The 71,926-nt window shown below is 40.2% G+C and overlaps 3 protein-coding genes and 1 long non-coding RNA gene across 10 annotated transcripts in view; 2 read left to right on the top strand and 2 right to left on the bottom strand.

Annotated features, from left to right (window-relative positions):
* The first annotated feature begins 7,307 nt into the window (after positions 1-7,307).
* Positions 7,308-13,046, top strand: LOC147654081 (uncharacterized). 6 transcript variants are annotated; one of them, XR_015284422.1, is made up of 5 exons: positions 7,308-7,432; positions 7,571-7,787; positions 8,764-8,847; positions 10,192-10,287; positions 10,394-13,046. XR_015284422.1 is itself a non-coding variant. In XM_086880737.1 (4 exons), exons 1-4 carry the CDS (start codon positions 7,780-7,782, stop codon positions 10,662-10,664), a joined length of 381 nt encoding a protein of 126 aa, XP_086736863.1. In that variant the 5' UTR covers positions 7,443-7,779; the 3' UTR covers positions 10,665-12,418. The 6 variants fall into 6 exon arrangements, 1 of the variants encoding a protein (XP_086736863.1); XR_015284419.1 differs by having other exon boundaries at positions 8,619-8,847; positions 10,115-10,287; positions 10,394-12,418; XR_015284420.1 differs by lacking the exon at positions 7,308-7,432 and having other exon boundaries at positions 7,439-7,787; positions 8,619-8,847; positions 10,394-11,252.
* Positions 13,047-14,914: 1,868 nt separating this feature from the next.
* Positions 14,915-58,976, bottom strand: EFNB2 (ephrin B2). Its single transcript, XM_086880736.1, has 5 exons — positions 57,683-58,976; positions 35,968-36,251; positions 19,635-19,727; positions 18,766-18,879; positions 14,915-17,137 (listed from the first exon to the last, which is right to left on the bottom strand). The coding sequence occupies exons 1-5, from the start codon at positions 57,808-57,810 to the stop codon at positions 16,755-16,757; spliced, it is 1,002 nt and encodes a 333-aa protein (XP_086736862.1). The 5' UTR covers positions 57,811-58,976; the 3' UTR covers positions 14,915-16,754.
* On the top strand, positions 51,475-52,524 carry LOC111922750 (uncharacterized). Its single transcript, XR_002860700.2, has 2 exons — positions 51,475-51,550; positions 51,645-52,524. It is a non-coding gene; the product is annotated as an uncharacterized LOC111922750 (long non-coding RNA).
* A 6,946-nt stretch (positions 58,977-65,922) lies between the features above and the next one.
* ARGLU1 (arginine and glutamate rich 1) overlaps positions 65,923-71,926 on the bottom strand; it is a 9,459-nt gene continuing 3,455 nt past the window's right edge. The window contains exons 2-4 of one of the 2 annotated variants that reach the window (XR_015284416.1): positions 68,554-70,699; positions 68,043-68,126; positions 65,923-66,782 (exon numbers count right to left, since the gene is read on the bottom strand). Coding sequence is in view for 1 of the 2 variants with exons in the window: in XM_086880734.1 (XP_086736860.1) it covers positions 66,618-66,782; positions 68,043-68,126; positions 70,474-70,699 (475 nt within the window). In the remaining variant the exon portion in view is untranslated. The remainder of the gene's footprint in view (positions 66,783-68,042; positions 68,127-68,553; positions 70,700-71,926) is intronic. The other variant, XM_086880734.1, reaches the window with a different exon arrangement.

Genomic DNA, 71,926 nt, shown 5'->3' with positions numbered 1-71,926 from the left:
TCAAAGGCAGCCAAGTATGTAAGTTGCCTTTTATTTCTTAATTCCAAAAGGGAATATGGTAAGTGCCTGCTCTGGTCTTTATTAATGCATAGTTTACTGTGGAGATAATCCATATGATCCAAGGAACAAAAACACCCACTTCATGCAGGTGTGTGGGCATGGCTGAGTTTCACTGTGCTGTCATAAATTTAACACAGGCCTTGAGATTTATTCACACTGGATAAATACACAACCCTTCAAATGATTTTGCATCCAATATATCACTAATTTATAAATGTAAATAAATAAAAAGCTGGCACTTGTCTCTTGGTAGAATCTTTGAAAAGCCTTGGTACTTTCATTATTTATTTTGCTTAATGAGGGGAAAACAATGCCTAGTATGCAGTTGTTAACACTTCCTATAACCTCTAAAACATTTTTTTTTTTTGCTCAGTGACAAGAGATCTTCACAGGTTTTTATACAAAATCTGTAAGCAGCTATCCAAGAACTGCAGGTTTTTTCCTCCAGCATTCTTCCTCCTTCTGTTTGCTATTCTACTTGGCTCTGCTCTTATGTGTTAGCAAGAGGTGCCATTCTAAACCAAAAAAGTTTAATCAAAAGCATATAAATTTGCTGATGTGATGGTGTATCAAATACAACGGCTGCTAGAGTAGGCTTTAAAGAAAACCCACAACATTCTGTAACACATTGCAATGGATGATGTGCATACTTCATTACGGCATCTCAAGAAACAAATCCTCCATAACTTGACACAATGAGAAATTTTAAAATGGGGAAATAATAAACAAAACAAACAGGACTAATAAAGGTTTGTTTCCTGATCTGACCTTCATGGTACTGTCTCTGCACCTGCTCCTGGTTACCTGCTCCTCTGCTTGTTTGCTCAGGTGGAGCGAAGAGTGGCCACAGAGAGACAATTTAGGCCACTGGGTACTTGTGGATTTTTTTCCACCTGTATCTGTGCCTTTCCTAGAGAGCCCTCTCATAGCCAGAATATTAATCTTGGGTAAAGGCTGTTCAAATGTGACTTTATTGTTTGTGGACAATTACTCCAAGTATTCATGTCACATCATACCTAATCTATTAATCATGGCTAGAGCTATGTTTCTTTTGTGGAGTCATACCTGGGTTTACATCAATGGCTATAGTCATGTTTGACTGTACTTACTAAGATCCCAAAACAAAGATTTCTCTCACTGTGTTAGACCCGATTGTGTGTGTACACAGCACATGGGAAGAAGGAGAGACTGATGATTGTCAGTAGCCTGTATTCCTTATCTCCTGATTCACAAAGCAGCACAGTTCTCTTTGACACTGCTCTTTCTCACCTTCAAATGAAAGTGTTGGAAAGACAACTTCTACCCTTTCATTTTAATACATTTTAATCTTGTACTTTACTTTGCCACACTTAGGCTTACTCCATAAGTCCTCCCATTGATGTTATTAAAATGTCAGCATACAGTGATCAGGCTACTTTGAAGAGCTTTCCTGGAAAAAAAAGGGAGCAATTTTATCTCTATACTCTATTTTATCATCTATCTCTATTTTATCATCTCATGCAGATAAAACAAAAACCTCTTCAAACAAATGCCCAATAGAACAGGCATCGTAAGAATTTATGTGGGCAGATAATTATGTTAATTTGTTGTCATTTTTATTATTGCCTTTTATTATTACTAAACTGTTGCCTATTGAAACGGTTAAGTAATTTCCCCTTCAAAAAAGTGAAACAATCTTCATGTTAATACATTTCTAAAATAAAGGCACTCACAATACAAGAAACGTTGTGAGCAACGCATGATTGTGTTGGTTCACAACAGAAATGAGTATCTGGAGGTCACAAGGAGTGTCTGCAAAAGAGCAGGCCTTGGTAAGGTGCAGAACGATGTGTGGGAGCACATCAGACAACTGAGAAAGGTTTTTTTTTTGCAAAAGATATGTGTCTAGCAGTATACAGGTTCATGACGGTTTTTTGTAATGCTCCTCCATCTTCTATTGTTTACAATTCTCCATTGCCATATCACATTTCTCATCAGAGTACACTACTTTGAGTGTGGGCTTGTGCCTAGCCAATACATCTCAAAGGCATCTATGATACTACAGGGGTGTCATAAGCACATATTTTTAATCCTTTCTTCTTTCTAGCCATACTCCTGTTTCTGTTTATTAACTGCCAATCTTTAGAAATCCTGGTCTTGAAGATTTCCCACCTCCCTGTTTCTTTCTGTTGTTGTATGCTGCCTTCAATTTAAGCAACTAAATTAAGTCAGTGGCACCCAGCTTCTCTCTCAGGGTTTTCACCTGCTGCTTCTAGGCAGAAAAAAAGAGCTGTTCTCCCCAGTCTGCAGCTGTAGGCTAATTATCTCTGGTCTGTCAGCAGAAAATTTAAAGAAATACACACTTCTACTTGTTTTGGTTTTCTGTTGTTTTGTTTGTTTTGTTTGTTTGTTTTTCTTTCAAGTAAACCACAGGCCAAGTGTTCTCCATGTAATTTTTAATTTAACACTACTGGCTTCAGAGCCTGTACATAATAGATGAATTTAGCTGGGTAGGTTGTGATTCACCTAACTCTTCTCCTCAGACATCCAATGGAGAATTCATACACCATTTGGGTCTCAGATTCCACAACAGAAGTCAGACACCTAAAATTTAGGTTTGAGCATTGCAATGCCCCCAAGTCTTTCTGCATCTGGGGCACAGAGATCTAACTCAGCACTGCTGGAGGCTGCTTGCCCTCCCCCCACCCCTTCAGACTGAGGTTTCCTGCCAGACCTTAGCAAATAAATGAATGAAGAGCATTAAAGACATAAAGTCAGAGTGTCTCTTCCCCTCAGATTATAAATGTTTAAGATTTTGCCTCTAATTTTTTGGAAAATTCAGCCTCATTTTAGGGGAAATTCAGCCTCATTTCTGAGGATACAGAGGTTTTCCAAAAGCAGGATAAGTTTGATAAGAAATCTAGATGTATCAACAAAATAAGGAGCATGTTATTCCTCTTCATAGTAGAAGAAAGGAATTAAAAAAAAAAAAAAGCATTTACTTTAATATGCAGCAGTTTCCTTTAATGACCCATTTAAACATGAAATAAATAAGGTCACCCAAAGTTTACACCTGTGCTATTTGAACACCACTGAAAGACGCATATGGAGCAATGCTGAATTCTCTGTTGACCTAGCAGTAATTTTATTCATGTTGCCAGCAGGAATACACTGCTCATTAATGAGTTTACTCATCCTTAATATTTTTTGCATTACTTTATAAATAGACATTTCTAGATTAAATCAATCATTTGTCAAAGATCTGATGGGTCAGCCAAGTCCTTGTCAGAGAACCTGGTTAACTCTGCATTTAGTAGTAAAAAATGGTCTCTGATAATGGAAGAGAAATAGGAATCCATCCAAATCTCACTGAACTAATTCTAAAATAACAAGACAAACCAGAGAGGTTTTCTTCTGCACCTTATAGTGGAGAACTGAAAGTAGTTGTAGACACCTAAGAGACTGAAGCCCATGGAAAAGACATATGGCATAGGATCCATCATGTGAACTGCCTGGATGCAAAAAACCAAAGACATCTGAAAATGTCATCTGTGAATCTTGACTGTTGGTGGGAACATCCCTCACCCAGAGTTAAGCTTTTTGAAGTGCAAGGCCTCAGCTGTTTCCTTGGCACTTCCTGCTGCCATCCTTGTCTTTGATGCCAGCACCAGCTCTGCCTCTTTTAGCATAAAGTACTTGTCTTTAACATGAGGATAGATTTTTACCTAAATCTTAAATGATTTTTAACTCTTGCTCTGTTTTAGTGACTTGTAATGTCATTTGGCTTAATGAATTTGGAGCTGTGACTGTTACAAAGTGCCCCAAATGCCCCAGTGGGATGGTATGTTCTGCAGTTATTGTAGCCTTTGCAAAAATTGTCCCTGCTGCCTGACTGCTATAAGCCAGCTTGTTATGGCTCTTAGTGGTAGAACATGCACAGGTTGATTTCGTAGGTGTTTCAATGTTTACAACATCCTTCCTTTTCTTTTCTGCTTTTACTATTTCTGAAAAAAAAAAGGCCATTGGTTTCCCATTTTTTTTTCCACTGTTTGGATTTTAAGCCCTTTGTAGTTATATGAACATCAGGGGGATCCAAAACCACAGTGCTGAAAGAGTTAAGCAGGTTTTAAGCAAAGGAAATATGTGTCCAGACTTGTTGAAGCTTTTAAAATGCCATCTAAAAATCAGTGTAGAGGAGTCAGCACCGGCTCTGCCACTGAACATAGAAATCAGTACTTTGCAAAGAGCACTTTCTTGTTCAAGTACTCTAAAAGTGTATTTTTAAACATCTGGAGCTGTGAAAGCTGTTCAGCTGAGACTGTTTGTTACAGGAGGAGGCAGGGGATGGCAAGCAGCCATGGGATCAACAACGTAACACCTGGTTTCTGACCTAAAGTGGCTAAGAAACTGAACATCTCATCATTGGCAGCCACAGCTTCCCTGCAACATGATCTCTTCTCTGATATATTTGTGTAGTGCTCTTTTTAGGCCTCCTGTAGGCTTTCGCTCCAGAAAAAAAAAAAAAAAACGCCAACCCTCTGAATTCTTTCTTTCCTTGTAGAAACTGGCAGAGAGACAAAAAGCAGAGTATGAAAGACAGTAAATGGATCTCAGCAGGAGCAGCCCTGTTCCCCTTATAATGACCAGCCAGCATGCCTGTTGCTCGAGTGCAGAAATTCAAGTTTTGTCTTTAAAATCACCAGGCGTCTTCCAGACCTCATGGATTCCCTAATTTTTCCTCCAGTTCCATATTATAGCATTCAGGCTTCCTGCTACAGGGGTCTAACCGTATCAAATGTTGCTCAGTCTGCCAGAAGGATTCCTTACAAGCACTGTGTATTTGTTTCAGTCCTACGCTCTTCCATACATTTTTTGGTATAGACGTGTACGAAGTCAGTGGGAATTATGCCTGCGTAGGGCAGAGCTGAATGCAGCCCCAGATTTACTGTGTCATCCAGTATTTGTAACACAATAGCGTTTGTCAAAGTGCCAGTGTGAAGTGCATGTGGATTTCAAACAGCTGTAGTGCTGCCATATGCTGCCCTTTGGTTAAGCCATGACTTAAAGTTCAGCTTCCCATTTAGAGCTAAAATTGACAGATTCATCTTTTTTGGATCTTCAGAAGCAGTCAGGCTCTTTGCTGTGCATTTTCTCATCTAAATCTGTCTGATTGGTGCTGCTGACACCTCTCCCTGACACTGGCCCCAGAGGGCGCCTTGATTTCTGAAAAAAGAAACCTCCTGAAGGGATCCTCTGTCCACCAGTGGGGAAGTGTTTGGGATCTCAGCCCAAGAGAAAAGCTCAGAGGAGAGTGCATTGCCAGTAAGACCCCAATCTCCCACTTCAGAACGTGGCAAACTGGGACAGTGTGAGGGCCAGAGACCTCAAACAAGATTTAAGCTGTGCACATGGTATCTTCTGAGACATGAGCTATGCCATCTATATTAAAGGGGAGCTCCCTAAACGTCAGGTTTAGGGATAACCTTGATCCGCCTCTCTCACTGAACAACAAAGGGGTAACGCCTCTGCACGTGGCTGGTGAGAAGTATTCACTCCCTAGACTACTGGTTCACAAATTTTAGAGGCTTTTTTGAACAATAGCTGTTTCATCTACCAAAAGTGATAAAATTCCAACAGAAAATACCTGACAAGGCACTAACCTGAAATCATACCTCTGTTGTGAATCACGTGTATTTCAACCCAGGACTCCTACACCCCTGGTGCATGACCTAAACTGCATGTTTTCAGAGGTCATGGAGATGGTGACAGTCTGGTTGCTAGCAGGGACTTTTAGTAAGTGGGAAAGGACCCAGACTTAGCTCAGGGTGTGGTCTGGCTAAAAAAGATGGATTGAGAAATGAGGCAAATTGTTACTACATGGGTGATTCGTGTGGTTTGTGAGGAAAAAAAAAAAAATGGATTAAGGGCCCTATTTGAGAACAGAGCTTTATGCATCTGGTTGGAAGATACAACAACAAAGTATTCAGATAAAAATTTCCTGTTAATGTATTGTAAAGGAAATATACTGATTTTGCTATAAAGAAACATAGGTAGAAACCTCTTAAGCTTTGCAACTGCAGCCAAAAATATAATCCTCTCTTCCTGGATAGGATAGCTAAGAGGTGCTGAGCAGTTTCAAATCCTACTACTATTAATGCAAGCTTAAAGTGCTTTATCACCATCCAGAATGTTTTACATTTAGTTTCCTAAAATGCTGTGGACACAATAACCGGCCAGGATGGCATTCAAACTGTTTCTCATGCAGTACCTCCTCAGCTTTTCTAAGGTTATACAATAAGAAAGAGCCATGCAATTTTGACTAGTAAATGATATATTGCCTCTCTTTTTAAGGGACAAAGAACTCAGGGAGAGTTCAAAGTACTCTTCCTTAGAAAAAAAAAAAGTGTTCAGAGCATGGAAAATTCACTAAATGGAAATAGACAGGGAAACATGGGTACCACAAGAAAGAGAATGAGATGAATGAGTTTTAACTTTTCTTTAAGGTAGAAATATGCTAACAAGTGATAGAACTTAGGAGTTGATTTTCCTGTCTCAGAAGAAAGGAATAGAGAGATTCAAAAGTGGAAAGCTAAAAATTGATCAAAGAAAACACTCTCTCATATGATGTGTGACTGAACTGTAAAACTCACCTCCACAGAAAGCCACACAGGCCTGGAAGTCAGAGACATTTAAAAAAAAAAAACAAACCAGAATTTCAACACCCATCAAGAATGCTGAGACTTCTGGTTTTTCACTTCCCCTAAAGAAAAAAGAACTTAGTACACTTAACAATTATGTTTATCTCAGAATAGCTGGCAATGGATAGGGTATTTCCAAGAGCCAGTATTTCTAAGGGACTTGGAAACATTACTGAATGGGTCTTACATTTTATAGGGATGTAATTGCCACCTGATTCATGTCTGTCTGTTGGTTGGTAATCAGGGGCCAAATTCTTCAGGGCACTGAAATCAGTCAGCTGCATCAACGAGAAGCTTCATGCTTAAGAAATCATGTTTGGGTCAGCCACTGCTCCAGGAGCCGGCAGTAATGTTAAGTGGAGCTGTCAAATAGTAAGTAGGAAGTGTAAACCTTCACAGATCTCCGTCTGCGACCCAGAAACAGCCTCTCCAGAGAGGCGGGTGCCGACCTCCGGGTCTGCAGAAGATACTGCTGTGACAGTCACAGCTGCTCATCCCTGCATCCCTGGTTCTCACCACCCGTGAAGCTTCCAGGGGTTTAATTAAGGCGGATCCTCCTCATTGTTCCTTGCGCAGCACGTCTGGCAGAGCGGTGCAGCAGATGAGCTGAGGCATGCCAGGAGCCCGGGATCAGCCCCCACCTGCCTCCCTTGCAGGCTCAGCCCACTCCCAAGAAATCTTTCGAATTCCAAGAGGTTGCTGTCGGGGCCGAGCACACAAAGCTGAGCGACTGAGCCTCATCACTCGCAGCTTGGCTCCCTCGGTGCCGAGCTCGGTGTGTGGAACTCCTGCCTTGGGCAGCACGGAGCAGCAGCTCTTTCCTTCCCTTCCAGAAGGAGCCATGGAAGCGCTGGGCAGCGAGACTTGGCCGCCTCCTCTCCGCATCCCTGCGGAAGCCTGAACAGCCCGCAGTAATCCCTCCCTGATGGTGACTGAAAGAGAAAATAAACCCAGCCCGTCTAACCTTCAGCAGCGGCGATGGGGCCTTTCTGGAGAAAAGTGTGTTGGCTTTTCAATCCCTCAGTAGCGTGACACAGCTAAAATGCAGGGGTAAGACATCTCCCAAAAAACCTCAAAAATGAGTCCCCCAAGTCTCATCTGGATGTTTGTAGGCACCAGTCTATTAATGGTGTCTTGTGTAAAGAGGATGCTGTGGAAACATTGCAAGCAGCCATCTACACAGGGAGACAAAAGTGTTGTATAACTTGATAAATATAGTTCTGATGCTATCTTTGAAATATTTAGGCTGAGTAAAAAATCCAAAGCAAAAACGTCTGCTGTTTTGAAATGCAGCGCTAGAACGGAGTGGAAGGGAGCTGGCGAAAGGGATTTATGTCTCTTCTGCAGGAACAATGACTTAGTGTAAATCCCTTGTATTGTGTGTAATCACGTAGGTTACACCTTTTGGCGGCCAAAGCATCCAGAATTCAGTTTTATCACTGCTCGTCAAAAGAGATTGAAAGGACAAAGCTACCTAAAGAAGCTGGCTGCCGCCAGACTGGTGCACTGACAGTAAAACCAACAGCACTTTCTCCTCTCCAGCTTTGAGGTGGCTTAAGGAAACAAACCAAAACCAAATACTGGTTATTGCCAAAAGTCATTCTGTCTTTTTTCAAATATGCCCACTCAGTTTTGTGCTGCACATCAGTCACTGCTTCTTAATTCTGCTCAAATGATGCTTTCCAAAGTGCACTGCTTACATTTTTCTGAGAAATTGTAACATATTCGATAATTTTTCTTAAATTACAAGAAACAAGACAAAGCAATCTGAAATATTTTTAGCTTAATGTATTGATGAATGGAAATGTAAAACCAAGCGGATTGAAGCGAGCTATATTTAAATTGTATTTAGGAATTTTACTGCATGCTATTTTCTTTCAGATGCAACTGAATAAATACAAAAGGAAGAGATAAAGCCATATAAAAATTCAAACTAAAGCTGATTGAAAAATAAGGGGCTTATAAGAAAACACACTCTTGGTACAGGGACGGTTCCTGTGTTCCATCAGAACCTTATTTTCTTCAGGAAATGTGGTCACCAGCTGAAATCCAGAGACAGGCATATAAAGGGAGGAAAGCCTAGGGCAATATTTGAAAAGAATCTTTCAGGGTGAGTAACAAAAGCTTTGTCCAGAAATTAAACCTTATTTGGGAATATATGAAGCCCCAGTGAGGGCTGGTGTGATGGGCAGGGCTGGTGTGATGAGCCGGTGATCAGGGCACGGCATCTGGGTGTACAATAAACAGGTTGGAGGAAAGCAGCCAGCATTTACTCAACAGTGGGAATTCGAGAAAAGACCTAGAGACCCAGCCATATGAACCTCTACAGCTTGGACACTGTTTTGAGGCTTGGAAAATTCAGATATGCTTTGTTGGTTATGTATGAAAACATAACACATAATGAAGGGAAAGTGTGAAGCAAAGGCAGCACATGCACGATTTTTAACTCTTTCAACATCATTTGGATTTCCCCAAACCTCGAGATCTTTAAGCACAACAAACAAAGGGATCTTTTGGCCTCCTGGACTCACATCCTCCCACATTTCTCATGGCAATGAAAACTGAAGTGCTATTGATTCAGAATAATTACTAAATTATTCATGTGATCATACGCTTCCAACAGCTGAGTTTAAAGACAGTCAAAATTAGGTATGTTGAACAAATTAAGAGATTTAGAAAGACTAGAAACATAGCATGTGGGCATGAACAGATAATGTAATAACATTGCACAGCTGACCTGCCTGTTATGCATAAGGAATAGAATTGAATGCAGGAGTAGGAAGGAATGAGTTTAAATATTAAAGAGAGGCGAAAAAGACTCATTAAAACGTGAACAATTTTATTACACATTTGCTAGTAATCCAACCTACTTTTAATGAACAGATACAGCAAATTGCTGACAATGTTCAATAAAATACAAAATACAATTTTTATGGCATTGATAAAAGTCTTTTATAAAAGCAAGTCACTGTTGGTATGTTTTTGAGTACAATCTTCATAATATTCAGACCAACACTCTTATAAAGCATTTTCTCATAGCTGAGGGCTATAATAAAATCTGTGTGAGTATTGCTTATGCGTGTGCAATTCTGAATGGTGATAAGTAGGATCAGATATGAAACTGAACTATGCTAATTTATATCCACTGAAGGTCTGATCTAGAAGCAACTAACCTCCCACCCTCAATGAATTCCCCATATTATTAATAGCTGCACTTCTTCAGCAGTCTAAGCACATGAAGGTCTTTCACTGCACTTAGAGAGCACAGGCCCTGTTCCTGGGGCTATGACAGCTGTGCACAAAGTTCTCTGCTTTTTAGAGATTGAACAGTCCTACAGTTATTAAATTCTTGGAGATCCTTGATGTCTTTTTCATAGGATCCCAGGCTGCAGGAAGCACTGAGCTCTGGCCTGGGCTCTCCACCCCATCTCAGTCTCCTCTCTGTGTCTACCAGAACAACCTGGCCTGATCTTCTCACCTACCTGAAACAACAACCAATACTTATCAAACACTACACTTGCCTTTCATCTGTCAACACTTCTGCTTGCTGGTAGGTGTTTTCCACCAAAGCCTTTCCCAGAGCTGTGAAAACCCTGTTTCTCTATCTCAACAGCTGCCACCTTACTCTGATTTCTCCCTGGATTTTGTCTTTGCAGATCTCCCCGAGCCTCTTCCTCAGAAAGTCACTGCCCTCTCACACACTTTCCCTCTCGCCTTCTCCCTCTGTTCCATAGGCCTTCTTCCAGAAGCAGCCACCAGCAGCTCCACCTCCTCATCCTCACTGTGTATGGGCAGGCTCTTGCCCCTCCTTCTCAAGAGGGCTTCCTACGGATTGCATTATGCCTTAATTACGCATCAAAGTATTTGCATGAATCATGTGAAAGACGGGTGTTATTTTGTTTCATAGACGATAGCTCAGTCAGCTGAATCCAGCACCATTTGGATTATGAATAGCATAATCATTAATACTCTGTGGTATACGCTCCAACATTCATCTTTTTCCAAAACAAATATTACTTGATTTCTGGTCTGATGCTTCATGTAATGACATACCAATTGTATAAGGAGTTTGTTTGGTGCTTTTAAACCCTGGGCATTTTCCCCACCAAAATTTGTATTGTGGCTGTGAAGATGGAGAGTGGCAGTTAGAAAGACCGAATTTTCATTGTCCTTTATTTTGCTAACCACTACAGAATTTTAGGCTTTTCTGCAAAAAGAAAATTTATGGTGCCCATAGAATCAAAACGAGTGTGCTGCTGACTGAGTGAGCATTTGATCAATGCATCACAGCAAAGCTAAAGAGACAGGCTGAACAAGAGGTACAGCGTTTTAAACCAAGGCAGTAACACTGTTATGCTTACTTTGTGAGGTACTATTTTATATAACAGATCCTAATTCCACTCTAGATGGATAACTACTGTGAAGTATAATTTTATTTTCCACTTAGTGGAGCCTATTGACTAGGACCAGCTCTTGCCAGAGAACCAGTTTTGTAATAAAGGCAGTAAATTCTGATTTTGTGCTTGTTAGATAATTAATAGTGAGGTGTCAGCAGTAGGAAAAAATGAAAGTTTTTTTTTCTTTTTCCTCTGCAAGTTATAAAAGATGGGTTGTAAGACAGTGACTTTATGCTGAGTGACTAAGTCATCTTTTACTCAGCAACTCAGTGGAGGTTCTGCTCTGTTTGGGAAGGTATGCATGCAAGGCACTCCTGTTAACCAAGCACCCTTGGCCCCAGGCATAAATACATAAATACACAGGTAGTTATTACACTGGCAATGATTTTTCCCTCCCAGTGGAGACACAGATTATAGTAACACCAATTTTCCCTTATTGCTAAGACAGTGGCAAAAATAGGTGTCCATGGGTATCAGTATACATGCTAGTTATAAATACATACAATAATACATGCTTATTGTACTTGGAAAAAATAGACACAGTAACGAAAATGCCATGTAAACTTGACATTATTGAAGTATTTGTTTATCAACATCTTCCAGTTTTTAGCAAGGTTTAAAGCAAAAACAATAGGCTTGGCCCTAACTAAGCTAGAGCCACAGCTCTAACAGATGGCTGTGCCAGACAGGCTTTCAGCACAGACCAGACCTGAGCACCTCACAGCAGATGACGACGTGGGAGCTCTCACAATAACCCACCGAGATCAGCAATGGAATTGCCTGTGTGCAACCATGAAGCAGGGAGTGAAAAAATAATCCAGGCGAGTATCTGTGTACTCGGAGAACACAAGGCTATCTCCTTTGAAGTAACTTACAGATGTAAATAGAGGATCAGGCCCAAGATTTACTGATATGCCACAGGATGCTCACGTTTCACTCTTACGCTTTCTGCTGGACCAAATCTCCCAAACTCATCTGTACCAGAGCCAGGAGGTGAACCTAAGTGTCACTGTGACTTTCCCTTTAAGGTCAACTTCCAGCACAGATTCTGTAAACTGGATCTCTAAAATGACCTCCATCTGTATGATCAGAAGTCATACTAGTTCAGCCATCTCCCAGTCCAGGGGCTTCTGTACATCCCATTTCAGAGTACTTGTGCCATTGCGACACCGTCACTGTCTTCACCATAGCGTCATTTTTCTCTGATTATTCAGAAAACAATAAATACTTTGACAAATGGGAATCGCATGACTACAAATAGCTAATTGCCTTTCTTCAGCAAAATCTCTATGGCAAATTGGCATCTGTTCCTAAAGTGACAAATGCGTATTTGCCCTCTGTAGACCTTCCCACCTGTTACTCCATGGATGATCATACCATTTATGTGCTTCACTTTCAGGGTGATTGGGCTTTGTCAGAAAATAAAGGTACCATTTTTTTAAATAGATTTGTTACCCTTGTGAAAATTAGGGCAGCAGAACCACAGATCTTATATTAAGGCTTGTGCTACCTGCACATTGGCCCCCATCTCCCCTAGGCTGCAGAAGAACCATGAAGAGATGTCTTGACTTTGCAGCACTTCAATCCTTCACCATCCTCCCAGCATCTTCCATCTCCTGTCACCCCAGGCTCACTGCTTCCCCTCCTCAGGAGAAACTGCCCAGAAGGCCTGAGGCATTTTCATTTTATTTTTTTCCTCTGATTCTGCCCACAGAGTACATCCACCCCATAATGTCTGGGAATTATTTGTGTGGTTATACTCTCAACTCCAAGATGATCCAAGAAACCTGGCTACTGCATCTGACTGCAGCTCACTGAATGCCAAGGGCATAAGATGCCCAGGTGTTTTCTAAAAGCCGCTGATATATGGACGAGAGAATTTGAAAGAAGTAGGTTAACAGAAGTCAGTGTACTCTAAGGAGATTTCCTATAAACCACTAGCAATCAGGTTGGAGATGAAGGGAGAGAAGGAAGGGAGAGAGATGGGAGGGAGGTGGCAGGCAGGCAAGTGTGGTGACTTCCTTAATTTTTTTCTTTTTTCTCTATTTTCTCTTATTTCTTTTAAAAAAGAAAAAAAAAACTGTAAAACTAAAGAAAAAAAAAATACTTAGAAGGCAAGGTTTCCATAGGAAAAAAATATTTTATTTTTTTAAGAACAAATTCAGTTTGAAACAGACGTGGAATGTGATTTTCATAATTTTCATTTTCTGGGAACTAATTGCAATGTGGAACTAAAGCAGATTTCAAACTTATGACCGGCTAGTTTTAATACAGAATTAAACAAACAAATAAACAAAACAAACAAATAAAATTAAAAAAAAAGAGAAAGAAGAAATTATTTATAACTCAAGCATAATACTGTGTTACTTACAAACTGGACAAAGAAATTCTTAAATAAATATTCATGGTACACAATTTCAGCACAAATATGCGGCAATTTGGCAACCTTTTATATAATTTTTTCCTCAATACAGTGCAAAGGGGAATGACACTGCCTTTAAACAAGCTGTAGCTAAATACATTGCAAAATTCAAATTTTATACAAAACATCTTGCTCAGACTTTATAAAAAACCAACATTGCTCTATATACACAATCTGGTTAAGAAAAGCCTTTTTTATCTTGTTTTCATGTGGGTTTTTTAATTATTTAAAAATGTGAATAAGGCTACTGTAACACCCCAAATCCATATACAGTAAATCTGAACCTATTTACAGCATCTTCACTTAGACATGATGGTGCAAATTCCAATTCGGGTGACTAGGGATGATCATACAAGCAAGGCATTTACAGTAACTTTTCAAAGCTGGACCAACGTCAAAGAAAGGAACAGTTGGTAGATTGTCATAATTCTGCACCAGACACAAAACAGACGCACAGTACATTTTTTTTTTCAATTGGTTGCAGGTTGCTCTTGAGCAATTAATCTGATTTTTTTTTTTTCACAGTTTAGTATGTAACTAGAATGTAGCCAACTGATGAAGCATAGATATGATTTAATAAAAATAAGGATCAGTAAGCCCATCTTTTCCCTTCCCCCTCCCCCAAAATAAAATCTTAATGACTTACAAGAGAACCTTGTATGGATGGATTCATAGAAAAGAAGGGTTGTTGAAAACAATTACATATGTACTGTAGTTAGTCACCATGGTAACCTTCCACAGAACCATGGGTTGGAATTTTTTTTGTTTTTTGTTTCTCCCTTTTGGACCAACATCCCAACATTATTTTCAGGTTCAGAAAACAAAGAGAGTCATCATTTCTATGACAGATATTTTTCTTTCCTTTTTTTTTTCTTTTCTTTTTTTTTCTTTTCTTTTTTTTTTTTTTTTTGCAGGTGCTCACTGGAGGTCTGAGAACCCTAAAATGCTGTTGCTACATTTTCTTTCCAAATCAGAAAGCGAAGTGTTACCATAGTAACATGACTATGTTAGAAATGTCTATTTGCATAGCACATATAAAAGTAGAGTTTTTTTTATTTCCTCCCTAGGGTGGGAGCTTTAGGGGAATAGCCATGCTAAAGAGAAAACTTTAACCTGAAATCCCCCTCTATAAACCTCAACAAAATCTACAGAACACATCAGCCTGTAAGGCAAGGGAAAACACAACACAGAAAATAAATGCCGGCACATATCTCGTTGCTGTTAAATATGTGATGTAGTAACACTGAATTCCTGATATTTTGGACCTTATATTTTCTATTTTTCTCTTACAAGATGCTTTGGAATTTTTTTATTTTTTTTTTTTAACTATGCTTCCACTGGTGGTTTTGGATAGCTGATTTTTTTTTTTCCAGAAGTATTTTATTTTTTAAAAAAAAAAAGTGCACATATGCATACATATATATAGATACATATGCATATATAGACTTATATATGTGTGTATATACATAGACACACACACACATATGTAAAATGATGACAAGTTAAGACTATGTAATTGCCGCAAATGAATTTCACATCTTCTGGTGTAGATTCTGTGCAATCTCAAAATATATATTAGTAAAAAAAACCAAACCAAAGTAAGAAAGAATGAACAAAAGAAAAACTCTCACTTTATATCCCTTGTGTTCTATACACCTATTATAAATAAGACATAGTTTCCTTCTCCATCTCAGTGTCATAATTTATTTTACTCCTACAGACTGCCAGAGGTTTGCCATATGTGCTTTAACTTTGCAACAGAGCACCAATGAACTGCTGTGTCAGTCAGTACCTACACTCACTGTGCAGGGACAGCACTACAATAAGCCAAAGTGCCAAAAGGGTCAGTCACAAAGAAATTCTGCCTTACTTTTAGAGATGAGCAAGGTTTTGTGGTTTGTTGTTCTGTTGTTGTTTTTTTCTCCCCCACAACTTTATCAGTGATAGAATTATAGCTCATTAGACCCATTGGCTTATATTCATCTTGGTCACTTGGCTCTCTGTTGTTTTCTTAAATGCTTTCCCTGTGTTTAGTATAATGTGATAGTATAGCAGCTGAGTCTGCTTGAAAGTCATCCAAAGCAGACTATGTTTTTGCTACAGCTTCAAAGCTGTGTATTTTATTGCCAGTACCACAACAGCCCTGCCCTAATATATCCTCAGCGGCCTGCTATTGTCTTGTCTTCTCCAGGCTTGTTCACTTACTAACAATACCCCTTTGTTCTACTGTATTGAAGGTACTATTTTTTTTCTGCACACTGGTATTTGATAACCATGAATTCCTTCAAATGCAGCCTTAATCCACTGCGCATGTTATTGTGTCTCCTACTTGCCTCTTAAAACTTAGCATACCAAAGTGCTGTGCTACCTAAATGCATTTTTTTTTTTTCCTTCCCAGCTTCTACTTTTGAGGCAGCAATATTCAATTGCAACTTCAATCAGCCCTTCCCTCCACCACCCAGTCCTGCTCTTGACTTTGTTGACAGCCTAACTTTTTGGCTGGAAGGCTCCGTACTATCAAACACAATTTTTATAAATGCATTACCCATTCGAGTGAGGCTGCTGTAGCAGATGGATGGAGAGCGGATCTCCAAACATTAATGTTCCATTAGTGATTCAGGAGGTGGAGTGAAAGGAAATCTTATGTGAAGGATGGCAGAGCCCTGGGTAACAGAAACAAATGGAACAGTGACGGACTAAAAAGCAAGAGAACTTTAACAAGTCTTACTTAGACACCAAGGTCTGTGTGACAAATCCAGTACACACTGAGAGAGACACAAAAGTCAGAAGATTGCATTTCAAGCTTGATATATCCTAGAGCACCTTCCCAGGATGCCTAGAGCTATTAACATCCACGGATTGCTCCATCTTCCCTTGGCTTTTGTACATGCCTGAACGCCCACAGCACATGGCTTTGAGGATGATGAATGTAACAAGAGTACAGCAATCAGAATGGGCATCTTCTACATAAAAGTCTTCCAGCTTTTAGTGAACATTTATTCACCGAGATAGGAATTCTACAGACTAGGTAAGCTGTCCAGCTCGCGTCGGTTCCTGGAGAAAGAGCTGTCGCCTTCTCCCCCCTGTGCTTAAGTCAATGCTAGCGCACAAGGCGTCATCACAAACCCCAACAGAAAGCATTTGACCAGTGAGTTTCCTCTACGACTCAACTGTACCACAGAGCTGGTTGTGTGTTTCTCAGACCTTGTAATAAATGTTTGCTGGACTCTGAGGAGGCATCTCTTGAACTATGTACACCGGATGTCCATAGTCGCCGCTGACCTTTTCATAGTGGGGGCAAAAGACACTGTCTGCAGTCCTTAGAGGAATGATAATGTCACTGGGCTCAGAACCATTGTTGTTGCCACTGCGTTTTGGGGTGGCTAATGTACTAAGTGATAGAGTTGTCGTGTGCTGCGGGGAATGCTTCCTGTGTCTTCTCCGGTACTTCAACAAAAGAACCACCAAAGTGATGATGATGACGATGAAAATGATGCACCCTGATGCAATCCCTGCAAATAAGGCCACCTCTGAACCCAGTATACTGGAATGCCCAGCCTTACTGCCATCTGTGCTAGATCCTGGAAAGAACGGAAATACAATAGACAAAAGTTATTGCCATCCTGTGACCCATTTACGTTGCTTAAAAATGTGTAGAGTAAGCAAGACTGGAAGAATTAACTGACAGCTAAACTTTGACAAACCAATTACCCTGTTAGATAGCTAAATGCAAACAGCCGAAGTCAGCAATCAATATAAAACAAGACTTTGAGCCTGTTGGTCTCACTTTTGTGTTGCTCCCAAACCACCCTGTTTCATACATCATCATCCATCAGCGGCGAGAACTGTCACTGACAAGGCAGCCTTTGATGCATACGGCATCTTTTAACAGATGCCGGCCAGCCCCAGGCACAAGAGAGGGGTGGGATCAGACGGGAAGGGAAAATAACACAGGGAAATGACAATTCTCAAAACAACTGGTACTGTTCAGTGCCACACTGCTCCCTCTGCTATTTTATCTTTCGCATATTGATTTAAGTTAAACCATCCTTAGTGCCTCTTTACATGGACTCCTCTTGCTTGGAAATGAAACTAAGGAGCTTAAGGCAGCATGGGAGACAGGCAGAACAGCTATGGCATGGCTGTTAGTATTAACTTACATTTACTTAAAAGAAAACAATACTATGCATTTGGTAGTCAGGAGAAGCTCATGTGCTGAACAGCCTGTTGAGTATTTGTTGCCCATCACACCATCATATCATTTGTCACTAAAATTACATGAATGCTTGCTTGACACGTTTCACTTCTAAGTTTGAACCTATTTGCCTCTCTTAATGCTCACTCACAATGGAAAAATGGTACCATTTTTCCATACTACATACTACATACTAGATACTACATACACATAATTGTTAACTTTTCCTACCAAAGTCTCTGCAGGGGTCAGCTGAAGACACTCACTATATCAAAGATTCATTAGGCCAGTAACTAAAGGCAGAGCTGGCAAGGAAATCTTGTGGCCTTTTTTGGGAAACCCAAATCACCCGTCAGCAAAGGTTTGCTTTGTAGCATTACTAACGACTGAACACTCCTCTGGACAGCTTGAGTCTTAAAAGTCAGGTTTTCTCTTGTTCATCCTGTGAGTGAAATGCATCCTGAAGATATTTGTTTGGAATCATCTATTTATTTTGTTTAGCTAATTATTAGAAAAAAAAACAAAACCCCAAAACTTTACGTTTAGCAAAAGACCAGCCATACATGTCTATAGACTTTATATGGTCAGCTAAAAGATAATAACATTAATTATAGATGCCTTGAAATAAACTTTATAAATGGCTGTCGAGAACAACTTGATAATGTATTATGCGGGAAGAGAAAGAGAGTCGTTCATCTGCCAGAGTACTAAATGTAAGGCAGCGCTGACCACTGTAAAGCTGCTTAGCAAATGTCCTATCCAAAAATTTTCCTGTAAGTGAGAGACACTGCCACAAGACGTAATTAACTTCTACAGCAGAGTGGCAGAGGGGAGAGAGCAGCTGTTACAAAAACTTGTAGCTCCCACACACTATCCACCAGAGCAATCAAAACTGGCTTTTGCTTAATCTCACGATGAAAACATTTGCTTTCCTGGCACGTTAATGGCAAAATAAAACACATTTGGGGACAAAGGAGGAGAAGACGTTCCAGGGCAAAGTCATACCACACCTACCTGAGTGGTCCTTCACAAAGGGGCTGGTGGTGGAACTCTTCCCGTTGGTGCCAGCTTCCTGCTCGGGGCGCTTGGTGGGATCCGTGTGCCGGGGCTGCCCTGCCGAGTTGGGAGCTGGGGGAGAGAAAGACGACTCATGCAGCTTTGGCACTTGACAGTACGGAGCCGTACAAGCTGGCTCTGGGTACCTCGTGAGACACAAATGGCTTAACAGAAGAACCTTTATGCAAAGGACTGGGAGATATAAGAACGTAATTTTCCTTTTAAAGCAAAATGGTTATATTAGTTATTTCAAGTTTAAATTGTGAGGCCATCTGCAGAAACTATAGGGTCTCCTGTAATTGGCAAGAAAAGCTTTGCAGATGACATTTCAGTTTAACTGAGGAAGTTGATTGACTACTAAACCAACTTCTACTTGGAAGAATAATTCTTTCTTCCTGCACAATAGGTTATCTATATGTGAAAAGAGACAATGAACAAAAACCTCTCTGTAATCAGAATTCATAACAAGCAAACTATAGAAATATTAGCTTCCCTCTTTTCATGTATTTTAAATAATTCTGAGCAGCAGAGTTGTGGCTTTTGTTTTTAAAATAAAAATAAAAATGACTGAAACACACTACTCCCAGGTGACCTTTCCTTCTAGGGATCTCTCCAATGAAGAGATCTTGTTACACTAACCCTCCTTCTGCAGAAATCTGTCAGTAGCCGAGGAAGAGAAAATAGGCTTTGCTTTCAGACTATAAGGGAGGAATGACCACACTAGACTCGACTAGCTCTCTGCTCTACATTGCTAATAGAAGCCTGAAAACTAAAAAGGACATTGAGACCGATCAAAGTCATTTCATGAAACAGCAGATGGTCTTTACCTTGTCCAACTTTCATGAGGATCTTCATGGTTTTTGTCTGGCACACCCCTCCCTCCTGGTTATCCAGGCCCTCCAAAGACCCATTTGATGTTGCTGATTAAAAATAAAAGAAAAATAAATAAAAATAAAAATAAATAAAAATCAGGAAATCAACAGGCAAAGTGATGTGAACATGAGTGTCTGAAAGCAGGGATCTTTCAATCTACCAGGACCTGTTCTTGTTGCTCAGGCTGACCTATGGAAAGTTGTGAAATGTTGAAAGCCAAAGGAATGAATACACTGGTAAGCTGTACAATATACACAAATGAAGGAATGTGTTATCAAGGTTTCAAATTTACCCAGTAGCCTTTTATTTTCCTACGCACAATTGACTGACTGACTGACTTGGACAAAAACACACCATCTTGCTAAAAAGGTGACAGAGTCAGCTGAAAAGGAAGCTCTGGCAGGCTCAGAGGAGAAAAGCACTGCAAAATCACCCTTTATTTTCCCCCTCCCAACAATATCTTTATAATCACCACGTTACACCTGCTTCCCCTATTACAAATCTCCTGCTGGAAGAAGTGAACGCACACAAAAGACTCAGGTGAAAGCTAAGATTCTGAACTGATTGGAAAACCATTTAATATTTTAGAGTACAATCTCACTTTTCTCAGCATTGAGGAGCCTCTGCGGGGGTGGGTGGCAAAGGGGAACGCGCTCTATTCCCAGGGAAACCTCTTAGCTCACACAAACAACAGGGTGCTTTCCCCCGTGTTGACATTGTTCTTGCTTATCTAGGTGCCAGCTGGAGCCTCGCGATCCGGGCGCAGGCTGACACTGCCGTGCGATGTGAATGCACAGCACCCCTCCCCTGGAGAATCCACACCACTGAATCACCACGGTGCAAGGGTGCGCCGCTGCCGCCCCAGCCAGCTGTTGGTTGCAAAACAGCTGCTGGAAAACGCTTGGAGCTCCTGGGCTGCAGCCACTGCAGGCACTGCAGGCACCGTGAGCAGGGCACAACCACAAACAGTGGGCTCTGGATTCACTGTGCAGGGAACGAACGCACCGGGGGTTCTCCTACCCTGGCTGCCCTGGGGATGGAAATTTCACTGTCATATCTTGGAGCCGTTTATCTGAGGCCCAAAATGAACTTTTGAGAGGGTGCACGGGCAGCAGCACTGGGCCACCGACTGGAGAAAGCAAATGGAAAATGGGATGTCAGGAGCTCGCTGCTTGCCGTGGCGGTGGTGAGCTGCTTAAGCAGCACATGCCTCCCTCTGCCCCTCTCCTTTCAGCTTGTGGGCTTTACACTCTTCAGGTCTTTGTTTTTAATTCTTGCTCCTTCTCTTTCACCTTCCTTGGGGATTTGCTTTCAAATGCAGTCTATGTATATTTCCTTTTTCCTTCACAATGTCTTCCTACCCCCATGGCAGTATTTTTCTTGCTCTAATCTTCTCTCTAGCCGTAAAGATATAAACCCCATACTGCTGAACCCTGCTTCCTAGCCTTTGATCTGCTTCTTGTTTTTGTTCCACTTCTGACTCTTTTGTGACCAACTCGAATTACAGCCACCATACAAACTTCCCAAACTGTGCTTTCTTTTCCTAAAATTCCCTTCTCCTCATACGTGGTCCCTCCCAGTTCCTCCTCTTGTTCCCTCCCCCCTGTAAAAACATGACAATAGCTGTATGGCAAAAAAGACTTTTCAAAATACAAAAGAGCACATTGAGTAATTTAAGATAAAAGCTGATCTGAAATGTGCCACTGCATTGCCAGGTTCGGAAAATAATGGAGACATATAGTTTTGTTTTCTTTTGTTGTTTTTTTTTCCAGGGGGAAAAAAAAATCAATACCAAGAACCCATCCTGGACATAAATCAAATGTGTCTTTGCTGAAAGTGTTTTTTATGATCTATTTGCCAATGTACCAGCACAAGGACACAGAGAAAAAAATGCAGTAAATAGAAATACCAAAGCTGAGCACCGACTGAACGTACAAATAATAAACACTGACTTTGTCTTGTGGTTTTGTTATTTGATTCTTTTTTTTAAATTGAGCCAAAGGGAATCACATCTCCTTAAACACCTTCTACTTGATTTTAATTGAATAGAATGCTGCTTCTTCTGAACATCAATGCCTTTTTTATTCTTTAAAGGCCTATCCACTTAACCCACAGAGCAGGAGGCCCCAATAGGATACAGAGGACGCAGTCTGACCTCAGTACAGAATAAGAAAGTAAGATGGCAAAAAGAATGCAAAATTACTTCAAATACAGTCTCCAAATGGGAAGACCCAGATGTACAATGAGTCTGGTTGTGTGCCTACGCCAGCACAATCTGCCTCGCTTGCTTGCTAAAAGAATGCTTTCATAGCTTTGATGTCAGATGAATGAATTTGCAGAAGTATTCACTTTTTCCACAGTTCTTCAAGGGATTTGAGGAAAGCCTACGTTGTAGCTCAGAGTACAGACTGCTACGTCCTGAGGAATAGGGAATTTTCAAAGAGAAGTATTTCAGTGACAAAGCAAAGTTTCCTTCTCAGCCTTCCCTGTAATTAAACTGACAATTACCCAAGGCCACTAGAGGAAATTATTTTTCGAAATTCATTAAGACTATCGAAATACAACCTTGCGTATCCCTGGCGTACCAGGAAGAAAATGGGTAGCTTTAAACACATCATTCTAAGCTTTGAAAAGCTGCACTGAGAAAAAGAAGTAATATGGGACAGCAGAGAAAACACAGCTTCATACTGCTAATGCCCCTTGACAGTGCAGTGTGCAGGAGTCAAACAAGGGAGAGAGTACAAAATATTCCTCAAACACTTGCTGCAGACTTTCTGTATTGATCTCCAAATGAAAATTACACCCACTGTCATTTTAGCTCCTCCACTGCACTCACACCTCTGGGGGAAAGTGACCCAGCACCTGCAGCTGTGCTCACACTGAAAAGATATTTAAGAAAAAAAGAAGTGCCCCGACAGGAGTTTTGGAAGTGTTATCCTCCAGTGTGTTTATATAATCAGATTTTAAACCTTCCATCCAATTTATTCTTATATACATATATATATAAAAGAACAGGTTTTATTACATTTAAGTCTAAACATGGATGTATTTTAAAGTCAATTACTTAGATGAGCTACCATACATACACTGCTAAGAAGACTAAATACTTAAGTATTACCATTAATAAACATAACTAATGATTATTACGAAGTTTCTCATTAGTATTACTGTTCTCAGGATCCCACACTTCACACTTTGTATTAACACAGCAATACATAGGAACCTAGAAGTAAGTGAAATGTTCCTAAACAGGTAGGAAAATATTTTTAAATCTTTTGATGGTTAAACACCTCTGATTTTCTGAGACCTGTCCTGCTCCACTGGTGTCAGCTGTAGAACTATTAATGACCGTCAAAATGACATTAAATTATTCAACAGTTTGTCCACACCTAAACACGTATGACTGTGCTAAAATCTCCACTAATTTTAAGACTTACTAACAAAATTGTAAAAACTTATAGGCCGTTTTTACATTAGTTTATCAGACACTGTCTGCATTCCTTGAATACAACAGCAGCTGCCATTTTATGAGGAATGCAAGTTTAGCTTTTCAACATTCAGAAAACACCTATCTGTTATGAAATTATGGTTAAGAGTCTTGCTGATACATACTTACTTTAGAGAAGCTAGTACACATTTGCAGGTTCATAACACACTACTTTAACATATCCTCCTCCATACACAAGGGAGAAATTAAATTATTCAGACTGAAGAACTTCATTCTGATTTGCCTTCCCCCTCTTTGAAATACATGATTTGTATAGAAACAAACAAAACTCCCAACAAAACAAACAAACAAACAAAAAAGGCTGGAACTCATGTAAATCGATGTATAATGTTTTACATTTATTTGCTTTTAAAACTCCACAAAGTGCTGTTTATTGTACAAAGTGCATTAGTCATAAATGCAGAGGCAGGGAGTCAGTGAGCATAGCAGAGTCAGCTGACAAGAATAGTTCCTGGCTATGATTCTTATACAGTCCCCATGGAGAGGAAGTAATATTACATTTTAATATGTCTTCATTTGATTGTTATTACTCTGCCTCCCAGGAGGCTACGCCACTGCATGGATCATGGCTGTTTTCAGCCTACCAGGTTGGTAACATTGCTCTAATCAGACGGAGAATTAAGCTGCTGGATTTGTGCCTGTATATAGCTTTTCATTCACAAAGAGATTAGAAATGAAGGCACAGTCACAAAAATTCAACTTCCTTCACTCCTAAAAACATGTTACAAAATGGAAAAAATGCCATCACAATTACTTAAAACACTAACAGACAAAAACCTCAGCCTTTTAATTCTGCTACACTTATTACCCCCAGTTTCATGTTTTAGGATTATGAAAAACATTACCTATTTGCAAATCAAATGGCATATGCTTTGAACCAACACAACTTTAAAACACATCTTTCTACAGCTTGAACACGAAATGGACTACACAGCTGATGAGAGAAACAATGATCATCGTATTTAATTTTCCTGTGAAAACTAAATGGACCTTAAACCACAGATTACAGGAATGAATGAGTGATATCAATTGATGGGCAAGGGCAAAATTGATTTTGTCCCTCCTTAGTGTGCTGGACAATAAAAATCATTTTGCAGTATACTGAGGACACATCATTGATGAGGTCATGAAGAATTAATTCCTGCTGATGTGGATCTGTTAATAGCAAATTGAGAATTACAGGTTTTTTAGGGGAAGATCAGTACTATCCAATAGTAGTGATTTTCATAGTTTTTGTTCATTAAATACTGCTTGAATACTGCATCAGAAAATAGATTTCTTAAAATCAGAATAAAATAAAATCAAATAACACTACCCATTTCCACTTCTCCCCTGCTGTGCTTAGAAACAGAATGAAAAAACCAGCAGCAAAAATGCACATAAGCTTTATATGCAACAGTAGTAAGAAGTAATTCTTAAAGCAAAGCTGCACTCGATCTCACATGCACTCACTCTCAGGATTACTAAGTACATGTGATGTTTTTGAGAGTTTTTTATTTTATCAAGTAATAGAACACTATTTTGGCCAGGCATCATTGTGTTCTGACTGCTTTCATCTGCTTTTGGTCCTTTTAAGGATCCTCTTAGTAAAGCACTGAATAAATAATTCTCCTTTTTCATAAATATAGATAATTTATGGGAGTGGTTTAAGAACACCAGAAATCACACACTGCAAAACCACAAATCACTGATCACAACAGGGAGGTTGTTTCCAAACTAGCCGTGGATGAAAGAACAAGATAGCTAAGATAATAGAGTGTTTTAATTAAATGAAATTAAATTCTGCCCCCCAGTAACAATGCCAGATCTGCATGGAGATCTGAAACAACAACAACAACAACAAAAATTGTTCAGGCTTTTCACTAAAGAACAGGTAGTTTGGCACACATTATTCTGGGTTAGCTGAAGAATGCTTAGAGAGAAGAGAAATACGCTAATTTCAAATACTAGCAACTAACGGTTTCCCTTTTCTTGTAGTGCCAAAATATAAGATTGACACTGAAACCTTAGATTTTTAAAAAAAAATTAAATTGTCTTCTGAAATGTAACTGTCAGCAGTCTCAAACCTGGCCTGTAAGTACTAAAATGTAAATGCATTATGAATAGGTGAATGGAGTTGAGTGGTGAATGGAGTCCAATGTGTTGACTGTGTTTTTAATCAACAGACAATAAAATCAAAACTTTCTACTGATCTTTTAGAGACAAAGAAATGATCCTAAAAAACCCCAAACAACCTGCTGAATTTGCTCAATATAATTTAAGACACCAAGTCTATAAAGAAAAATGTATAAAGGCAGCTTACCAATAGTTTTGCTCTTTTCTAATGTCTGTTTTTTTATTTGCTCTACTTGCAAAGTCAAGGTGGCAGCAGAATTTTCAGTTTCTCCATGTAAACACCATTAAAAAAACCTCTCATTCTACCTTATTCCACACATTGTTTCAAATTCAGATTTTTTCCTTAAATTAAGACTCACAGAGTATTAATAAATGCCCCTGGTGCCAACCTTTTTTTCCCCCTCTATGCACATGTGAGGCAGAACTTCAATGAGAGGAAAAGGACAAGAATTCTCTATTCTTCTTTTTCATTTTGCATTTTTGTTTTTTAAATTAAGTCCTACGCTGCATTTCTCAGGATTTATATATAAACAGGATGCATAAATTGTATTCTCTACAACAAGTAAGCAGCAATGCCCTCTCCAGTCAAGCTAAAACCAGAACAAAATAAAGTAAAATAAAGAACTGGCCTCTTTTTGCCAGGAAGAAGCAAAGGCTCTGCAGTGAAATTTTGTAATTCACTTTCCTAACCACTGCTCTAAAATGTATCTTGTCCAACTGTGAATAGCGTGACTTGCAGTACTTAGATGGGACTCTTGATACAAGGGTGTATTTATATAATTCCCCATAAAAGTCTCCACTTGTTGTATGTTAAGAGAGGGACAGATTCTATTACTGTTTCAATGTTTTTTTTGAGGGTGCAATGTGGAAGACACAATCAAGACAGAGCCAATCAGTTTTGTACTGTAAATATACTTTGGAATATTCCAGCTGTATGATTCCAGGGACATCTCTGGAAATCTACAGACTCTCCTTCCCACATCTCATGTCATCCAACAGCACAAGACATGGAGAGAGTTGTAAGGTTTCCTACATTCAGAATGATTTTATTAATGCCAGGGAGGCATGGCACCAAGTAAGAAAAATATACGTGGTAAAAAAAAAAAAAAAAAAAGAAAAAAAAAAAAAGAGTTGTTTATGTCAACAAAGTTCTTCCACAAAGGGAAAAAGAGACAGTGAGAGAGCTGGAAAGTATCAAAAAAGCTGTGAATTCTGACTAGTTATCACTGCCTATCATTTTAAAAACACCACCACTTTCTCACTGGGTTAAGGAATACCACAGCTGAAGTGTACTGAACAGAAAACTATTTGCTGAATTATTATCCATTACTGAAGGTCACAGGTTCCACCCACCCACAACAAAATCCTACTCGCTTCACTGCTGTCAAGTGCAGTGCCCCTTTACAAAATTCCCTGGGAGTGATTTTGAGATTATATAAAAACAAACCAGAAAAGCATCTCAATACTGTATCACTGTGAACGAGAGTCTTTCATTACAGTTAAGCATTTCTAAAAGAATTTCAGTTCTATATTTCACGTACTCTGAGAAATGTTGTCAGATAATGATCCACTGCACACATGGTTGCTTCTAGTTTACATAAACAAATTATATATTTGTGAGTGCTGAAGTAACTGTGGCAGATGTAAGCCCACTAATTATGATGTATTTAGTGTATACCCAAAAGTATGCATCTAAAACAGATTACTAGTTAGTTGACTTCACCATTCACAAACAGGTATTTTACACAAATTTATCCTCTCTCCCAGCATGCAAAAGCCTCTGATGGATGGGAAGAAGTGTCTCCCTCTACCACAGCAAGCTTTGCTTAACAGTTCAGCTGAACAGAACTAATAGAATTAGCTAGCATTCAAGTTACACTGATTGCTGCTAATGACATGAAGGCTTGCTAGAAACAAAAGCAGAAGCTTTAACATCAAATGAGGAACGTCCTTCTGTATCATACAAATTCAGCTTCACTCTACAAGGATGTTCACCTGCCTTGAAAATCTCTGGTTTTTGTCTGTGGCACTAGGATAAGAAAGGGTTATAGTGAAAGTTCATATTAAATAAATAACAAACCTCTTGCTCATTCTACTGTCACTAATTGCATGCAATGATATTAATGACCCAGTAATTGCTATACGAGTAGCACTGAAGTGGAAAACATCATTTTGAGGCAGAGTTCATCTCTAGGTGGTAGGACTTCACCAGTGACTGAGTTAATGCCTAGTGACAGTTTAGAATATAACACTATAGATGAGAAAATGTGCCAGTCTCATGGTTATAACAGTTTAGATGGACATGATGTTATTTGCTTTGACCACACAGACTCTAGGAGTAACCCCAATAAAGTGCCACAGTGAGACTTTGCCCTGTAGATGAACCTCATTCCTTTCAGGGGAGATGCTCTGTACTATAACAATCTAGAGCAATTTTCCACATGTTTGCTTCAATAAAAGAATACCTTCATCTCCTGCTTTTACATGTAGCACAACAAAAGTGTGCTTTATTGCAAAACACAAAAAGCTATTTACATCATCTAACTATCCTTCAGCAGCACAAAGTTTGGCACCTTAGTACTGAGATCAATTATGATACTATTGGATGACTATACACTTGGCAAAGATGATCAGAAGTTAAGCACTGTTTTGACTGCAGTATGCTTATGTTTGTGTTTAGAGCTGTAAAATACCCACAAAGTAAACCTTAATGAGGGAACATTGCAGAAATAAAGCGATCTGAATTTCCACGGCTCTACAGGACCTCCTGTTCAAATACGAGCCATTAAGAAATTAAGAGGTTTAGCTTCTTCAGAAATTATCACATAGGCACATCTTGGTTTGTTTTAACAAACTCCAGAGGGTTATGTTAATTCTGCCAGTGTTTGGAATTTTGAAAAGTCACAACTAGACAGGTGAACTGATACTTTTAATACTTATGTTCATAGAGTTTTAAAAAACTCACTGCGATTTTAAAAATATGACATTATTTAGTTGTTTGGATTCTTTTTTTTTTTCCCTGTTGCAATGGAAATTGTTTTGTTAATGCCTCGATTCTGCTACCAAACCTGCTGTGGCAGCCTCTGGATGGCATATGTGGAATCAACTTTTAGCACAGGCTGGGGCCAAACACATGGAAAGCAGCTCTGCAAAAAAGCCCTGACGGTCCTGGTGGACACTAAGCTGACTCTGAGGCAGCAAAGGAGGTGAACAGCTCTTGCACTCGATCTGTCAGAGCAGTGGCAGCCGGTTTGGGGAGGCGATCCTTCCACACCACCCTGAACTGGTGAGGCCACACAGGCAGTGCTGGGTGCAGTCACAGGCTCCTCAACACAAGACAGACGTGGACTTACAGGAACGAGTGCAGAAAATGCTCACGGAGATGATGAAGGAACTGGAGCACCTGCATAGGAGGCAGGGCTGTATCCTCAGGGATACTCAAAATTCAGCTGGACATGGGTCTGGGCAACTTGCTTCAGGCTCAGCAAAGGTTTGAGCAGGGGACTAGATGAGCCCCAGAGGTGCCATCCAAAACAATCCCTTCTGGAATTCTGCAATAAGCTGGGCTGTTGTGGTCTAATACATTTATGTGCTTGAAAAACAAATAATTTTAAGTTGTCCTGGCAGGATTTGGATTCAGAACTCAGCTTCTCTCACAGCAGCCCAGTGAGCACATAAGGACTGCTCTGCTGCTGTGGTTTAGTAATTTTTGCTGTCTTCATCTATCAAACAGAAAACAGATAAATCATGCTAATGAAGATCTGAATATTCTTTTAAAAACCAGCCTTATCAGCTTAGTATGGACTCCTCTCCAAGAACAGCTAAGACTACCTTAAGCCTAATCCTGCTTTTACTTCCAGAAATGTTTGCATGGTTTCCTTGGGACTGAAAAAAAGAAACTGGAAGACTGCCCATTAGGGCTTAGTTTTGTAGTCTGATTTATCAGAAATAAATCCTGAAATATTCTTCATCCAAGGTTTCCAGGATTGACTGAAGTCAGAAAAGAAAATCCAAACTGACATTTAACCCTGGTGTTCAACCATTCCAGCTTTTTGTTTTAGCTAATGCAGCTCTCAGACAAAAGTACATTTCCCTCCATTCCAGCTACATAAAGACTTTAATGAGGCAAACAATTTCAGGCCTTTAAAATGTGTTTCATTAAAGTCTTTATAAATCCTAATGCAGCTCCTCATCTTTTATTTCAGGACTTAAAATACTGCAATATGTAACACATATGATACAAGCAACTGTATAAAGACTACTCATCCCACTTGATGAGCTAAATGATCACCACCGAACTTAGGTACAAAATAGAAGTAAAATGTATTTCAGTGTGCACTCTCAAGTTTTAGTTTAGACAGATACTTTCTTCATGCTTTCCTCATAGAAAGGCATGTCCTTCCAATACACACCCCCTTGACTTAAACAGTTACTCATATCCTGAATATAAAGGATAACATACTCAGAGCGTTCTTCTATATGTAGTCCTGCTGAAGATGTTTATGCAAATCTAAGAACATACACATTTTGTGAAGATCAGGGTTTAAGCTTTTTTCTGCAAAGCACTATAAATACTGCATCCATAAAGACTTCTAAGGGAGAATACTGTATCTTTCTTTGTGAACGTATTATATTTCCCATATTTATAAACTCTTTCTGAGGAACTGTGAAAGTGAGATATAAAACTAGTGACTAAAACTATTAAGGAGCTTCCTATGAAATTTTAAAACCTTTTCAATTAATGAGTTTTTCCTGAATAATTTTTTCTTCCAGTCTGAACAATTATTCTTCATTTTCATGTGATTCTGTATCTATTTGGAATACTTGCGGGGGTGTGGGGGAGTATAATTGTATTTTTTTCACAACATGCCATCAATTAACAAACTGAGCATTCCTATCTTTCATTTCCTTCCCTTAGGAATAGAGACATAATAACAGATTTCCTGCTGAACCATCTCTGTCTACTTTAAAAGAGATAAACGATTGGTATTGCCTAGGTAATGGCACAGAATATGAACAAAAGTCCATCAATATAAAATAGCCTTATTCTCTTACAAGACCTGTGTGGTCTGGGACAAAACCCCAAAGGACCATGACTCCATTAATCCTTCAGGTCTTAGACTCTCTTAGAAATCTGAAGCTGCACAGACAGTGATTTTTCTCTCTAATAATATTATTTGTATAAGCTGTATTTATATTTCATTCAACAAGAGCTAAGTGGTATTGCTGATACATCCCTTAAAAGACTCTTCAGCAAAGTCAAAGATTGACCTCTGGATATCATTTTACACCGAGGAGAAATTATTTATCTAATTTTCTGAGGAAGGAGGAGGAGGAGAAAGGAAAGAAAAAAAAGTGATCTTTGTACAAATGGAATCAGAGTGACTATTATCACACTGGCTTTCATTAACACCATCACCACCACCACAAAACAAAAACCCAAACAAGTAGATTTCTGGACCACAGAGTCTTTAACGGAAAGCAGGAAAAATGTCTGTTGCAAAACTAAAGGAATTTAATTTCTGATACAGTATTTGTTCCCATTTTGGCTAGTTTGGCATTAACAAAGGAAAACCTGTTTACTGCTTCCTTTTGGGCAGCTTTCACTAGGTGATTCAGAGGTTACAGGGGGCTGAAGGCTGAAATCTGCCTCAGAACGTTTTCAGAATGCCCAGCCAGACAGATTAGCCAGCGCTTAAACTGGTCAGAATACTAAAATAACATTTTAATGTAAATCTATTTGGCCATGCAAAGAGATTTATTCTTCCCAGCTGGGCCATATTTCAGGGCACAATCTATATTGTCCTTTAATATGTTCTTCCTCAGACAGTTATTGCCCTTTAATTGTAACAGAATGACAAAGTGAAAACATAAAAAGCCTTGTGATTTTTTTTCAAACACAGCTAATGTTAAAGTTTCAGAATGACTGTTTTGATTTTAAAAGCCACAGTACTATTAAAGCAGTTATCCAAAATATAGTGCTACTAGCCAGTATAAACCTTTAAATCAGTCAGGGATCAAATATATATAAATATATGTTTTTTTAATTTAAGCCAGAAGCCAATTATGTAAGTGGGTCATTTGAAAAAAGTTGACAAAAAAACATTTAAGGAAAGCTGCATATTCAATTTTGCCAACGTCAAAGCCAATGAGCATCATTAGCTCGGCAAGCTTGGCTAATGAGGTCCAGGCAGAGTAAGCCTTATATAGAATCTTTCAGAGAACCATTCTGTAGGGAAGGGGCTTCCCCAAGTCCCAAGTCACTCTATTACAAATTTGGAACAGGTGAAGATTTCATTGCAGGTGACTTATTTTTTAATGTTGATGATGTCAGCCCATAAACTCCACTTATGCAAAAGAAGGGATGGTGTGAAATATGCGCTTGCTTGGCCAAACTACCTAAGGAGCTTGATGGTGTGGCTTGGAGGCAGGCAGCACTGCTCCCTTCCCTCTGCCACTGCTCACTTCCCTCCGGCAGAGCTTCCCTCAGGCTCCCCCTGGAGCTCCCTCAGCACAAACCCAGCATTATCAGGCTCTCTAGGCCCTCTGACTGAAGGCCAAGTTTACCGGGAAGGGTTCAGGATGATTCCTGTAAACATCTTTGGTATATGAAATGCACTTGAACTATGCTAATGCATCTCCCTCTCAAACAAGAAGAATCTGCATCTGAGAGAGGTACTGAAGCAGTGACACCATGACCCAAGCACCTCCAGATCAAGCACTGAGTATCTGCTCAGTATTGAGAATATACTCATTGCTTGCTCTGAGCAACTCACAACAGCAGAAAATTATATTTTATTCCCTAACCATGCAAAGACATAGAAAGACTTTTCACGCAAACATCAGAGTTGCAAATCTTCACACCCTTCTGCCCAAAGTTGCCTTTCACATAGATATTTATGTTTTTGGGCATGAGGTATCTTCCTTTATGCATTTGATTAAGGATTTCCATACAGACTTATGGTATGTTAGCAAAATGGTCACATATTTTAGGATAATCAAACATTAATACTTCTGAGATATCAAGTACATTTGACCTTCTCCAGTTAGGCTGAAAAGAAATCAGGTAACTATAGGAAAATGAATCTATTCATTTCCCAGGAACGAAAAATTGATGATAGCAAAGAAAAGAAAAGCAAGGACATTCTGTTACATCATTTATTCACTTTCACAATACCATTCAGTATCGTCTTTCCAATTACTGCTGCTGCTGTTCATAGAATTAACTCTTTGGATACTGATAGTCATACTGAGGAATAACTTGCCAAGAAATGGATTAGCTTTTTTTTTTTTTTTTTTTTTATTTACTAAAGTGCCACTAAACATGAAAACAGATATGAGAAACTTACCCACACTTCTACTTTTTAAAGAATTAGGAATTGTGAAATGAGAAGATTTTATATGCTTAGGCTTAGAGAATCACTGAATAGAAAAGATCTCCTTCTGCTATACCTATCATGAATACATCTGGATGATATAAAAATTACAGCTTAAAGAATTCCTGTGCAATCACATCTCTCTAAAGGGCTCAGGAAGCTGCTTCATCCTGTGTTGCAATTCCTCATCCCAAAATGACTAACCCCCTAATATGAATAGAGATTTTACTGTTTAATACAGTTCCACAAACCACATACTATTACCTTAGAAAAACAAACTCTGTTTTCAAATAATGGCAAGATGATAAATGTATATGACAATGCACAAAACATTTAAAGGGCTGACAACAGCCTGCCAGCATAAACAGCGTGAGATTAGGTTGTAGGCACAGCCACAGCAAGCACTGCAAAGATGCTGAGCTCAGTGAGCTCTTGCATTAGGTTTGTTTGATGCCACTTAGTTGAGGGAATGCAAGATCCTAAAATACCTCAAAATCAAAAGCTGGCACATGAAACGCATCATTGCCTTCATTTCACAGCTTTTCCACCCCTCAAAAAACCCAACAAAGCAAGCAAGGCAAAACAGACGGACAGATGGATGGACGGAAGGAAAAGAAAAAATTACAGGTCTGTGAATAGCAATGTATGCAAACAATTTAAAGCCTGGTTTGCATACATGACTAAGAGGCATTTTATTGCTTATAAAAATGACAGCAAATGTCCCAGCTACCAGAACTTGCACTGACAAGGCTGTGTCATGAGCTTTTGAATACAAACTATTAAAATCCCGTCTAGCCCTAGTACTCTTTAAAATGGTGTCCTAGCTGAGCACTGGCCTAGTTTTCTACGCCTCTTAGCGCTTCTGAGACCAACATCACTGAGTTTATTGTTTTCTCCTTGAACGACAGGAAAGTGCGGGTTTTAGCTTCAGAATGGATGGGTTTTCAAGGGTGGGGTGCTTTTCTGTCCAGCCTATTAAAACGTACATGGGTACCCTTGCAGAAGCTCAGTCAGTACGCTAGGAACAGAGTGATAGGTTAGCCATTTGTTTATGCCACAATGAGGAGGAAAAGTAATACCCTGAGGCACTCCAGTATTACTGCTAGGCCAGTGTGATTTTTGAGGAATTAGACTGAAGGCTGAGTAAGTTCTTTCAACCAAGTTATGCTGTAATCTTCCAGGAAATGCAATGTCTATTATGTCTTATTGCTATAATGAAATAATTATACAAAACTAATGAAAATGAGACGTACTTAATAATTCTCTGGGTAAATCCATGACATAGATATGACAGAACTGACAGTGCATCAGAAAGCTCCATTTGTGCCCATAATTTTCAGGTAATAATTGTAAGAGTGCCATTTGTTCCACTACAGTTGGTCTTCTGTGGATGTTTTTAAAAGCAGCACTAAATAATGAGCACATTTCCTCATTTAAACCAAATATTTGAGCATGGTCATTTTTATGCTACACATTTTCACTGGAGTTACACATAACTATCTCTCAACATGTAATTTTGCTGCTTTCACCCTGGTAAATATCTCACTGGATTTCAGTGGAAAGTTTGTCAAAGTTAATATTGTTTAAGTGGGATCATATTTTTATACACTCCTCAGATAAACAGAGCAAGTGCCTGTACTAAGCGATATTTAAAACCAAAAAAATGGTTGTTTGTATCTCCTGTAACTCTTACTTAGTAATTTCTAAAACTAGTAATTAATATTAATGCAGTGAATTCTTACTTAAGCTTCTGTGACATACAACCTCGTTTTATACATTAACATGTACAATTACAGATATAACTGGGAAGCGAGCATTAATTTATATTGAATTAATTTCCATTTCCATTTCAAAAGTACTTGATCAGAGCACTTTTAAAACTGCCAATATTTTTAAATCAGAAATTAAGAAATAATTACACTGGCAGACATTACATAAAACAGTTATCAAATCCTCCAGTTTTCAAGAGGTGTCAGAAACATGTTTGGGGACTAATCTTTTAGCAGGACCTGTTGTGACAGAACATGGGTTAATGGTCTTAAAGAGGACAGATTTAGACCAGGTATAGTGAATGAATGTTTTACAGTGAGTGTTGTGGAACACTGGAACCTGATGCCTAGAGGGGTGGTAGATGTTTGGTGGTAGATGCTCTGTACCTGGGAACAGAGCTCTGAGCAACCTGATCTAGTTAAAGATGTCCCAGCACACTGAACGGGTCTTGGAATAGAAGAACTTTAAAGCTCCCTTCCAACCCAAATTTTTCTATGATTCTGTGAAATATGACACACAGGTATCTAACTTCCTTTTAACTGCAGAAAAGCCAGGTATTTGCAGAATTTGTTCCACCACCTAATAACTGCGGATACTTGCTCAAGACTTCAGAAGTGCCCATGGGGCAAAATGAGATCCACAGGGCATAATATTACAATGACAAAACCTAAACTAATGTAAATTGTTGTTATACTGCTGAGGTCTCTGCTTATGCTAAGTCCTGATTCACATCATTAACTTTACACATCATAAGTAATTTGAATCACTGAACACAGTGGCTACCTCCAGACTTGCTTTTGGCCATAAATCCCTGATCAGACTCATACAAAGTTTGTACTGATGCACAGAGGCCTGTGCCACTTGTTTTGCAAGCCAGGACCATGAAAAAGGATAAAATTCAAGACCAGACTAGTCTAGATTTTACCCAAGAACTGTCCTAGTTACTGTATGGACATAGAAAGGCATGTCCAACTACAGGCCCTTACCAGTAACCCTTGTGAGGAAACTACACTGACAAAATTGGCACCAAAGTGGCCAAAAGATGCTTCCTGTGAGAGTCCCCAACCACCTGGAGCAATGGCTAGGCATGTCACACAGGATGCCTCATCTGAGAACAGCTGGGTCACTGTACTCCTGCTTCTGGAAAAAGGACAAGACCAAGAGCACGGCACATCAGCAGGGCTGATGAACAGGTGAGCAGGAAACATGTCACAGTTTAGCTGCACACAGCTTCTAATGCACATATAGGACACAAAACTGTGCACAAAAAAAAAAAAAAGCCTTTTACAGGCATAGAAGTACAATCAAACGTGGTTTACACAAACCAAGGGAAAAAGAGACAGAGACCCTTTGGAAGTCAGGAACAATATTCAAAATATGCCGGCAAGAAATCATTTTCAGATAAAAATATACAAACCCATTCATATTCCTCTTAGTTTGCTTACAATACACAAGACAGCATGCAAAATAAACAACAATTATATCTAAAAGAATGAACAACTGAAAGCTTGAACTTACATATGACGTAATAATCTTTGTTCTTCTGAAATTCCAGGCCCCAGAGATTAGGACTGAACTCTTGAAACTTGATGGTAAACTTAACATCTTGATCTGGCTTGGCACAGTTAAGTAGAGGTGTATTGTCCTTTTTAATAGCACAGCTATCTGCTTGGTCTTTGTCAACCATGTAGACCTTATAATATTCATACTGGCCAATAGTTTTAGAGTCCACCTTTGGGCATATAATATCCAGTTTGTCTCCTATTTGTGGATATAGTACCAATCCTTGTCCGGGAAGGAATCTAAAAGGAAGGAAAAAAAAAAAAAAAGAGGGGAGATGGGGGAAGAGAAGAAAAGGTAAAATTTGAGACACTTAATAAAATCTCGTGTAGAAAAGTATCAACTGCAGTGAACAGACAGGAATTAACACAGTTTCCAAAACCAAAATGTCACACTGAGCAAATAAAATCTTAATAGTTTGGGCTTGATTCAGTATCAACAAGTTGTTTATTTTGATCTTGGAAATTATAGACGGATTGAGTCTTTTAGTCCTTATCCCAGTTTTGGGCACTCTAGCAGATTTTATATCTCTCTCTGTCAGGCACTGCTTTTTCCTGCACTGCATTTAGCCATGCAGAGCAGCTAATACAATACCTGGTGAACTGTGATTCTGTTTTTCTTGTTTTGCTAATATTTCTACTATCCTTGCACATATTTTGCTAATTTTGGACATGGGAGAATGACAAAAACAATCTTTCAACCCCCTTGAATAGCCATGTGGGACAGGAAAAACTTACACTTTTAACAATATATAAACATGCTGACTGACATTACTAGTGTAACACAAAGGAACATCAGTCAGTCACTCATCCAGGACCATGCCTACAGACCTGCAATGGACAGAGATCTACCTGATCCATGGACCACACATGCTTCTGAGAAAAACATTTAAATTCAAAACAGTGCGATCATTCCACTAGAATGATTTCTCTTCACAAATTCCACCATTACTGTCATTATTTTCGCTCTTTTTTTCTTTGTGCTAGCAGTTAAAGATATTCATGCTTTTTTTCTTTTAGGGAAAAACATGCTTTTGGGAAGACTTCTTAAACTGGCAGTGAGCTTTAGTATTTGCAGTGGGACATAGTATTTTGTCTTTCCTACTCATATTAATTAAAAGGCAAACATGATCACTTTTTCATGGAAGAAAAATATAAATAATTATAGTATTGATTCATCCACAGAATGAAGAGTCATGCTCTCACAGGGACAAAAGCCACAGCAGCTTTGTTTGTTTCTCTCTCCATTAAGACATATTTATTTCAATTAAGGCCAAGAAGTGCATGTTTTAGAACAACAGCCAGAAACACAACCAATGCACTCAATGCACAGACCTAAAAGACCGACTTTCTTTCCTCTTTTTCCTGCCTGCCAGCATTTTCCAAAGATCTTCTTTAATGGAGAATCAGCCTGAAAAACCAAGTGAAACAATTCCTGCCTAATGAACACCCTTCTCCAAGTGCTAATACTTACACAGCACACGTAGTAAATCTAGCTTATTTACAGGCAGCCTTCCTGGAAACTTTAAATTAGAGTATCAAGGCCCACACAGAACAAAGCTGTAGGCGTCGATGACCTCCAGCCTCTGGCTTGGCAAAAGGAGCCACCAGCTCCTTTGTACTGGTGGGGGAGAACCCACTAAATTAAAGGATGTTGCAACGCCCCAAATTTCAAATCCATCATTTACAACTGCTTGCTCCACACAATTCAAGTTTATGATCTGTGCTAATTGAGCAGGATTATTTTCACTCACAAAGCCAGTGTAAGAATTATATTTGTTATGAAGCAGCACGTAGAAGGACAAAGACATGTAATTACAGATTTAGGGAACTAGAACAATGAAATGTTATGGCAAGAAAAGCGACTGTTGATGTATAAATCACTGTGCTCTTTTGTGCTGTGCAGCGTAATTTCCAGACTGCAGAAACTGGGCTTGGCCACGGCTGTTCAAACTGAGATTGGAGATGGGGCAAAGCTGCGCCTCCTCCTCCAGTTTTCAGACATGCCAAAGGAATGCAGTGACTACCACTTTCTGAAAGCTGAAATGGAAAGGGGGCAATGCATCTGCAGAGTTACCAGCCTGGTGAAGGACAACCAGATGTGTGTGTAGATATGGCACCCAGGGATGTGGTTTAGAGCTGAACACAGCAGTGCTGAGTGAACAGCTGGACTTGATCTTACAGGTCTGTTCTAACCTAAATGATTCCATGATCCTATGACTGAGGGAGCGGCCAGTTCTGCAAGGCTATGAAGAAAAGGCAGGGAGGAGGATCCCATCCAGCAAATATTCCCGAGGGAGCAGAACGTATTCTGATTTTGGCTCTCCTTGGAGATCAACTCTGACCAGGCAAAAGCAAAGGGACGGAGTTTCCAAACCAACCTGCGTCACCTGTGACTGACTTTACTACCTTGTCTGACCACAGCCCCATTTTAACTTTGCTCCTGCGCAGCACTGCTGTATTAGGAAGATGACAATCACTCATATTCCCCCATCTGCATGCCAGGACAAAGGCTGGTCACTGTACGATCCCACTGCTGCAAATACTTCTTCTTGCCAGCAATTCTTCTTCACATAACAGGACTGTGTAATAGGAAACATGAGAATTCAAATGACTGAACCTTTGCTTGTAAATTAATCAATTTAGATTCCCATATATAACAAATAGGAAATTTGTAAGGTTAGATAAATGTTCCTGTCCATCATTATCAATAATATAACCTAAAAGCTGCCCTGAGAAACAAAAACCACTGATTCTAATTTTAGACTTTGCGTGTATACATGAAACAGCCACAGTATATGTTCTCCATGCAAACTGAGCGCAAACAGGATGGGTTGAGAGATGGTATGCCAGGCAATCCTCAGAAACAACTGCAGGAGAGAAGGCACACTTGTGAGCCTTAGTTTCAGCCAGGAATTGTCCCATAAAATGACAGAACCGTCCCTGACAGACACTTAAAACTATATTTTACAAGAGCTTTAAACCAATGCACTTGTTAGACTTTATGGCAGGGAATATTCTTGCTATGACTCTGAAGCCTGTACAGTTTTAGAACTAAACTCAGTAAATCTCCTTCCACTTGTGTGTGTGTGAACTTGTAGGATCTAACGCTGATGGGATTAGGGAAGAAAAAAGGCTTAAAATGCAAGGATTAATCTGAAAACTTGATTGTATTGAAATTTTTTCCACACTTTGCAGTTTTGATCATGACCTTTGCTAGGAGAGATATTTTTCCAATTTACTTTCCTTATTTTCTTACAACAACAAAGCCCAAATATGGATGGAGATAATAAAAAAGTTTCACCTCATGCATTTCAGTTCAACCACAAAACTTACAGTGGCTGATTAGTAGTAGGCATGATTATTATCCCTGCATATGTGTAATACTTTTGCTACTGTACTTTTTATAAAGACTTTAAATAAATCATTTGCTGGGTACTAAGCATTTTCTGAAGCTATTTATGAAATGTCAGAAGGATTAAGACTACTGTTTCACGATCCTACTTTTGAAGAGCTTCTACTTGAAAAACAAAACAAAACAAAAAACAAAACAAAACAAACAAAAACCAAAAAAAACCACCAAAAAAACAAAACAAAACAAAACAAAAAAACAAAGAAAGGAGCCTTGGTGGAGGTTAAAAAAAAATCAGGATTAATCCTGAGTCTTCATTTCTGCAGGTGTTGATGTTGCCTTAAGTATTCCAAAGGAGCATCAAGACTGATGAAATGTTTGCAGGATGGTGGCTATAATAATTAAGTTAATAAAATGGCTTTAAAAATCTGATCAAAATGAGCCTTCAACTAATTAGAAACCGTTTTTTTCCCCATCAAAAGAGATATAATAAAGAGGAAACAAGGTGTTTTCAGAATCCAGCGACTGATCCTGTAGAGGCTGTTACCAATCCACTGGTGGCTTGGGACAGTGACATGCTCTCCAAGTAGTCAGGATAGTGACTGCTTTCTATAAAAAGCCTTCTAGCTTTCTGCATTTCAGCTCTAAGTATGATTTACTGCAAAACTTAAATACCAACACAGGCCCCTGTACCCCAAGAGAAACTTAAGAGAAAAGCTTAGCAAGCTTCCCAACTCATTTCTGTCAGCAGTCAGATACAGAGAGACTCTTAAAGCATTTGAAAAATCCTGCTCACAATAAATAATCCTGGTGCCTGCTGTGAGAAAGCACAGAAAAGTATATTAAGTACCATATAAGCTGTACGATGAAATTCATGCACTTTCTGTCTGGCACTTTTCGATACAGATGGCATTTTTACTGTCAGCCCAAAACTGGTGTATTGTGGGCGACATTTGACATCTGTGCAAAAGCCAAAGGATGTGAATCCCTCCCACATGTCCAACCAGTCACGCAGCTCATCAAATAACAACAATTTGCAGAGTTCCCAAACCTTTTTAAAATAATTACTGTACTTGACCAAAAAGTCACATGACACACGAACAGAAACGAGGAACGGTCACACCACCAACACTTCAGTGATTTTATCTACCACACTTACTTTAAGTCTCAGCAGCAGTTCCTGGCACTAATGCAACCTCACTTGTCAAAGTCCTCAAGAAGTTAAATTTGATTGTGAAATTTTATATATATATAAAAAAAAGGTATATTCATTTCCAATGAATTTCTTAAAAATCTACTTATTGTTTAGAGAAACTTAGCACATTCAACCATATTAAATGACAAAGGACTTTTGCTTAATGATAACCACTCAAACCTGCCTAAGCTCATAATAGCAAATTTTCAAAAAAAAAAGCAGAACTTAACCTGCCCACACTCTCATTCACTGAGAATATTCTGCCACTTCTTAGTACACAGAAATTTCTGAAATGGTAAAATTAGCACCAGAAAAAATTCTTAGAGAAATAAATCCTTAAGAGATTTTGTTAATTAGTACTGAGTGATGTAACCAAGTGTTTTGTCAGGGTTTTTCCAACTTGCAAAACTATACGCATGCATATATGTACACATACTATGAATATATATGCACACTTAGCTTTAACTATATTCTAGTAATTATAAAATAAATATTGTTTTAGAAAGCATGTTAGTACTTGATGCAAGGCTCGTATATTTAGCTGGGGAGGCAGTGCCAAATTTCTGTGCTTTAATAACTTACCCAAACTAATTGGTGTAGGCAGTTAGCTTTAAAGTAATGTCACAAAAATAATCCTAAAAATGTGAACAATCAAGACGCTTCTTAAAATGCAGCCTGAAACCTACTGCTGGGGAATCCTACCCACTTAACTTTATGAAGTTTTAACTAGGAGCCTGACTACAAAGTTATTAATTGAAAAGTTTTATTAAGGAAATATCATGAATGCTAATAACACAGTATTCTAGTCCGTTACTTGTAAAACTGCAAACTGAAGCAGAATACAGAACTACATTCCATGTACAAGTCCTGTCTAAAAAGAGTGGTTATTAAATAATATATGTATTAATCATCTGAATTTTGAGAAAATAACATTCAAGTATCACTTTGTCCACAGGATAAATATTTAAGCAAAGCAAATGTCCTACCAGCTTGATGCAAAGCAAATATATGTTTCAGGAAAGGGCTAGTGATTTCAGCAAAGTAGCAGAAAACCAGTTTCCTGATTCCCAAAAACACCGCACTGCATAAAATCCAAAAACACATACCAGAGCTCTCTGCAAAAGCTCTCCACAAAACTTTCACATTCATTTTTGTCATATTCAATACCATGTACAAAAATATGCCATGTGTATATAAGGTATACACCCAGCTGTAACTGCTTTTTGTGCAGAAGCAGTGATGCTACAGGACTCATCTCACTCCAGTTTAAATAGATTAAGTGAACACCATTTCAATGAGAACAGGATCACTAACTGCTGTAGACAGACAGAAAAACAAGCTTCATCAAAAAAAGATTAATGTGGAGTCTGTCTCTAAATGGGTACATAATTTCATGAGGAAAAAAGGCACTACACTTACGTAAAATCTTTGCAACAAAAAATATCATAGTGTGACACAGCAAGATGACAGACTGGCTTTACACACAGACTAGCAAAAGAAACTTTGAGAGGAAAAAAAAAGTATAGCATTTCATACTATTAAAATTCTTTTAAATGAGTTTTGGGAGATACTTTTCTTTACCAGTGCAGTCTTATTAAATCATTTTAATAATACAGGAAAGTTTTACACAACATGCTAAACAGGGATGTTTTCGAATTTAAATAAAATTTAAGAAGTTTAATCTGCTAACCTTTATTTATATGTAACATTTTTCCACACAGTTAATGAAACAATTTATGCAAGGAATGGTTACTAGCATTAATGGGGCTTGCAGGCTAGAAACTAAATGGAATTCAAACAAATAAATAAACAAATATATTCACGCTCATCCCTTAAGATCTTTAATGGCAAGTATGACAGTATACAAAGTCAAATTATAAATTATTATAACACAACTCAGTAAAGCAGCAAGTCCTGTATTTCTCACTTCTACTGTAAGGGAAAAAACTATGTTCAGGCTCCCCTGAAATAAACCTGCAGTAAGCTTGTAAGTGCTTTGAAGCAGTCCCCTGAAACCATAGCTGATCTCCATCCTGGAATTTGGGGTACCTCATTGTCCTCACTCTTCCTCAACTCTGAAGGAGCCCATCTTCTGTCAGACTGCCTGGAGCAAACACTTGTACTGTACTGCAAAAGGGGATGGTAAAAGTTTGATGTTGTTCTAATCACAACACTGGACACAACAATGTCAGTGGTGCCACCATTTCATGTGCTGCAAATAGCCATGCAAATGGAACTGTTCTTGGTGCCTTTTCCTGGATCTGTTCTTACTGACATTGGTTTCAAGATTTCCATGGACTTCAGTAGGGCAAAACAATGTACTATGTTTGCAACTGAAAACTTAATAAACTACACAAGAATAATTGTGTAGCATTATTACATTTTCTCAACATTTTTAGTGGACTGGGAATTAGGAATAGGGATGAAATTTTAGCCATTTAATTTATCAATTCACTGCACTACCTTTAGCTAGAGGAATGCATTTAAAACATATCAAGAGATTTCTAGTATGTGTAAACCAAGGCTTAGAGCACATATGCTTCTCCCCAAAGGAAATATTCTTTTGCATGGACCTGCTGGATTTGACAGTCAAATTGTACCATCACATCACAGTTCTAAAAGCACAGAGCTTCTACTGTACAGAGACACCCACAGACATTATTTGTCTCCAAACACATCAGAAAATGCCCTAGCTGGTCTCCTTGAAAGATCTGTCATGAGCTTCCTTCAACAAATAACTCTTATGACTAGTGTTGTTGCAGAAATACAGACACTTTTTCATTCCACTCAGCTTAGAATCATCACAAGTCTAAAGGTGCCTTGCACTTGAGAGAGCACAAACCCTACAGCCAAGAAATGATATTTGGCAAAACCGTACTCCTTCCACCCTTCACGTTTGCAGAAGGTCACCTGCAACCCAGCACACACCAAGCATGTCTTACTGGAGACACTCAAAGAGAAAATCTGTTCCTTTTAAGAGAAAATCTTAAAAGCTGTGATGTACAAGATTACAGATGTGATCTCATTCTTCACAACAAGTAAGCCAGAATGCCGCAGTCTCCCCTTCAAGGCTACCCCAGTCCTGGGTTCCAGCAGAGGTAGGTCACTTTGCAGTCCCTCTCCAGGGAATCACATCGTCTCAGGTTGGGATCATAGCATCTGGGAGTGACCACAAACCATGGGCACCGAGAGCCCTTTCCCCAGCCCACCGTGTGCAGCCAAGGCAGCATCCTGCCTTCAGCCGCCTGGTGTGCAGCTGCCATAAGGGTTTTGCTGTTTGGGCAGTGTATGTTTCAAGGGGATGTCATCTCTGACTGCGAGAGTTGGTTCGGTTTTGCTGGGAAGTTGCCCTTTCCCTTGCTGCTTTGGCTCTCACTAGCAGAAAAAAGCAAAAAACTCACGTAACTAAAACCTTCAAACCAACTTGTGTTTTACCCCTCCACCCCCATTAAATCCAGAGTGCAAAAATGAATGATTGTTTTTCCCCACGTAAAAGTCAGTCATGTTTTTCCCTGCCTTAAAAAACTTCTGAGAGCAAACACTTTTCTGTCTTTTCCTAAGCAATGGGGTTTTTGCACAAGAACGTGAAACCTGGCTCAGAACATTTACCACAAGGGTAAGGCCTGAAATGTTGAAAAGATACATGATCCAATCTTTTACTAAATCTAAGGATTTTTTTCAAAAATATATAGATTTTATATTCCGTTTTCACATATGACCTCCACATAAGGTACTATTAATAGCAATTAACTTTTTGTATTATATTCAGAAAGCCATTACTGCTCTGCTTAAAGTACTTAAAGCACTAGAGAATTCTGATCCATTTAGTAAATCAATTCCTGTTACCACAAAAGAACCACTAATGTGCTTCACGAGTCTTTTAAGTAAGGAGAGAAAAAAAAAAAAGGATGAGTATGACCAATGTTCTATTTTAAAGTGTATTATATTAACATTTCATCAGCATTTACAGAAATATGAACCTCACAACAGTGCTGGACTTAGTCAGCTTCAGCAAATGGAATCATTGCTCACTTGCTCTCATGCACAAGCATGGAAACACACAGGGCACATTCTCGTTTTTATTTAATTTAATTTCAGCAGAAATGTGCTTTCTGTGTAGAGTTTAAAAACTGCAAGTGGCTGCAGTGGAAAGTAGCAGCCAGTCTGTATAAACGGCTTACTCTGAGAAATTCCTGAAGGAAAAAACACTCAGTAGGTGCATTGTAATTAGTTGCTCTTTCTAGTTACCTCTTGACAAATGATGCATGCGGGTCTGGATGAGAGCCCAACTCTTGACCCATGCCACCACTACACACTTTAGTACTTCAAGCAGAAACCCCTAGCCTCAGCATTCTTTTCATTTTGCTTTTTCCAGAAACGTGGTGCTAAGTAATGCACAACATGAGAATCAGAGGTGATAAGCTAAGTTGGAATTCTTTCAGAAGTGCTTCATATAGCTACTTCCTAAATATATCTGAGGAAAGTTTCCTGCCTTTGATTCCTTTCAAATATGTAGCATGCTTCAGGGTTCCATTCAAGGACAGAAGTACATAGAAATACACAGGACAAACATTACTTCCACAACACTTAATGATACACTTTGGCAACATTTTTAAGCCTTTCAAACAGAAGATGTTCTTGTGATCATTACTTTAACATGGGAGATTATAAGCCTATTGAGAAATGCAACTTTTGCCACAAAAAGTACCCATAAAAATAAACATATTTTTTTTGGATAGCACTTTACTGCCCCCTTTTGCACTTTAACATTAGAACACGTTTCAGTGTGAACATACATCTGAGGAACAGTGTGAAGATATGGGGTAAAATGACAGGGCATCATGTTTAGTCACTAATACACTATCAGGCACTGCTTTAGGGACATCTTCCACTTGCCTACATACTGCAAACAAATGAAGCATCATAGCTTTCATTGTCCTTAATCTTCCACGGAAAAGATCAGCAATGGATGGTTTAAATTGCTGTCTTCCATTGCAATCTGAATGTTTATGGGCAACTGGAAAAGAAGGGGATATTGCTCATTAACACTAGTTGTCCCTAGCATAATTTTCTAAAGCAAAGCTCATCTGCAACTTGAATTCAGTTTATTCATCAGGATGACAAAGGGCTTTCCAGTCTGAGGCCATGCATATGTTAGCAATGCCTGGACTAAAAGGATGGGTGTATTCTTCAGAACAAAACTTCACAAACTGGCAGGCAAGAATATTTTCATGAAAGGTGAAGACAAGAAGCCTAGACATTCAAATACCCTGCAAGCCTACAGGCATAAACCTGTTCTGCAACTCCACACTGCAATTACAGTCAGTGCAGAATCGATGTATGTCTGTGTGTGTCCACATAGATCTGCAAAAGGTAATAAATCTATAGTCTAGTGGCCAATTATTTACAAAATACTAATTCATTATGACAGAGCCAGAGGGGGACCCATCCTGTACCAACCCTCAGCTTCCATTTGACAAAGTCCATGTGGTGCTGTGTACACTTATATTTAAACTTAATCCATTTTCCTCTGTCATCCTACAATTACAATACAAGTCACAATAATATTAAATTTCAGTGCCTACAGCATTGCACAATTGAACCATTACTGTAATGAAAACTGACTCCCTTTGATATTAACACTGGTGTTTTCTCTCATTTGCTAGCCATGAAATACAGGAAGAGACCAATGTTGTTTTAATTAAAGAATTGTTGTTCAAAATATGCTACTGGGAATATTAAAGTAGTTCTTTGCTCTCATGGCAAAGATAATCAGGTATTTATATGGTTTGAATTTTGGGAAAAAAATAAAAAAGAAAGTAAAATAAAAAAATCTGTGCCATGAATTCAGCGTAACACAAAACCATTGCTCTACTTGACTTGTGCTCACAGAGGCAGGGTGTGCCAAACCCGAGAGATGGCACTTTATTAAAAAGATGCAGAGCAGTAGTTAGCATGGAACAGAAAGTCAAACCAAACCATGTGTGTTTCTTACACAAGTCACTAAAGCCTTTGCTTTTAGAAAGCTAACAGAGAGCAGCTGGCATTTGCCAAAGAACTACTTTTTGAAAAGTGCAAACCAGATTGTTCTATCGCTGCGCTATTCTGTGCTATTCTCTACCATTCCTGTTAGAAAAACAAATGTCTTATGTCAGCCACAATATAAGAATGCCAACCAAAGTTTGCAGTCTTCCTTCTCTTAACTACAGTTTGCTCACACCTGTACAGTCTTGTTTCAAGACATGCTCCAAGCAAAGTCTATAAAAGAGGGCGGGGACTGTCTTGTTAGTTGATGAGACATTAATAATCGGTGATTGTATCTCCAATGCAAAGACAAAATTTCATCTACTTTGCAGTTGTTAGAAAATGTATTATTGCATACCATTTGCCTGAATAAGTAAACACTGGAAGTAGAACAAATTGTTAACTCACAACTTTCAGGAAAAGTTATGCCAAATCAGTAACAGAATTGTATAAACAAACAAACCTATTCTGGAAAATCATTTTTATGCCAAGGAGAAAATGACCTAGAGCAAAAATCCAAATGGGAGAGCTACAATCAGTCTACACTTGCTTCTTACATTAAACCAAAGATTCAGCCACTTGCAAGCACAAAGATCCTATGTTCATGTCACAAAGTACCAACTCTTCCAAGGTTTGACTGATGTGGAGAAGCAGAACAAAACCAGGTGGCCACAGCCACTACTTCAAGGCAGTAATAATATTTGACCTAAGAAGAGACAGATTTTGACCCACTACGACGTCTGAGCCTCTGAAATGAAGCGAAACTGACACTGCGGTAGTTAAAAAAATTCTGTAAACATCCAAAATGTGCACTTGACACAACTGACATCCCTGCCCCAGATGGAGGAGTCCACTGGAGAGGTTCAGCAGAAAGCCAGGGATAACCGGAGATCCAGCCACCCAGTTTTAACCCACTGCCCTGCACTCCTGAGACACTGACATTTGGTTCAGCCTCTACTGCAGGGAGGCTCAGCCCGTGGCACACCTCACAAACCAGGCCCTCTCTTGCAGGAGGAAACCTGGGCTCTCGGGTGATCAGTGATCAGTTGTAGTGGAAATGTGCTGCTGGCATTACACCAAACAGTGAGCTAAAAAAAATAAACACAGGAAACTCAGTTGAAGCAGAGCTACCTGTGCAACCAGACTCCAGAGGCACAGCTGATAGACTTGCTTGAGCTCCCAGGTGGCACAAGTGACACACTAACTATTGGGCAGGCTATACATCCCTACCCAAAAGCAGACAGGGATGTAGCTTCTGACATCATTTTCTGATTTAAAAAAAGGCAACGAAGCTCTGGAGAGATCTGTATTTGTCCAACCCCAAAAAACCTCTTCACACTGGCCTTGGTTCAAGACAGCTCATGCTTAATTCGTCCTGCTTCAGCAAAAATGTTCAGCATTCAGCACATGCTCGATGTGAGCTTTTCTGAATAAGGACATTTTCCCAAGTCAGGCTGTAGGAGCACAGTGCAGTCCCGCTTGCCTTGGTGTCACACACTGATCCACAGAACGGAAGACTACAATACACTATAAATCTAAGATATGGCTTTTGGTTTTCTTCAAAAAGTGCCTGAAAACTCTGTGATACAAAGAATGATTAACACCAAAAACCACCTTTTAAGTACTTTTTTCAGGCAGTGAAGTAATCTGTCCGCCAATGTGACCTTCCCTATTCAGCTCATCTATACAGCTCAGAAATACCGTGGAAAGAGAAACCCTCCAAAAACCCAGGTAAAGTGTTGGCAAGTGATTAAAAAAGTGGTAAAAAAGTGGTAAAAAAGAAGGTAAAGTGCTGTACAATGATTAAGCTATACTGCTTCTGAACGAAACTGAAATTAATTAAACATGAAGAAAGCAACTGAAGTGTGGACAGAGAATGCTGTGGGACTGCAGATCCTTAAAAGGAGTCAAGATGTTCCCAACTCCAAATTTACACTTTCATCCAGTCAGGTATAGAAACCAACTGCTGCTGAGGCAGTAGGTAAGCAGATGGTAAGCACCAAGCAAAAATGAAACTGTGAAATGATGCACCACTGACGAGGAGTCAGAAGAAGCGCAGTTATGTGTGCTCCCACCAGTGCTGGCTGCATAGGTTCCTTAAACAAACTGCTTCAAACTTGCAGAACATCAAAAGCCAGATGGGTCTTCCTGAATGAATCTGCAGGCAAGGAGCCAGGATTCCCGTTTGCTGCAGAAATAGGCCTGGACTTGATTTGAGTCTTCTTAGCTCTGACAGGCTGGAGTCTGGCAGAACTCCCAATCCAAAATAAAACAGCATTCAAGTGAGACTGGGCTTTAATTAACAATAATAATAATAATAATGATAATAAAGTTTCAAATCACTCTTATTAGCTTTAAAATGCATTTGTCTTTACAGTGACATGTTCACCTTCCTCACTGCTGTTCACTCTGGTTTAGGTATATAAATAAATGTCCTATTCAAACAAAAGCAAAGAAAACAGTGAGAAGCAATTTGCAGCATCACAAATTTTTCAGCCTAACATAATTTCACCATCTAACCTATCCTGCTGTGTAAAACAAGCCAAATAATTTCTTGCTTTCCACTGACACATGTAAAACTTGACTTTAAGCTCTGATCCTACCAAATAAAGTTTTGTAAATCCTATTTTAGCCACCACCCATGAAACATTTTAAAAGAACACTACAGGTAGGAAACCCATCTTATAGTTATGTATATGTCATACATAAGGAATGATTCACCTAGCAACACAATCCTCTACCAACCTTTATCTTTTTTGGCTTGGAACTTATGTTTAAAACCAGAAGAAAGCATAGACTATTACATCAAAGTTTAAATCAGCTGCATTATAATTATCATGCTGATACCTCAATAAACACTGGGTGTTGGCTGGCCAGGATTGCCAAAAAAGATAGAGGTCCTGCCCTTATTTGCTGTCTTTGACAATGTATATAATCACATCAAAGGAAAGTTCTCTGCACCACAGCTAACAGAATAATCTATATGTTCTCTTTCCTAGAGTAAAATGATAGATTTTCTTTTCGTAACAAGAAAATTTAAATTTTGCCTATAATGAAAAATAATTATAATGTGAAGTCCTTTCAAGCTTGCAGGACTGGCAGTACCCACTGAAATCACTGGAATTTTCATGAAGTTGAACAAGAGCTAGATAGGCTAAGATTAAACCTGAATTTACAAAGAAAATTATGGTAACAAGAAAAAACCCCAACTAATAATAATAAATAGATAATTCACAATGACACTGAAGACACATCAAGTTTAGGAAATTTTTGTGTGCGTGTTTTATTTTTTTGGGTCTTAAGACCTATCTGGATGTGGAGGAGCAATGCAAAACTGTTTTTTGTTGTGCCATTTTGTTTTCATGGCTTCCAAAAACATACTGAGCTCAATGTACATATTTTCTCAAAGCGTGGCCACTCTTCAGTCTTGGATTTTCCCCCCCCCCCCCCCCCGTTTAGGGATCGGGATTGAAAATTGCAAAATCTCTGTTTTAAGTACACCTTCGAGTTTCTATCAGTGAAAACTCCTTAAAGTCAGGGGAACCAGGAGGGGAAAGACTCTGGATGCAGGGAGAGCTGGGGTCCACTGTCCAGGATGCTCTCCATAGATGATTCCCCCTTTCTCCCTGTGCCCTGCCAAACCTGTCCGGCCTTATCTGGGACATTTCTGAAATGTGACATGACAGGCAGGTTCGAAAGCTAAACGTTGGATAATGGTGGGCAAACAAAGGACATCGGTTTTTGCATTATTTCTTTAATTACTTTAACCCTTGTTCGAACAGAAAGCATAAGGCCAGAGTAATTCAGCTTCCCCCTTTGTCATTTGCCTGCCATAAATATGCACCAGTCTGCATTTGAAAAGCTGAAGGAGGCTGCAAGCTTGCTGGACATTTATCATGCTCTGTTCCCTGTTAACAAGCAAATACTTTAGTTGAATGGCCCATTAGCAATCATTGTCAAATGCAGAATGCAAGGTGCTTGAATGTGACCGGCCTGTAAATTAGATGAGGTTGCCCCTGTGCTTTGGAGAATTTCAGCAAATGAATTGGATCTTTTGGTATAGATTTGTGAAGGTTAAGTTTCAAGACAGGAAACCCGTCTGAGCACTTCAGGTCCTGTATATTCTGCCAATCCGTCCAGCTCCCATATGCACTTGTTTATTTTTCATTTGTTAAATCACATCAGCATCAGCAGCTTGACAGTTTGGGGTCTGGAGTTCCCTTTTCAGTCAGACTTGTGAAGATTTCCTGCATACTATGGGATAGGGTAAGAATGATAAATTCAAGCATGTAATTAACATCTTTATATAAAAAAACCCTGGAATAATCAAACAAAAAAACCCAAAAACCAATGCACTTTAAAAGTGTCCGAGGCACTGCCAAACTAACAGCATGAATTCCATTTTGCCGAGCTCATCCCAGGCTCATTCCCAGTCAAGAAAGACACAACTGTTATTGTAGGCTTCGGTGTTTTTTCCTCTTGTGTCTAGACTGCGATTAACAAATGCAGAGTACTTTCTTCTCCCCCCTTCGCAGACAAATGAACAAGCAATAAAGTAGATATTTCTCATTTGAATCGTACCTCTGATTTGCAATGTAATGCTGACTTTAAGTTGTGGGCGTTCAGGGTTGTCAGTTGGGTAGAAAAACGAGTATTAACTATTTAAAGGCTATTTAAGAGAAAAAGCAAGAAAAAACACATCCAAGTAGCTGCGCTAGGAGAGGTATTTTACTACCTTTACAGCTGCAGATCACTTGAAATAAATGATGAAACAATAGCTCTATTGTCTGCCGGCTAAACTCAAGGGGCTGACATCAAACTCATCCCAGTGATTGTAAATTGGCCGGGGAGGAGGGGAATGGGGGGAGGCAGATGCTTATCTCATTCATTTCTAGATTTCAGCCAGCCTTTCGGAAATAAACACCACCTAGAGACTGAGCCAGAGACATTTGGTTATCTGCAGCTTGACTGGTAAATAGGAGTAGATGCTGGTTTGTTTGTGGTTGTTCGGGTTTTGGTTTTTTTAATTGTTTTAGTTTTTTTTTCTTCTTTTATATTTTTGCAGAATGGGAAACACAAGAGATGCTTAAGTATCACCTGGCCTAAGCACAGACAATGCAGCATGTTTATCTTTGCTGCTCCCATGGAGTGTGAGATGGAGACCACAAACTAAAACACAGCTGAAATCAAAAGCTCTCTGTTTTCCTTCCAGATAACTCCAGTACTACCTCTCTCCCCTCTGTTCTCTGTGCCTTGCCAGCATGCTCCTGCCCGAAGCCCAAATAGATTAAGGCAACAAATCCCAAGTGCAGCCAGTTCTTCAGAAAGGCTGCTGCTAGGGCAGGAGTTAAAAAGGAGAATCTTCCACACCTCACAATTGCAGCCATCTCGAGTTTTAATCGGCCCCCATCTCGGCAAAAAGCAGTAAATGAAATCTATCTTTACCATATTATACACCACCAATGAGCAAGAACTGAGCAGCTTTTCTTCACGGCTCCAACCACCCCAAGCCACAAGTAGGCCTTTCATAGTTCCTAATCCCGGCCCCCAAGTTTTGTGCGGTTCTCACATAATACCTTACAGCCCGGAGCAAGGCCCTTAGTTTATAACACCCCTTTCAGAGACGTGTCATTTCTAACATCAAGCTAATCTATATGTTGCCATGGCATCACCCTTTATCTGCCTTTACATCTTATGAACTGCATGGATTTACCACATTATTTTTATCTGAAAGACAGAAAATGGTGGTTTTATTGCCATACAATCAGATTACTGCTGCTAGTTTCTCTATGCCTTTTTACCATACTTCAATCAAAAGGGATCAGTTTCTTTATACTCTGCCCTTGATTTACATTACATCTGTAAAGACCTAGTCTGGGTTGTAATCCCCTTATTAACTATGACCAGGGTTGATTTGCCTAAAAATAAAAGCAAATTGTGTCAGACCTTTTCACTTTGTTTTTGATTCGGAACTACAAAATGGATTACTAAAGAAATCTTCAGAGTTCACACGGCTGGTATAGTACTGAATTTAAAATGAGAATTAAACAAGTTAAACATGGGAGCTGTGTCAACGGTTTACATTTTCCATCATGGGAGAAAGGCTGGACTGCATTTGTCTTTGTGTTCTCTGGCTTTAAGGAGACAATAAAGCCACAGGAGTTTTTTCCAAGCTCTTCTAACACTGTCCATTTGCCATCCTCCCTTCCTCTGCTTTTTCATGCAACTCCCCCACAAACTCTTCTCCCTTGCTGCTCCCTTCCCCACCCCCCCAAAAAAACTTACCCTCCCTCAAGACAACAGTGTGCTAGTTAAAAGTCTACATACTGTGGCACTTAGTATTTTAATCAAAATATTTCAAGCAGTTTAACATTCCTATGTAAGTTTCCACAATGCCTCACAAAGAATGAGCTCATAAGCAAATCCATGTAGATGTATGATAAATGACCAGAAAAACAGGTTTCTTTATGTCAGCAGCCAAGGCAGACAGACATTAGGCACACATGAATAACATTTTAATCACTATTTTTTTTCTCAGAAGAACACTTTCTTCTCATTTGCAACAAGCAATTTCAAGTCGTGCAGGTTTGCAGGATGCATGACGACCAGATCATAGAGAAAAAAAGGTCCCCAAAGCAGGCCTGCCTGTGGCTGCTGCGCAGGGCTGAAAGGCCTGTCCTTGCCAGCGTGTCGGAACAGTCACCTCAGCTCCTCCGCTCCTGATTTCCCATGCCAGGAACCTTGGCCGAATTTGAGAGGATCCAGAGTATCACACCTCAAGCAATGTGATCTCCTTACCATAAAACAGGGAAGAGAAAAAAAAAAAAAAAAGGGAAGAAAAAAAAAATGGAGAGGAAGGCATTCTCATGTGTGGGAAGAGGGAGAACTTAAGTGATTTTAGCATGACTTTTAGTCACAGCCTTTCTAAAGGCAATTACTTCATTAAACAAAGTGAAATAACGTAGCACAGCTTACAGATAACATGCTTTAAGATAATTACTATAAATAATATAGCAGTTATACTCTACATATAAAAGGCTGGGGAAAATAACCAGCTCAAGAAATCGGTCTCCAGTTTATTCTGAATTCATTTTGCTAATTCACTTGTGCTTTGGAGACTTGGCTACAAATGAACTATCAAATGGACTGACTGGAAGCCACCACTCGCTCCATCTATTAACACTCCAAGTGTCAGCAGCTATGTTTTGGGTACAATTTAGGAGCATGTGTTTAAACCATCTTAACCTTCCACTCCTGTTTCTTCAGCTTGAAGCTGTAATTGCTTAGGTTAGAAAGTGTATTCCCACAGCACAAGACTCCCAAATAAATTCTTGTCTAGCGGAGAGCCTCCCAAACATGTTGTGAGATACCGTTTTAGCAAGCTCTTTGTGTTCTGGCTGGCTTGCCTGTCCTGCGAAACAAGGGCTGTCCATTACCTACAGTTTATCATCCTGACAAAATGTGAGGAATGTGGATGTGAAAGCACTAACAATTCCACCCCTGGTGCTTTCTGCTTTTTTTCCCCCTCTGTATTAAAACTGACAAGATTAACCCAAATGCAAACTGCAGAGCATAGTTCAAGGGGCTATTCAATCGGTAGTGAATGTGCATTTGTTTACCTACAAAAATAAGAATTTCAGATACAATGAGAAGCAGACTAGTCTATATACTACTGAATAGAACATTTAACAGGGTCATCAATTGTAGTTTATTTTATCAGTTTCTGACATGTTAGCATTCATTCAGAGGCAGGCTGTGAACTATCCCATATATAACTGGTTATCAGAGGGAGAGAAAAAGAGCTATATAATCTAACTTAATCAGTGTCAAAGGCACCACTTATGAAGATAACCTTGCACATGTCACTAAGGAGACCCGCCTTGCTCTCCAGCCTGTAACACGCAGGGAAATAGTGACATTTAGACGTAAGTGATGCTTTTTTGAATGAAATTTCTCTACTGCTTCACTAAAGGCTCCCCCATAACATTACGTGTGGTCCTGGGTGTCAAAGGCAGTGCTGAGCCCTTGTGAGGTGAAACTGAGGTAATCCATGCTATCTGCATACATTGTTTGTCTTGGCAGAAACAACACAGGCAGAAAGTTTCCCATTTAAAAGGTGTCAACAGGAGTTAAATCTAGAGTATTTTTTCCTCTGTGTTTTCAAGATCAGGCAATCTGAAGTTCTTCAGATGGTAAGTCTATAAAGTCTGCGAAGACCATCTACAACAACGATGTTTAACCTCCCAAGCAATAAAGTTGCAGGTATAATTATTTTATGGAGGTCACTTCGATCTCATGATTTGGTCAAGGCAATAAAGCAGATCTCTAAAAAGGTAAGGGGGAAACAGGGAGGGGTGCTCTGTGTTCAAACAGCTACCACATGCTCTCCATCCCAGCCACCTGCTAGAAATTATAACCCCTAGACTTCAGTGCAAAACCAATTCAGTTTATACATTCACCTTAACCTAAAATTTATTATTTCATACTTTATATTAACCTAACAACTTCTCCCATTTTAATTGCCTACCTGTTCAGAAGATTTATGTCTTGAGACTTTCAATAGAGTTAAATGCACAGCTTCCCTGAATAAATTAACGAGCACCAAAGATAGTTATTATTTCAAACCTAGAAAGGAGCTTTATTATTATACCATGCCAAGATCTATTCAACAGCTTTACTTCCCAAGCTAACATTCAGCTTGAATCCAGAGTGAAGACAATCTAAGGAGAAATTATTCAGGATCCTTCAGGCAAACAAGTGTGAGAAGAATTAGTGAGAAATGCTGCTCCGAGAAGCAGAGCTGCCTCACCAGCAGCAGTATCAGGAATGCATTTGCAAGCCTCCTCAAACTCCAGGCCTCCAAGAGGCCTATAAATCACTAGCCCCAGCAATTGAAAAGACTAATTTTAATAGTGTACTTCTTCACTGTGGTGATTAAGCCTCAATGAATCACTCAAGAAAATTCAATTACATCAGCAACACAACCTATTTTTAAGCGTGCATTTAAGTTGAAAAAGTAATTAGATATTATCATTAGATCTACCATTAACAACATTCAAACCTTTTTTGTAATCAAACAGTTTAGAATTAACTAAATGGAAACACAAATCGTGTTTGACAAAGGAAGCATATCCCCAGGCTCTGTGAGATGGGCTGGATTCAGCTGCTCGGATGCTTTCGTTTCACTGATGGCTAATAAAAGCGATCAAGGTAAGTGAAAAAAAAAAAATAAAAAAAAAAAAAAAGCGAAAGCAGGTTGGGGCTGGCAGAGGAGAGCCCCGAGCAGCCGGCTCTTCTGCTTTGGAATAGTGACCTCTGTAGGCATAAACCCAGCGAGGGCTGAGATGCAAAAGCATTCCCCTTCCTCCTAGGCCGAGTCAAGGCTGTTTTCCACCAGCACAGCAGGCCCACTCCTGCAATGCAACCCCGGCTCTCAGCCTTTGCCTTTCGAGACTCTGAACAGCCTTCTAAAGCCCGCTCTACAACCGGCCAGGCCGCCTCACCCTCTGATGTGGTGCCGTGCCTTTCTTACGCCAAAGAAAGGCTTTAGATATGCAGCATCATGGAAGTGCTGAGCCAGTGACTGGGGGTAAATTTTAACAGGCTTCCCACCTGGTGCACATACAAAATAAGTATTTGTCAATCAATATTACAAATAAAGACTCTGAATTGAGCAGTCCTCTGCGATTCTGGCAGGGTGGTTTGTTTTTTTTTCAGTTTTTTCTTTATGATCAGGAAACTTCCCAGTAAAGATAAACAGAGCAAGTATTAAAAAATAATACAGACAGAAATCTATACTGATTTTTTCTTTTAATGAAAGCAACAGTAGATGATGACTCTAAGGAAAGGTTGCTTGGTAAACTTGAGCTGCTACTCCTAATTCTAACTTTGAAATCTTTACCAAACTCCTAGAGATCCTACCACCTGCTCAGGATTAATCCCTGATCCAGGAAATACTCCATTCATCCTTGTCTCATCACCACCTAACATTTCCTCTGCATTTCCCCCGGGAAAACAAGACACGTACTTAAAGGAGTTAATGGGAAACGCTAAATTTAATTAACACATTGCATATGATTTAATTTTAAATATATATAACTGAAGTTCGAGCATGCATATAAAAAATATTTTAACCTATTTCTGCTTTAAAATTCCCTTAACTCATTACACTCTACTTCCTGTTTCTTAATTTTTGTTCTCCAAACTAGTGATTCTAATCACAAAACTTCAGAGGCTCTTACAAGTGAACAAAGCCAACTTCCATTTTGTATGTCAAAAAAATCCAAGGAGACAAAAGAGAAGCCTAAGTAGCCTTACATCACTGCCTCAGACTTTTCTCTAGGACAGTGCACTTTTCAGAAAGTTCCTCTTTCTAACAGCAATAATTTTGTACGTTTAAGTAAAGAGGTTGCTGGTTTTTGGTTTTTTTTGGTTTTTTTTTAAAAGATAACGCATCTCTCTTAAGAGTGAGTTTTAAAAGTGAGGTCCTAGGAACGCATGTACATTTTTGCTCGGATTTGTTAATGAAGAATGACACTAAATGGTTGTGTGATGGGTAATGCTTAGTTCATTACTCACTGACATGTGCCTTGATACCATCAACTCCACAACCAAATTTAGCCCTGTTATAAGCAGATGTAACTTCGCTGGAATCAATGGGATGAGTTTGCATCTGCAGACGGAGAAGTTGGGAGAGTATCACCCTTTCCTGGCAACTCAGCGCAGCCCGGCTCCTCGGCTGCTCCAGCCCGGGCGAGCCCGGACCTTTGCCCGCAGGTTTTATCCTGCTACCGCCGCACCACTCCCCAGCCCGCTCCCGGTCCGCCCCGGCCCGGCCTCCCCTCCCTCCTCCCTCCCGAGATCTTCCCGCCAGGGGCGAGGGGCAGCTCCGCCGTCACACGGAGCCCCCGCCCCGGGAAGGGCCGGATCCCGCTGGCAGCCGCGGCCGGAGCTCCCGCCGCTCAGCGCTAGCGCACTGCGCCCCGTCCCCGTGTCCCCCGTGTCCCCCGGCCGACCTGCGGCTCCGTCCCGTCCCTCCCCCGCGCACGGAGGGCAGCGCCGGTCCCCGGGGAGACGGCGGGCGGCAGCGGGATGGAAACTTACTTGGGGTTAGAGGAATTCCAATATATGGGGTCTAAAACGATGGACCGCGCCAGTGCAGTTCTGCATAAAACCATCACGGCTCCCCAGCAGTACTTCCAGGCGGAGGCATCTCGCCTCCGCGCTGCCATGGTCGCAGGCGGCACCGAGTCCCTCCCCGGAGCCTCAGCAACTCCGCCGTGCGCCTTCCCACGCACCTGAGCAGCAACAGTAGGGTGGGTGCCCGGTATCCCAACAGCCGGGGTGATTGATAGGGAAAAAAAAAGAATAATAAAAACAAATTTAAAAAAAAAAAAATTAAAAAAAATCACACAGTAAGAGTCGACGGTGCACTTGGCGAGAGCTGCAAGCAGATCTACTGAGTCATGTATGCCACTCGCATGTAGGAATATCTCCCGTGAGGTCAGATCCAAGCTACCTCCGAAGTAACAGCAATAGCAAAAATATGCAAACGCCTCAGTCCTTCCTCTTAGTGGGGGTCTCCCGGCTGCCTTGGAAGATGCCACTCAAGCTGCCAACTCCCATTTGGATCCAGAGCGCCATACGCGTTCACAGTGTCTAAGGCCCGCGTGAAAAGAAGTAAAACAGAAAATAAATTTTAAAAAAGGTAAAATAAAGGGTGGCGGGAGAAATAAAAGGGTCGGGGGGGGGGGCGGAAAACGACACAGCTTCGGCGGGCGGCTCCTCCTGTATGTCTCTCACTGCTCCCCGCAGTTTGCAATCCGCACGGGCACCGGCCCGGGCTGTTTCGGGCAGCTCGGAAGCAACCGCGAGTCAATAAATCCACTCCGAGTCAGCTCCCCGAGTCCCGGGGAGGCGCATCCGCAGGGCTCTGGCTTCCCCGAGGGGCACTGCTGTCCTTGTCGCCGGCAAAGACCACGGAGCGGAGCAAGGCAAGAAACAGGGGCGGACAACAGTGATTACAAAAATAAAAAAAAAAAAATCAAATAAACCAAAACGGAGGGGGGCGGGGGGGGTCGCAGCGTCAATTCGTCCCTCTCCCGTTGCGCGATCTGCAGTGCGCGCCGCGGCGCTCGACTGAGACGGAGGAACGCCGGGCGCGGGACTTGCGCCGACGCGCAACCCACCGCGGAGGAGAAGGAGCGAGGGAAGAGGAGCGGCGCCAGCCACTGTCGTTCCCACCACGGCGCTTCCAACCCCCCGATGCCGCCGCTGCGAGTCCCCGGCGCAGGAGCGCGGCCGGCGGCAGCGCGCTGCCGTAGCCATATAAGCGCGGCCCCGCTGCCCCGCCGCCGCCGCTCATAGGGCCGCCGGCGGGCCGCCGCGCTGGTTGGGCGCCGCGCCTGTCACTTACCGCCGAGCGGCGGGCGGGGCCGCGCCGAGCCCAGCGAGCGGCCCGCCAGGTAACACCCCCCGGCCCCGCCGCGCCGCGGGCGGCCGCTGCCCGGCGTGCGCCGAGTCCACTCGCTCTGACTCGCACCGGGGCTGTGCGGCGGGCACGGCGGGCCCAGATGGAGCTAAATCTGGAGGGGGGGGAAGTGAAATTAAGTAAGCATTAAAAACACGCCGTTGCTAGAACTGTTGCCCGAGTACACCGCCGTTCAAAGAGCGGGGAGCAGCGGCAGAACCGGCGCTCCCCGCGCCCTGCCCGCCGCTGCAGCCGCTCCTCCGGGGGAGCCCGGCTGCAGGCGCTGCGCGGCGGCGGCCACCTCCGCGCCGGGCCGCGCTCCCACTGCCGCGGGGCTCCGTGCACAACTTTCTGCGGGTTCCCTGCCGGGAAGCAGGCCTGAGGGTGCTTCCGCGCTAGGTTCCCACTGGCCCTTCCCACGGGTTCTGTGAGTTTTCGAAGTTTATCTGGTTGCGCGACAATTAGCCACGGGCCGTCACTATATGGAGTGGGACGTGAGACGCCCCTCAGAGGGATGCAGAACGGCGGGCAATGCGGGGCTCCGGGGCCGGCTGCGGATTCCCTCGCCTTTCTCTGGCCACTGCTCAGAGACTCTTTCTTCCCCTCTAGATTTTCTTGGGGAGGGGGTTCGGACACAGTTCGTTTTCAGACGCCGGGTATCCCAACGGCGCGGCACCTGGCCCTTTTATTTCATTCTAACATTAATTCATAGGGAGCTACCTGCGGGCAGCGCTGGAGATGCTTTCCCCGCGGCTTCGCAAGTGCCCCGGGGTTGCGGAGGGCGCCGGGGGGTCGCGGGCGCTCCCGACGCCTCGCTCGGAGCCCGACACGCCGCGGCACTTGCACGGGGCCACAGCTCCCACTAGCGGCCAGCAGCTGCCCTCCGCAGGGGGAGCGGTCCCCTCGGCTGTCCCCCTCGGCCGCTCCCCCGCGTCCTGCCCGCTCCGGCGCCCGCACGCTCCCACCGCTAAAGTGGCCGGCAGCAGCCGAACGGGGCGGCGGTAGCGCTGCCCCGGGAGGTGGTAGCGGGCTGCGGAGGCGGCACACAGGAGGGCTCCGCGACAAGAGCTGTAGCGAGGCTAAACACGGGTAGTGTAAAATGGCATAGTCGCTCCTGTGAAGTAAGGGGGTTACCGAATTTCTTCCAGTAGGGATTTCTTGCCAAAATAGTATCTGCAGAACGGATTAAAAGTTAAATCCCAGGAAATTACCGCGCAGCTTTCTGCCATTTCCCTACCCTTTAATCGAGGCATGCAAAGAACATCCTACCAAAAACCCTAATAAAGAGCCAATTTCGTATAATTTTATTCCTGAAGAAATATGTGTATTCGCTTAAAAATCGGCTTTGTGGTGATGCTTGTCCGGCTTTTAGACGGACGCCAAGAAGCTCTTCTAAGGAAAACAGCTGGCACTGTAATGTATTTCCCGAATCAGTTTTGGAATCCAGTGTTCTCTTTCGACCCCTTTTCAACTAAACGGGAGTTTCAGCCTGGCAGAGCCTGCTCCTCCCGCTAGCAACAGAGAGGAGAGAAATTGGAAGCGTGTTCGAAGCCCCATAGATTTTGAGTTAATTGTGTTCTGTAGTTCTCTAATGAAATCTACCACTCAAGAAAACAAGGAAATCAGTTTGCTTTTCACACAAAACATCGAATACGTTTTAAGTAAACTGCTTAATTAAATTTAATTTGCAGTGAGGAAGGAATTGCAGATCCGGCGACGCAATTTGGAGGAAAAGGATCTGATTCCCGGGACGGAAACTTAGCACTCAAGTGGGAGCTTAGGTATCTATGCACACCGAGGGGCATCAAAGGAGAACTTCACCAGTGAGGGGAGGAAAGTACTTAATTATTAAACTTTTAAACAAATGTGTGGTGTGTAGCCGGTCGTGAGGCAATGTAAACACGGAGCCTGATAAATGCTTCCAGCAACAGAGACGTGTAAAATAGGTCTACCTCAATTTTGTGATGCTGCTGTTTCTGTTTGATTAGAAGCAAAAGGTTACGAGCGGTGTTTTTGTAAAAGCGGTGAGTAAACTGTGACCTCTAACTCTTCGTATCCTTGCTTTAAGTAAACCAGAGGAAATGAAGAGCCCTGGTATTGTCTGAAAATATCCTCCTGTAGCTAAATATATCATACGGCTCCTATTGTCCAGTGCCTAATCATTTTTACGCAAATACAGCTGTTTTACTCTACTGTCCAGCATCCTACCGATGCTCATTTTAAGTGTATAAAAATCCACCTTAATAAAATGATTTTTCAGTAAAAACCAAGACAAAACTGGGCACTTGTTTCTGAGATAACCTAATCAACACAGATTAAGATAGTCAAAGAAACGCGGGCTCGGTGGCTACTCTGCTCAGGTCACCTTTTTTAGCCGAGAAACCGTTCCCTGCGGTTGGGTCGGGCCGCAGGGCCCTTCCATAGCCGCAGAGTTACTTAGGGCTCAGAGCAGGGCCGGGCCGGGCCGGGAGGCGGGGGCCGGGGCCGGGCGGGGGCGGGCGGCGCTCGGAGGGGCTGCGGCGGCGCGGAGCCCCTGGGCAGCCGCGCTGCGGCCGCAATCCTTCCCCGGTCCCGACCCCTGCGCCCGCTGCATCTGCCTGCTTTCCGCCTGGCCTCCGAGAAGCGCTTCGGACACGGGAGAAACGCCAGAGTCTGGGGATGGGGGTTTCAAAGCAAAAAAGCCGACGAATGTTCAGAAGTTATAAATCGGCTTCGGCCGCCGCTTCCATGGGGGGTATTTCAGGAGGAGGTGCCGGCCGACGTTTCGGGTTTCGCAAGGAACGCGGTTCCCCGACAGACGAACACACAGGAACAGGCATCTGGGGGAAATCCTGCAGCGGCCTTGGGAGCGGCGCCGCGGTCCCCCAGCGCCCGGGCGGCCCGGCTCGCCGCACAGGGATGTTCGCACAGATGGGTGGATGAGCGCTGCCAGTGAGCAGGTGAGATTTGCCTATACCCTGCCTTCACTGAAAAACTGGGACTTGGCTGTTTGTACCGCTAAAACCTTTATTTCCTGTACCTCACACCGGCTTAAAAAAAAAATAAAATAAATTAAATCAAATCCTGTTTATCGCTGAATAACCTCTTTCACCTTCTTTCCAACAGTGATGTTGGCAATAATTATATAAATACTGGCTGTGGTGCTACAAAATCTATAATGAAGGGCAGCTAATCTGAATGGGATCAGGATTGGGCCCACACTCCCTGATTCTCTTTAAACATCAGCCTAAACAGAAAATTTTTGAAGTGGAAAAGCTCACCATCATTCATCATTACGTGAAACTGTACTAGTTTTGAAAGTCATAAAGATATAACTCAATGGATACAATTACTGCTAATTCAATAAAGAGAAATGATCACAACTGATGGTTATTGACTTAAATGCATTGCTTATCGTTTGTATAAAAGGCCAAGTGTTCCAGATATTTGAAACAGCTCTTAATACATCATTCACACTGCAACAGTCCATTTTCTGCATTTATGGTAGAGTAAGTACATGTCTAGATGTTAATTTGCCTTCTCCAGGTCTGTTTTATAACTGTAGCTTTGGTCAACCATAGCTTCTTAGAAAATGAGCTTGATTTCTCCCAGATATGGCCAGAGAATTCAAGCAGCCTTGTAATAAAAATCAGAGAAGACATTCATACATCCAAATCATGCATTTTAACTCTGTTTGACCTGACTTACGCTGATTCGCTCTACCATTCTTTGAAACAAAAATATTTACCTTATTCTGTGGTCTGTGATCTGAGGGGTAGGGAAAATGACCTGGGATCAAGCTTCTGCTACACAACTGGCCTGTTATTATCGAAGGGGATCTATGTCCTTTCGAGCAGAGCTGATGCTGAGCTAGCATTACCCTTGATCCCAAGTGTCAGTCCATGGAAGTTGATAGTAAGCATGAAGTTGTTCAGCACAGAAATGTCAAGCACTCTTCAGCAACAAAATGGTGGTTCAGCACCAAAATTGTGGGATGGAAAGAGGGGGATGACCCTGAAATGCACATGTGGCAGTACCAGTACGAGAATGGAACAAAGAGAGGTGCATGAAAGTTATGGTTCAGCTCCTGCTAGACTGGCCAGTCAGTCCGAAACCATACCAACCTGGGCAGTTCAACCATACCCTCCTGCCTTGGAATGAGCCTTAGGCACACACACAGCTCCACAGCTCCCTTCTGAAATAAATCCCCTCTGAAACACAACCTGGAAGGTGTTTAATGACTTGAATTTCGCCTGCACTTGCACAAAGGTGAGACCTTGCAATGACAGAGCTAAGACCCCAAATTCTCTGAATGTTTAATGAAATACTGCATGTAGTTAAAAGTGAGTAATAACCAACATCTCCATATTTGGAGTACATGCAGAAAACACACAAACTCAATCCTGAGAGCCTGTTAACAGCATTGCAAAGAGGGGGATAGCAGCTTCAGGTCAGGAAGGACGATAGGGCAAGGTCTATGAAGTGGCACATAGCTTAAGAGAAAAGGAGGTATCAAAGGTAAATCCTTTTCAAGACAAGATAGGAATGGATGAACTGTTGATACTTTAGTGAGATTATACACATGCATGCAGTTGCTTGCAGTTTAGACATCTTACATAATTGTCTCTGCTTTGCTAAGCTGCAAGGATGCAGCTCCAATACATTTCTTGGGAGTCAGCTTTCGACTTGGGCTTGGAAAAACGATGATAAATGAAGATGCAAAGTTCAAAGGGCAGTTTAGCAAATCACCAAAGTAAGAGCACATGTTTAGCATGCTGTTCTAAAGCCTTCCATGCTCCTACCTTTTCCAGACAGATGCACTGTTTCATATTAAAATAATTATCTAGGACGTTTATGAACAAGTTTGGGAAAACAAAGGTCTCTTCTGTTACCATATAAGGGAAATCAATACTGCTCAAAGTAGGTGGCAACAAAAATGCCTACCTGCCTCCCTGGGGTGGTCAATGACCCACAAAACCCCAGAACAACCCGAAACTTGTCAAACCCAAAAAAGTTCAAACTTTAAATTGTAATGAAATTAAAATTAAACACTGAACACAATAACCAACAGAATTTTCTCTATGCAGACACATGCAGGGAGCTCACGGTTTAAACACTACATGTTCCTGCATACTTTGTGTTAAATGGGTATGGGAAAACAAGAATATCCCAAGTTCTTACCATCAAATGTCAACTTGCTCAATTTGCTCCCTTTCCAAACTATAAGCATCTTTATTTTTCTGGAAATCAACAGTATCTCTGCAGTCCTACAGTAATTTAAAAAGAAAATCCTACAGCAATGCAAATTTAACATACACCCACACCAGGTCTACAAAGATCTAAGACATAGAGAATGCCTTAGGACAGCAAAGAGACAGCAGATTCCACAAACTGAACATCTGTCCCAACAGAGGAATCAAACCAAAGCAAAGCAAAGACCTATCTGCCTATCTGCTTTTCCTTTTTTTTTTTTTTTTTTTTGAGGGCAGGGGAAAGAGAAACAGGTAGGGAAATGTGGAATGGCAGAAGGGGCAATCTCATTAGGAACAGGCCTTTTGTCCACAAGATAGTCCTAGAGGTGGGACTGAAAATAACCTGGTAACATCTAAACCTACACAATGTTAAATGCAGAGGAAAAATGCTGCAATTCAGCAGCAAATTATGTGATGCAGAACAAAATGCTTGATACCACAGCTGCAAGTATGATTACTTAGCTTCTTGCTTTTAGAAGAGGAAACAAAACTGCATAGTTTTGAGTATTGACTTTTAATAGCTTGTTTCTCATAAGGGAACAGGGGATGTTTTCTGTTTTAGAAATACAGGTATCAGTTGATCTTTAAATACAGCCTGCTCCTGCCAACAGGTCACGTACATGATTTATTTGGCTTCAGCTTGTTTTTATGCATTAAGCAACTTTCAACCTTCTTTTGTCATACAATATATAGACAAATTTAAGTACAGTAATAGTGTAGGTATTTTACCATCTTCACATTTTCTTGACACACTGGACAAAGCGATACACATCAGTCTGCCCCCAAGCCCCGGGTTCATTCCAAGCTTGTTGAATACTGCTTTCAGTGGCACATTCAACTTGCTCCAACATTTAATTTGCTCAATCTACAGAAACAGACCCTTTGGGAATATCAAGAATTATTTTCAACTTTGTCCAGTGACATTCAAATACTCAGGCAACTACTGGTAACTTTCATTTTATGGTTACTACAGATGTTGCACACTGACAGGAAAAAGAAAGTTTTAGAACTGGACAAGCTACAGTAATCTAGATTTTGGTAGAGGAATTACATACAAAAAGGGGGACTTTATATATAGTTTTCAATCTGTAGTTTCATTTTTCAAAATAAAACCTGTATATATAAATGGATAATATTCAAGATCTGTATAACAGTTGCTTTCTGGCTAAAACAATATGTTTAGACAGAATCTCACTTTCTGTTTTTCAGTTCAAATATACTAGCCAGTCCAGTCCTTTGGGAGAAAAAAACTTCTATTTTTAAATCCTTCAGGATCCATCAGATTCACTATATGGTAATGACTTTAAACTTATACAATATATTATGAGGTGAACTGAAGGGGTTTAGGTATCAGAAGTACTGGTCTGGGTGCAGTAAGCCAAACAGCCGTTTAAACATGATACTACAGCTGAAATAAGTCTCTGTCAGAATAAAAACCAACATTCATAAAAACAGCAGCAGCCATCAATAACATTCACAACTGCAGGGATCTTTACTGTGTGTGATTTTGCATTTTAAGTAGAAGCCACAATAGTTTAAAGCAAAATTTAAAAAAATATCACTATAGTCTTGAATTTAATAATGTGAATTGTCACTCTTATAGCTGTTGATAGAAGTGTACTAAAAAAATTTACTTAAACATATGAATTTAAGACTTTCACTTTATTCAGCAAATTGGTTTATTTACACAATGGGGGAACGCTGGTTGAATGCTGTCAATGTAATAAAAACAAATCTAACAGAGACAATACTGAACTCTCTCTATGTATTCATAGCAGAAATGACAAACTATTTCCTTACCTGTATCAGGAACATCAAGCGCAACAACGGGACAGTATCATAGGACACTGATTTAACAATAAACCACAGAGGTCCAGTAATACTATGGCAATTTACTCATGTATTTACTGACTTTAAAATAAAAACATTAAAAGTCAGCAATACCCAGTATAAAGTTCTGTCAATTATCAGAGTCAAACTCTGATGAGTAAGTCAGTAAAACCTTATCAGATCATCCACAGTTCATAAAGTGACATGAGTTGCTTCAGACCACCAATATAGAAACAAAATTGATGAAAACAGATTACCCTCTAAAAGGCAATGATGATCTGATAAGGGTTTAACTTAATGGAAGTTTAAAAAAAATAAGAATTGCAGAGCACAGCCCCTATTAGAACAAGCTAACTTTCCAACTTCAAAAAAGACAAAAAAAATTTGAGAGAAAGAAAAAAAAAAAAACCAAAAACACTTCAACATGAAGCTACCATACAAAGTTTTTGTTTGTTTTCCTTTTTTTGTTGTTTTTTGTTTGTTTCTTTTAAGAGTTCAGAGTTGAAATTTAATCCTGGCTTTTTAGGGAGAAGGACAGTTTTGGCCTAGACTTTCCTTTGCCCAGAATAATTTTTTGCTCTTCCTTTTGCTGACGCTGTCTCTCTTGTTCTAGTTTCATCCTCTCCTCATGAATCTTTCTTTGTTCTTCAACAATTTTCAATTGTTCTTCAGCCTATATAGGAAAATGGTAAAATTTAGGCCAGCATATTTTGTAGTCATAAAAGCAATTTACAAGTCCACATTAACTTGCAAACAGGTCGAATCCTGCATAAGTATGTAAGCAGTTCCACCAGAGCTAGGTGCCACAGCTGGTTTCAGTGAAACTACTTATAAAATGGTTATTTGAATTGAGTTTAGAAGAAACACTGAGCACTTTCTACAGCTAATGTATTGAAATCTGGAGTGTTTACATGCCGTGTTCTTCAGCATTGCTCTTCAAACAACACATTACATTTTAATTAAAGAAGACATTAGATAAATACAGAAGTTGTTCCAATACTTGTCACATGTAAGCTGAAGTAACATACACACATAATGAAGCCACAAGACCTTCAGGCCAAGGTCTCCCTGCTCCAAAACCCATCTAAAAACCTGTCCTAATCCCAAACCATCTTCACCTGATTTGCAACTAGTCAATCCTCACATTGACCTATAGTTCTTACAGCTCTCCCAGTGGAACTCTAAAGGTGATTATTTAGTTCATTACATCAGTCAATACCTTAAATTTTCCCTTTGTCCTGTTTCCACCATAAGAGGTTGAGAAAAGGGTAAAACAGAATGAAATCTAAAGCAGATGTAGTTCAAGCAAAAATATTTAAGCAGCCTCATTTTTATATAAAGAGGTGTAATTACTTGGGCAATTGTAACTGACAGAGTTCAATCAGGGTTTATAAGCAGTTTAGTTTGTCTTATCATCAATTGATTAGAATCAGCTAAATCATATTGAATGTTTTCATGTGGCAAGCACCTGATTTAAAAGGGCTTGAAGATCAACATAAGTTACTTTCATAGCTTACACATCTTAAGCTTATGCTGAAAGTCCCTTTCAGCACTTCTACATCAACACTATACTAGACTCAAATCTAGTTTGCACTTGTCCCAGTCAACAAAACAGAATTAGTCACACAAAGCTGAACATGTTTTCAAACTTACTCCAACCCTTCCCATGAGATAGTCAAAAAGTACTTTTTAAATTGTGAAGGCAGCCATCACCCCTCTAAATCAACTGCATCCAAACTATTTTACCAGCCTAGTGTTACTGCTAAGGATCTGATTTTTATGCTCAGGGGAAGGACAGCAATGTTACTGATGGAACCAGCAATATGCAAGTTAAAACTCTAGAAAGGGTCGATTTGTTTATTTTAATTGTGTTACAAATTTGGCAGAGACATCTGTATTTCCCTACAGAACAGTTAACTACACCTTCACATACCAGTTTAGCTTGTGCTTCTGCAATTTTTCGATTATTCTCTTCTAGTATTCGCTCTAGTTCCTCACGCTTTGCACGCTCTTCTTCCTAAAGGGGAGGACAGGGCAAGATGTTAGTAAAGTAAAATACTCATTTCCGCATGTTCACTAATCTTTCTCAGAATTCTTTTGTGAACTGACTTAAAGTGGCAGCTTTACAGCCACCTATTTTGCCTCACAACGGTAAACTGTGCAGACACTAAAACTGGTTTCTAGCGCTCAATTTACATCATCCCGCCCAGTCCAAACAGCAACCAACTAAACCCTCCCTAATCATAGAATCCTGACAATTTATTACTAGAATTTTAATATCACACAAATCAACAAGGACAACTACAAAAACTGGATAGTATTTACCAAATTAAAAAGTAATATAGAAAATATAAATAAAGTGAATAGTTTGTCTCACCAATTAAGTATACCTACGTATTCTTTACCTATACTCCTTTAATCAGCATTAAAAGTTGAATATTTACTGTCTTGTCCAGTGTCCTGCAGAGTGTGCTCCTCGGCTGCCATACGCGCCAGCTTCCTCTTTAAAATGATTTGTACTGTTAGCTTGGCAATACCTGCATCAGCAGCTCAACCATTTATAAAGAAACAACATACAAGGAAGGCTGAGCTGAGGAATGCAGATGTTTATGGTAAGAAGGAACAAAAATATGTAAATCATTCCTAAGGCAAACAATTAATAAGAAAAATACATTTACTGTTAGTGAAAAATACAAATGGTAATCCATACTTCATGGAGCTATGGGCTTCTTTCATGGGGAGAATGGACTTAACATTCAGTATTTTGACAATTTTAAGACAGCTGAAACTGTCTGCAGTATGAACTTGGAATTCAGGAGTCCAGGGAAGGCAAGATCAGGAAATAAAGCCTTGTAATTGTTGTTTTCTTGGTGAATTTTATGGAACTCTGTTATGCAACTCAAATATGAAGACTGCGTGAAAAATTTTGAAGTGTTTCAGTTCACATAATATATATCCAAATTATTTTTATATTTGGAGGATTTAAAGTTAGCCAGAGGTTTGTGTCTGTGTAAGAAAAAAAAGTTAATACGAACAAAGCAAGCATATGAAAACTTCTTACTATGACTAGTAACCAGCTACTAGCTAGCACACTTCACTCCAGGCATGGAGGTTCATTCTGCATTACAAGGAACTGGTGGGACTTCTCCACATGACGACGATACCAAAAATACTTTTTTTTTTAAAAAAACAAGTCATCCATCTAATCAAATGAAAACCTCTAAATATGAAGAATTTTCTGACTATGAACATGTAAATTCAACTTAAACTCTTTGATATTAAAGTCTGAATTTGCAAAAAAAAGGATTATTTATTTATTCTTTTTAATATTTATCATAACTCCGCATTCCATTTGTTTCCATTTAATTTGATACTATGTGACTGACAAGTCACATCTAGTATGAAGGGGAAAGCTGCATTGCTACTGTCTCTCCTTTCATAAGCCAATCAAAATATTAATTTAAAATAAACTGTGTAGGACGTCCAGAGTGAAAAAAACATTTGACACTTATGACTATTTAGCACAAATTTCCTCTACAGTTTTAAGTTTGTCTTGAAATTTCTGGATCCTGGAATGATTGGTGCAGGCAGGCATCAAAGCCTTTAGTAGCAAATTACTGTCTCACAGAAAGACATTTTCAGCTTCTGCTCCAGCTGCTGATTAAAAAACAAAACAAAACAACAAAAAAAGGCCCCAAAAACCCAAGTCACACGTTCAGCTTGACTTCAGACAAGGGCAACCTGCTCTTTTATAACTTCTAGGGAGAAAAAAAGGAGTTGTTAGTAGTTATTAAAAATGGATATAATGATTTGGACAGAGATCCTTCGTGAAGACGTGGATGGGCTTATGCTCGAAGTCCCAGAATTAGTCCAATGTATGCTCAAGGAAAATGTTCATTTTAAATGAAGAATAAGAAACCTATTTGTTAAAGACAGGTACTGCAGCTCACTGCTGGACCCTGCTTTTTGCCTGGCTGAAGGCAAAAGCCTCTTACAGTCTAGGTAAACATAATGAAACAAATGAAGGATACATAATTACATACTTTTTAATACCCTTCCCCAAAATGAAAGGACTGCTGATAAATCCTGCAGCCATGGCAAAAGTTTCAAACAATTCTGAAATATGTAGGTCAGTTCCATTAAGAATCAAGTATCCTTGTTCAGGTTTTAGGAGAGTAACTGTTTAAATATCAGTGAGCTCCTCTGAATAGGCTAGAAATTAAGTTTCGCAGCAATGCAAGTTTATATGAGAAGGGAATTAGATTTGCTGTATTCCATCTCTTTCTGAACCGAACAGGAGGCACAAACCGACACTGAAAGTTTTGCCATGGACTGTCTCTACTTTCCAAACGACCGAGCGTTACCTCTCTGGCTTTTTGTGCTGCAAGTTCAGCTTGTCGCTGTCGCTCGAGTTCTTCGAGCAACTGTTTTTCCATGATGCGTTTAGCCTCCTCCACCCTGCGGAGAACCTCTCGCTCAATCTCATCCTTTCTTTTCTCCAACTCTTCCTCTACGCGTTTAGCTACAAGTTCTTCCACCCTTCGAGCAGTTTCTTCTTCTATGAGTTTCTCTTCAATTTCTTGTTGACGACTGCAAAAAGCAAACATGAGGATTACATTTTTAATCTATGTTGGCACTGAGACAAAATCTTTCAACACGCATTATCAGCAATGCTACTGAATAACTTTTACACATAGATTATATATTTAAAGAATATTTTGCCCTACATTAAAGAAAGTGAATATTCAGGCAATCAGTGCTCCTATCACAAGGAATCCATTCAGACCATTCCATATTTAGCATCTTTCTATATAACAGATTAAAGTGAAGACAAATTATTATCAACTACTTTTTAATCACAATTAGGAAGGAAAAAAGAGAAAAAAAACCAACCCAAACCAACAATCACAACAACATGCCCCCCTCCTCCAAAATAATCCAAACCCCACCCAACTTTGACTATCATTCACTCTTTAGGAGGTTATATATGGTCTCAATTTTAAGCCACATATGGCAATAAGATCCTGTAAAATCTTGCCTTAAAACCACCACCTTAGAGGCACCAAACTATCCCCAGTATCTTAAAATAAAAGACAGAAGATATAAAATTTGTGATTTCAGTATTTTACCTAGAATTCCAGGTGTTATACCTGTAATCTAGTTATCCAGTAATTTACCTTAACGGATTTCAATAAATTTCAGTAACTCCAGCTCTTAACTTTTTTTATTGCAGGACTCTGTTTCTACCATAATGATCCAAAATAAATTATATCAATACCAAACACTAAATAAATCCTTGCAAACTGCAGCTTTCCATGTTCTGAATTTTGGAAATATTTTTCAAATGTCTTTATTTTAGTTGAGCAGTAGTATTATCACTTAGCCTGATCACTGTTTTAATTTTTCATTAAAAGAGATACAAAAATACTAGGCAAATTTGCAGGTTAACTGCTACATAAAGAAAAAAAGCCAGGTAGTAATCACAAGTACAACATGGCAATTAGATATCCAAGGATGAACACCCATGAATACTCCGTATTTCATGTAGTACTATTTATCTGGAATTATTATGGGCTTTGGGGAGAAAACTCTTGGTTTTAAACCAAGATATTGATATTGAACTTCTGTTTCAAATACTCCATGAAGCACAGAATAATCTTATGAAACTTTTCTTCTGGCCTGTCAGCAATACAAATCCAGGATTCAGAAGGACAACTACTGTTGTAATATCTTAATACCCTGTCATTTTCAGAATGTTTGCATTTTTCTATCTCATTTGGAAAATCTTTCCTAATCTATCTTATTTGAAAAACAATT

Source organism: Cyanistes caeruleus, chromosome 3 (assembly GCF_971803275.1).
Source record: "Cyanistes caeruleus chromosome 3, bCyaCae1.hap1.1, whole genome shotgun sequence".
Classification (NCBI taxonomy): domain Eukaryota; kingdom Metazoa; phylum Chordata; class Aves; order Passeriformes; family Paridae; genus Cyanistes; species Cyanistes caeruleus.
Note: the sequence above shows the minus strand (reverse complement) of the source record. Positions and strands in the feature narration are given on the sequence as shown.

What these genes read in the sequence shown, in the direction of transcription:
- LOC147654081 (XM_086880737.1), top strand. An exon ending in TTTGAAAAGAATCTTTCAGG is followed by an intron (nt 8,848 to 10,191) that starts GTGAGTAACAAA and finishes TGTGTCTACCAG; the next exon opens with AACAACCTGGCCTGATCTTC. An exon ending in GTCAACACTTCTGCTTGCTG is followed by an intron (nt 10,288 to 10,471) that starts GTAGGTGTTTTC and finishes TCTGTTCCATAG; the next exon opens with GCCTTCTTCCAGAAGCAGCC.
- EFNB2 (XM_086880736.1), bottom strand. Translation starts at nt 57,810, where the DNA reads ATGGCAGCGCGGAGGCGAGATGCCTCCGCCTGGAAGTACTGCTGGGGA. An exon ending in TGGAATTCCTCTAACCCCAA is followed by an intron (nt 36,252 to 57,682) that starts GTAAGTTTCCAT and finishes CCTTCCTTTTAG; the next exon opens with ATTCCTTCCCGGACAAGGAT. An exon ending in CAAAGATTATTACGTCATAT is followed by an intron (nt 19,728 to 35,967) that starts GTAAGTTCAAGC and finishes ATTTTTAATCAG; the next exon opens with CAACATCAAATGGGTCTTTG.